This window comes from Trachemys scripta, chromosome 13 (genome assembly GCF_013100865.1).
Source record: "Trachemys scripta elegans isolate TJP31775 chromosome 13, CAS_Tse_1.0, whole genome shotgun sequence".
Taxonomy (NCBI): domain Eukaryota; kingdom Metazoa; phylum Chordata; order Testudines; family Emydidae; genus Trachemys; species Trachemys scripta.
The window spans coordinates 32,881,641-32,953,729 of NC_048310.1; the positions used below are offsets into that span (position 1 = coordinate 32,881,641).

The following is a 72,089-nucleotide window of genomic DNA, read 5'->3' on the forward strand; positions in this document are numbered from 1 at the left end:
TTTCAGTGGGAACCGTCAGCAACACCTGTTGTCAGTGCAATTGGGAAACAATAGGGATTTTTCAAACTGCAGGGATCTCGCATTGCACTCATGAGTTTCTTCATTCCTTTCTGATGCTATATTAATCAAAATGCAATGAGAATGCCTGAGCACTCACTGTGCTTCAATGAGGGTTATGAGGGCAACTAAAATGTACCAGGAAATATTCCGTTTTAAATGGCTGGCATTACAATACCCTTAGCAAATGAAATACACTAAGCTATATTAAATTACTGTTAAGGGTTGCATGAAAGTCGGAAAATCCTTATGCAATAAAGTCTACCATAACACCCGACCTATTGCAAAATGTACCAGTAGATGGAGGCTCTCAGAATCCCGAATCACAGACCCTAAAATTTCTACCTACTTAATTAGGCACAAATTAGCAAATGTATCTTGGGATTTCTTAGTTGTTGTTCTTTTATAACTGCATGAGGCCAGATATAAATAGGACCTGCCATTACAAACAGAAGACAAAAGCTGCTTTCCTCAATTTAGCATAGGGCTGTGGAAAATAGGTCCATATTTTTTGTATTGGTGTTTGTGCAGAGTTTAGTGACATGTCCTTGGAGACTGTGGGCATTTCATTCAAGGAAAAGTTAAACTGGGAGGTGTAGTTCCAAACTGGACCAGTGGAGGGAACTGTTCATTGTAACTCCTGTGTGGCAGACCAACTGCAAGGCACATGGCAATGAAATGAAGAGGGTGTGGAGCAGGGGTTCTCAAACTGGGGGTCGGGACCCCCCAGGGGGTCACAAGTTATTACATGAGGGGGCCAAGAGCTGCCAACCTCCATCCCAAATCCTGCTTTGCCTCCAGCATTTATAATAGTGTTAAATATATAAAAAAGTGTTTTTAATTTATAAGGCGGGGTCACACTCAGAGGCTTGCTATGTGAAAGGGGTCACCAGTAAAAAAGTTTGAGAACCACTGGTGTGGAGGATGTGGCGAGGAAAGTGGGCCGCTCAGCATGGCTGGGGGACATCTCCTGAATTCGGTAAATTGTTGGACAGTCAGAGAAGCCCTGTTCAAAGGGGAATTAGGGCAAATCAAGATTCAGAAGAGCTCTTTATAGAAAGGGAAGCCCCAGTACCCTCTCTCAGAAATTAGCAGGCTATTCAGGGATCTCCTCCCCTCAGTCCTGCTCCACAAAGACCTCATGGCAACAGCTCCTGGACTGCCCTTCCCTTGGTGATGGTTCAGCACTTCTTCCTATGCTTCTATGCCTCCAATGGTGGCTCAGCTCCTGAAGTTTGGTTTTTCCTGAAGAAACTAAGCTTCTCGTTTCATGACAGTAGCGCTCACTGAGACAGAAGCTGCTTCTACTGATTTCACATAGAACCCCATGACCACAGTGCGACACACATGGCAATTTCTTGTGTATCCTTGGGAGACCTTACTGAATTAAGTTTAAGTATCTTTGGGGTCCAGTGTATTAAACGCAAAAGTTATGTATTATTGTGGGCCAGGATTGCACATAACATTTCTAGGGGAGAGCTGTGATGTGAGGCCTGTGAGTTCAAAGGACTATACTGAAGATATGCCAGAGCAGAATGGACTTTGGAGACAATAAGTGTGAAGTGGACTACCTGGGGAATACCCAGGGAGATATTAATGAAAATTCCCCACCCCTGGTTATACAAAAACGTACCTTTTGAAGCTACACACCGAAGAATGGGTCATTGTCTGCTGATCACCTGTTACCAACAGCCAAGATCAAAGGCGTGAGCTGTATAAAGAAACAGCTGCTTTGTCCAGCCTTTGTTCTGGCTCTGAATCTAAGGCCATTATGAACTTGTAACTATGGGGAAACCACGTGGGTTTTGGAGGACTGGCATCTTCCAGAGACTGAGGTTGGAGGTGAGATGACCTCTGCCAAGCTTATTATTGTGTGTGCGGGTTCTTTTATTGTTTTAATATGTTCTCTCTATAATGCTTTCACCTTAAAAATAAATGTGCTTGCTTAGGAAGTGCTATGTGGTGACCTGTATCTGCAGCCAATACATGGGGTATAACCTCTGGAGAGAAAAAGTGCACAGCTGGAAATATCACAGTGTAAAGCAGGGAACTATGCAGATGGAAAACCCCTGTATAGTAAGGAGAGAGACGCAAGTCTTGGCCCAAGAGAGGTGGCAGCTGGCCATAGGAAGCCTGAGAGTGGGTGCCATTAGTGGACCACAGAGGACAAATATAGGTGCAGTTGCCCTGAAACTGTGGCCCCATTATAAGAAGGTTGAGTTCATAGACATGGTAAAAGCCCCTTATTCTTTCTGTTGGCATGCAGTTAGCACAATGGCTTGGCAGTAGAGCAGATACAAAATGTCCAGTATAAAAACTTTTTGTGAACAAATTCCTGTTTTTCCAAACAGCTGCACTTGGCAAAAGCACAAGTTCCAGGACATCCTGCAAAATGGCATTCAGTTGTAATTAGTATGATGCCAATGCAATCTCTGTGGTGCCATTTGGATCACAAGAACACGGGTGAACACTTTGAGGGCTGTTTCACATTTAACAGAACATATTTTGTGGTTTCATGTTGATTAGAGTGCACATGGTATGCATGCAGTATTACCAAACCCAGGCATTCTGCAACATGAGTCAGGCCCCAGAAGTCATGAGATTAAAAAAAAACCTTGTGATTTTTAAACCAAATTATGGGTTCTTTTAGGTTTTTTTTTTATTTCGAGCCTTTAGGGTGTACTTGGGTCACATTTTCAAGTTTTACTCTGCAAACATAAGGCCTAGAAAATTATTTTTATTTTAAATAAAAGCTGAGATTCACACCTAAGCCTATCACTCCAGGAGCTGGGTCTTTAAGAAAATCATTGAATGTCATGAGACTTGTGATAAAACCATGAAAGTTGGCCACACCGTGCATGAGATAAAAATGAAAAGTACCCATGAGTGTGCCCAAGTGAGATTGCACTGGTACAATTGCACTGATGGATAAAATCCCTAGCATAGATAAGGTCTGGATCTCATAATATCCACATGAGATTGCCACTTGTATCTGCAAAATCAACCGGACTGTAACTGTACTGAGAGAAGGAGAGAATGTACATTGCATACTGAGGGTAAAGCCACATATAGGTTATACAGGTCATCCCAAATGAGTGTGGATAAAAAAATTATATCACATAGTATGTGTTCTGTACATGCCAGGGAAGGAGTGCCAATGAGTCTTGTGTGCATAGCTCCATGGTGCATGTCGCCTGAGTGTAACAAGACTTCTCTCTCCTGTGTTGGTTCACAGTCTAACTCCAAATGTCGCCCCAAATGTTTACTAAAATGCACCGTAATGTATTGAGACACATAGGACTAAAGCATGTTTGGAGCAAGAAAATAGTTTGAACAAAATGATGCAAATACCAAACCTTAAAAAAATGATGCAAATCACCAAACCTTAGGCTTTTATTTTTAAAATTTACTAAGCATGTATACGATACCTCATCAGCAATTAATCTTGGGTCAGATTTTGCTCCCAGCTGCACTTGGGCAAACCTGGGGCTTGAATGTAATTAAATGAGGGCAGAATTTGGCCTTTTGTCTCTTTCAGTGTAAATCACTATATTTGCCTGTGGCTACCTTAAAATCACAGCAAATCACATCTGGTAACTGCCCTTTTTCTCATGTTTCCACTGGTTTTCAGACTTCCTCTTGTGGTAGCTCGAGACTGCGCATCTGGATGTTTTAAACATACAAAGGAATTGCTAGAGCAAGCAAAAGGGAAAACGGTGCAGAGAGTTAAAGATGTTCCGATAAGCAACTGGTGGGTGGACTGTGCAGCTAAAGTGACCGACAGACCGTTAGGAGAAATCTCTTTGCAAAGAGGGTAACTCGAGTTCAGGCAAAATGAAGACTCACATTGTTTTTAGCCTTTTTGCCTTCATTTTTAAAGTACTCTTGCTCCAGCTATATTTTTTTCACCAAACTTTAGCTGCACCGTCACCAATCATTAAGTTTCCTGGAGACAACTCTCCCAAAACAGACAAAGAACTAGCAGTGGTAAGTTTTGGTTTTTTGCTTCAGAATTATATTGTTGTTCTCCATAGCAGATGTTTCTTTCTTGTTTCAGCTGAGACTAGGAAATGACTGTAGCCTTTTCTCTCTAGAGTCTCTGGAAGGGAGAGCTTGCTAACAAGGATATCAGCTTTCAGATGTAAAAGCTAGAGCCAAATAATGTTTCCTCTCTTAAAATTTTTAAAGCCAGCACTGAGTGTCTTCCCCCCCCTCCCCGAAGTCTGAATACATAGGAGAAAAATACTTTCATTAAATTTCTGTGACTTTCACTAAAGTGGTAAAGGGGGGGAGGGGAGAAATAGATAAATTTAAATTCAAAGTAAATAAAATGGAATAGAAAAATATAGGAAAACACTTACATAAACCTGAACTTATTGTTAGCAGTTCACACAGCTTTTCAAAATGTTGTTTTCCATGTTGTTTACTATGCATTGCATAAGCACAGCTTTAAGGGACAATTATAGCTTAAAGCCGGTTTGAGCTTCAAAGAAGATAATGACTAGTTCTAACTTTGCAGTATACTTTTCCTAAGCCAAATTCAATCTGGAACAAAGGAAAGAGTTTGGGATTTCTGAATGTGACATTAGCAACTTATGGATAGGTAGCATTTTATCCTAACCTTATTGTAACCCTGTGGACTTTCTTAAAATGATATAATGGGGAAATCCATTTTAGGGGAGATTGAGATAGATTATCCTTATTTTAGCATATAAATTATAGACATTTCTCTTCTTCAACAGTAAATCCATTTTAAGGAAGATTGAGATAGATTATCCTTATTTTAGCATGTAAATGATAGAAAGTTGGTCCCTCTTTCTTTAGGAGTTGATGTGCATCTCAGGGAAACTTGCCAGGCAGAAGGGAGGTGTGGGGACAAGGGGTGGAGAATTTCCAAAAGGGGGTGGAGATGTTAGCAAAAGCAAGCAAACTGACCCAAAATAGCAATTTCCAGTCTTGGCTCTCAGAGGACAAATCACCAAAGGTTTTACTGACCTTGGCAGTATGACAATGGGTCATATATTTCTAACGGTACATCAACTGTTCTTAAATACTCTCTCCATTTTGTTAGACACAATCAGGCTTTTATTGAACAAAGGTAATCATCTCATCTGCATTTCATTCAGCAAACTGATTTATCGTGTATATTCCAAGGAAAATCACAGGGTGCTTTAATGTGTGAGTTCTTCTTGGTTTCTCTTGTAGTATTCCTAGATAATACTACATGACTAGGTTTTCCTTGAGCCCTGGATCTGAAACCTTATGGCTCAGAATCGGAACCTAGATCAAAATTTTGCAGCTGGACTCTGTTTCTATGGTGGCCTGAATCAAAACCCCAGAGTACCACACTTCCCTCTCGACTTTGAGAGAGGTGAATTTTGCAGCTCAGGCCAAGACATAATTTACATTACTAAATCCCCTTTCAAAAGCCTGTTCTCATAGAAAAGCTGGCTGTGTTCATTTCTCTTCAGCCCTAACTCCATTGTAGGGAAGATTGATATGGGTTATCCTGATTTATATTTTACCTTTATTGTGCCTCTGTTCTTATTGCTCAGCTACCTCCCAAACTATAGTATATGGGAACAGACGCACCCTGCCCCTTCAGACTCCCTATAAACATTTGCCCCATACACCCTAGTTTTGAGACCGTGGCACATAGTTGAGAGTTAAGGACAGAGGCATGATCAGGATATTTACACGCCAATATGAAAATCCGGATAACCCATCCCAAGTGCTGGTATGGGTAGAATGTGGTGTTGAACTATTTCACATGAAGCTAATAGGCCCCATTAACTATGCTCTGGCAGAAGGAACCTCATGGTGGCAGAACGGCATGAAGAATTTACATAAGATTTGTTTGTTAATTTATATGCTGATACAATGATCTCCAGAACAAAAATGCCACCTCTGACTGGGGTCTCATCAAATCTTATAGCTAAGCAGGGTCAAGCCTGGTCAGTACTTGAATGAAGCACCTTCAGAGGAACCCAAGCTGTTGCACAGTTAGTATATTGCAACCTTCCTTCTGAGTCAACAGTGAACTATTTCCTTGGCACGGTGACACAGGGTGCTGGGTTGGTGGACGTGCCAGCTTTCAGATGAGGTCCAGGCCCTAACCACTTTTAGTCATTAAAAATCGCTTGCTACTTTTTACTGTTGTGGGGATGTTTGCCCTGGTATCTTTTCTAAAAACTCAACTACAATAACTGTATTCTACCTGCCATGTTTTCTGTTGGTTTAGGATGTTCTTCGCTTTTTGAATACAGCACATACCCTGCTTTCCATTCTACAATGTGTGTCAGGGATGGCTGAAATAATCCTTTTATACACACGCTCAGAACGAGCAAAGGGATTTGCAGACAACAGACTTCAACATGGAGTTCCACTGAAGTCAAGGAGTCTGTCTCTGCACAAAAGTGAAGGTTCCCCAAGGATCACTTTGTGAGATCAGGGCCATTAGTTTGTAGCTAGTTTGTCAAGGCATTTGGGATCTTTGGATGAAAGTTATGGTCTAAATAACAATTAGTCATTATTATTATTGTTACAGATGTACCCAACCAATATCCTCAATATGTATCTGAACACCATCAAACTTTGGTAGGGATATCCATTCCCAAATTGGAACATAGTACCTAATCCAAATCCCATAGCTGGTCCAGTCTCTGTTATAAGCCAGACCAATCCCCCAGATCTGAACACCTTGAGCTAGGAAGATTAGGTAGGGCTTTTGAAATCCATCTCTGGATCCAAATTTTGAAGTTAAGGCCAGGCCTCTAATTATAATTTAAATTAACAGCTTTTTTTGTGTACCCACTTCTGTTTGCTTTGCATCCTATAATAGCATGCATTGTATGTTTTAGAAATAGTTTAAAGTCTTCTAAAAGCTCCCGGGGGGTGGGAGAAGGAGTATACTTTGAAAGGGGAAATGAAAGATCAAATATTGAAACTCAGAATAGGACTGCTACACAATGTTTTATGTATTATTATTTTATGGCAGCTTCCACAATATGCTATATGCTTTCCAGACATTCAAACAGGGATGGTCTCTGCCCCAAGAAGCTCACAGTGAGACAGACAATTAAATTATGGGTTAGGGTAAGGGAAGCATAAAATAGGGATTTGTGTTTTTGGTTGGTTGGTTAGTTAATTCTATGCATATGCACATTTTGGGGAGGAAAACACACACCTTAAAAGGATAATCATAACAACAATTGTATGCCTAATACTTATGTTAAACAGAGGTATCCAGTTAATCAGCATACAGATGAATGGTAGGACCTCTTAACTGGGATGATTGCTAGGAAACAGATTGAGTATAATGCACGTCAGTGATTAGACACAACAGACCACAAAAGGCATACCTCATCCATTTTAAATGGAACACCTAGTGTCTGAACATTATTTCCCATTGTTAAAAGGAGCAAACCAGTACCTTATATGCCCTTTTGTTCTCTTCATGTTTTTTAACCGTACTAGGGTTGATGAATGCATCAAATTTATAAAAATAGAGTTCTTTCTATAGACCAATGTAAAGGAACACAGTGCGGAGGAAAAATGGGTTAGTGCTGCCCTTTGTGTTTCTTTATAATTCATCACAAAGCCTGAATGTTGTTTCTTAAAGAAAGACTACTTTGTGGCCTGTTTGTTACCATGGACATATCAGGAAGGTCAAGATTAGTCTTTCCTTGTTCTGATAGAGGACTCAGAGGAGGTTTCAGAGATGTAGATTGTGTGCTCCTCATATTTAATTTATGGGGGGGAACAGTAAGTGAAGCTTTAGCAGAAACATCTTTTCTTCCAACTGTTTCTCAAGTAAATTTGAGTTAAACAGATTAACAAAAAACAAACCTAAAACCCCAGTCAGTTCTAACAGTCTGAATAAAAAGCACTTTCCCCCTTAATTAATATGGTTCCATTGGTTTCTTCAATCATCCATAGACTCTTCCAGGAAAAAAAAAAGGATAGACACAACCTGAAACTCTAAAGCATAAAACAAGCAGGTTTATACATGATAAAGAAACCAATACAAGATGGACCCATCATTTCCTTTGTAGTTCATTTTTAATGCTTTGTGCTCTGCTTTTTATAAAGCAATTCATGAAATAAAGACGACAATGTATTCCGAAATATTTCTAATAACTGGCACGATTGCTTAATTTAGCAGCATTTTGTGTCCCTGGAGGTCTGTGTCAACTAAGAAGATTATCTGAATGTTGGTTGTTAACATAGTAATTTTAAAAAATCCTTACACGGTATAGACATAAAAGTTAACGTTCAGTGTCAATAATTGTAGGGATGTCTCTCCTGTTTCAGAGTTTTGAAACCTCTGTTCTCTGTGCATTTTCCCCCCCCTTTTTTAAAGCAATACCTGAATACATACTATGGGTGCCCAAAAGACAACTGCAATTTATTCGTGCTGAAAGATACTTTGAAGAAAATGCAGAAATTCTTTGGGCTGCCTGAAACAGGAGATCTGGATCAAAACACTATTGAGACGATGAAGAAGCCCCGCTGTGGTAATCCAGATGTGGCCAATTATAACTTCTTTCCAAGAAAGCCAAAATGGGAAAAAAATCAGATAACGTACAGGTAATGCCTTAGCAATATTGTTTTTTCACAAACCTAGGATGCCTTGAGAATTGAAGTGCTTCAATGTGGCATTTAGAAATGGAGGAATTTTCTAGTGGCCTGAGCTCCAGACTTTGAACCAGGGATCCCCAAATTATAATCCCTTTGTGTTTGGACAACCACTGGAAAATGTCTGTGAAGCCCCAAAATTTAAAGTTTAATGAACATTCATCCAAAAGTTGTGCCATAAATTCAAGGAGAGAATTGTTGTTAAAGTGCAGGAGATCTGAGTTTTATTTTGTTCTGCTGCAAACTTCCTCTGTAATTTTGGGCAAATCATTTAATCTCACCTCTGTCTGTACAATAGGGATAATAGTATTCCTGACTGCATCGGATAATTATGGGGATAAACCCAACAGTGTTCAGAAACTATGGCAATGAAGACCATAGAAGCTACTAAAACTATTCACTATTTACTATTCTTTAGTGTCTAATCTTAAAATTTTTCATCCAGTCAGTGACTAATGAGTACTAAAACAGACTAAAAGGATTAAGGAATAATGAGTAGCCAATAGTGGAAGTGAACAGTTTTCAAACAATCTGTAGGCTGAACATTTTTCACCCAAGTGTGAATATTTATGAATGACAACATGCCCTTACATATCCAGACTGGTTCATGAATAACTTGCAAAGGTAGGGGAAAGAGGGAGAAAGGATTAATATTCCTCACAAACAATTTGACCAGCTTTATTTATGACTATGAGGCATTCTGTCTAAGAAGCAGCAAATGTATTTCATAGATTGTGGTTTTAGCAACTAAGGAAAATGTGCCAAAGAATGAAGGTCCAAACCAGCTCCTGTTTAAATCAATGGCCAAACTCCCACTGACTTCAGTTGTACAAGATGATGCTCTTAATGACTGGTGAGGGGATCAGAAATTCTCGCAGATTCCTCCTAGCTGCTTTTCTATTTGTGTTCATCCTTCTTTGGTCAGGGGGTCAGAGCATCCTTCATAGTCTGAGTAGCCCAGAGAACTCTGGAGAACATTGTGGTAGATTTTTAGGCCTTCTTTTGCTGATGTGCTCCAGATAATATCATCCCACTGCAGTAATCCCAGACACAAAGCCGATCCAGTAACCACAAGAAGCCACACAGTGTTGGAAGCTTTTCTTTAGCAGGAAGATCATTGTCTGAAATGAGATCCATGAATAAGTCCCAGTCAGCATAAATCAAGATGAAGAAAGAGGTGCTCTTGTGAACTATCCCTCTATTTTATGTGCTTGTGTCTCCCCTTCTCATTCTTCTCAGTCTGTACCACGTCCCTGATGGCAGGGTTGCTGGGCATACTGGCAAGGAATTAACTATCATTTATTTGACACAAAACCAAAACATGACTAAGAACAAAAAGGTGATTTTTAAGCTTAAGGAGCAAAGTACCCATTTTTGGAACTCCAAATTGCTTCTGGTCGTTAGGAGGCTCCCAAAATTCTGATGACTCAGTGGGTGCTTGTGTAAACATATGTCTAACAGGATGATATGACTGAAAGGATCTTTAATTTCAGTGAAGCAAAATATTGTTAGGTGTGTCTCTTCCTGTATGCCAACTCTGACATACAATACATATACTTAGTTCAGAGTGCATTAAAATGTAAGTAATACAGACTCTGGTCAAATTACCACTTATGTAGTATGCTGCTTCCTGCAGTGTCCTCATTCTTCAAGGAAATATCAGTAACTCTCTGGCAGATAATTACACTTCAATTAGAGAATGGCCCCAACAAAGTCTCAATATCCCTGAGTCTTGGGAATGTCCTGATCTTTTTTGCACAGTGGGCACCTCCCTTTACCAAAGGAGTTACTTTCACTGGCACTTTCAACACTTTAAACAGCAAGCTGTAACAATCAGCACATGTATGTGGTGTTTAACTTTTGAAACTGATTTTTTTCCCCTTTTACCATTAAGGATTTTAGGGTATACACCGGATTTGGACTCCGAAACAGTAGACGATGCCTTTGCCCGAGCCTTTAAAGTCTGGAGTGATGTCACACCCCTGACATTTTCACGAATTAATGATGGAGAAGCGGACATTATGATTAATTTTGGACGATGGGGTATAGTTTCTATTTTTACATATGCTCTTGGTTTTCTTCCTTCCATTAATCCTCAGCATTGGAGTGACCTACCCTCAAGCAAGCACTCCAATGAGCCTTTCTGGCAAACGATGCCCTAGTTTTCACTTGGTTTGTACAGGCTATGTCAGATTTCACAAAGGTGTGTGTGTGTGCATACACATACACCCTTAATTTATCTGTTACAAGAGAATTGCTAGGGGACAAAAAATTATTTCTGAATTTAAACTATCAGTAGTAGAACCAGGAAATATTGGGTCAGATCCTTAGCGGATGTGAATTGGCACAGGTCCACTGAAGTGAATGGAATGATATTATACTGTTAATTTATAAATCTCTGCTAGGTTTTCGAATGTCTTCAAAGGTTATTTGCAGAGGGTGGACTATTCTAATACTCCTAGACACTACAGATGAATTGGGACATGCCATCTGAACTTCACACTTAGTCTCTATTTACTTTTATGGGTTGAATTGAGGCCCTTAATCCAAACATCCTTAGCTTTTGGGAGTTCCAAAATCTAGATCTGAACAGCCAGACTTGATTCGGTTTGATTTCTTAGTTTTACTTCACACAGAAAGAGCCTGGGTTTCATAAGGAACCTCTGGCATTTTAACCAACAAGCTGTAGAGGGCTATATAATTTTGAATAAATATAGTCACATGTTCAGTCTTTTGGGAGATGGCATTTGGAATCAAAGGGAACAGTTCATGGAATAGCTGAGCTCTCTGAGGAGGTCTCTGTTTCAAGCTTGTTTTCTTCGCTTAAGTTAATGATGGGTCAACCTCAGAAGGCTGAGAGATTCTGTGCAGTATGGATGAGCACTCAAAATTTCAGATTCTTACCAGGCCTGTTTGGTCCACAAAACTGAAGTCTCACAAAATCCAGAGCGTTCATGCTGATTTTAGTACCACTTGATTACAGCAGCTCAGAAATAGCACAAGAATTGCTTCCTCTATAATATTTTATATTTAAGTATACAATAGAGACATGTTTCAGTTCTTTGCAATCACCGTTCACATTCCTGTGTGTCAGAGTCAAACTGGTGGGGCCCTATGCGGCATTTTTTTTTGTTCACAAGTTTTCTCAAACTGAGTCTTTACTGATGAAGAAAGACTAATGCCTGATACATGGGAATATTGGGGAGAGGAAACTTCATTAATGTCAATGGAGTGAGGCCAGCACAAAATAGGTGCAATGGAATAGAGACTCCGGCCTGTGTATTTAGGGCTTCTGTCAAATGGCAACACATCAGACCAAAAGGCTTTTAGTGATGTAATTGGAGACACTGGCAGCTTCGGTGGTCAGGTCAGTGTGGTGAGAGAGCTGTGAATAACAGGGTTATGCCCTTGCCAGCTTGCGTTACCCAAGTGTGGTGAGCTTCCAAGAAAAGCCTTCAGTGAAGTAACAGGAGAACGACTGAAAAGGCGGTTGCCCAGCGAGCGGGCTGAGACGAGGCCTGGTTGATGTGGAAGTAGGATGGGCTGAACCACAGACATCGGGATACTGAATAGGAGTCAGCTTTTCAGGGATTCACTGCTGAGAAAAATGAAGCAAATTTGCTTTCCTGCGAGCAGTACTGGTAGCTTGTGCAAAGAGAAGGGGACATACAGGAAAAGATCACGAAGTACGTTGTAAATGAATAGCTTGCTGTGTAACTGACTAAAGGAGCCTGCAAAGACTGGTATGGACAGTTATATTCCTCTGAAACGATCACTTAACTACAATGTATATTTTACTGTTCCCACCAGTCAAAATCAAGAATATATCATGGATATGTAAAGCAATGTAAAGTGTGAGTTATCTCACAGAGCTTCACGAACACCAGAATCCCTTCCAAATATCCTTAGTACATATAAAGAAACATGCTGCAATACACACACTAATCCTGTGTGCTTTCGTTTTTCATGTGAAATGGTTTCCTCTCCTAGGGTCCAATCCTGAAAACCTTCCACAAGTGATGTATTCCCAGTGATGTGTTCATTTGGGAATATCCATGTGACTATCTTTACTTATGACTGTGTTTGCAGGGCTGGGCCCATTATAACTTGTAAGTGCTCCTCTTCTGTGTTCTTTCTTGTGCAGAGCATGGTGATGGATATCCATTTGATGGCAAGGATGGCCTCCTGGCTCATGCTTTTGCACCTGGGCCAGGTGTTGGAGGTGACTCCCATTTTGATGATGATGAACAGTGGACTCTGGGAGAGGGACAAGGTACCCAGACATTTTAATGTTTCAAAGCATTTGAACGATAGACTGCTGTGTCTGAAATGGTGGCCAGAGATTGCACTTCTGTTACTGAAATGACTTAAATAGTAAATGCTAGAACAGAACTATGACTCTGGAAGCTGATGGTTATGCATTTTAATCATTTAAAATTCTGCTTTTATCAAAATTTTATATATTTTTTTAGAAAAAGTTACATATTTCTCCCCAGAAATTAGAATTAATTATGGACCTGATCCTGCAAACCTTTACTCATGTGAACAGAGAGAAGTGAGTAAAGGGCCCTCATGACAGAAGTGCCAGGCCATGATTTTCAAGAGTGATTAGGGATTTTGAGTGCTTCCATTTTTCGGTCCCAACCACTGAGACCTTTAAAGGGGCATCCTTTTTAGAAGGAGAGGGCTCAGTGCTTTCTGAAAACTGGACCTTTCTAAGCTGGATACCCCAAGTGATCACTTTTGAAAATGTTGCCCCATTATCTTCAGTGGGACCATTCAGATGAGTAAGGATTTGCTGGTTCATGTCATCTGTCAAAAGCTTCTGAGTTCGGAGCTCCGCGGGTTTGTGACTTGAATTGAAATATAGATCTATACCAGGGCTGAGAAAAAATGGGACTTAGAGATGTCTGCAAGTTTGTCTTTTGGAAAATTAGGGGATGTTTTCTTTATGCAAACTATTGACCAAATACTGTTTGCCTTACACCTAATGAACCAAATTCTGATCTCAATAAAATACTCATCTGAGGCAGGCCAGCATGATTTGGCCATTATTTCACCTTTTAGAAGTAAATAATACTGATGTGTATTGTCATTTTTTCTCTTTAATTTGACAAAAATAATAGTCTACTTATTATAATTCTTCGTGGCGGAAATTTAACAGGAATGGAGGCTCACAAAAGCAGAATTTAAAATTCATACTCATTTCTGTATTTCACTTCAAATTCAAAATTTCTGAAGTCATTTGTTCGTTGGAAAAATAATTGAATCCTTATATCCTGGTAGTCAAGTTCCATCTCTTTTGGCTTTTTTCAAACTTTAGCAGAAGCAATAGATTTGTGGCTGTCATTATTGGACTGAATGTTTCCCTAAAAGTAACAATGAACAGGAAACTTTTGTGTATTTGGATTTATTCTACAAATGGTCAATTTGTGATTGAGGTCTATAAAATCATGACTGGTCCCCTGTGGAACTCCTTGCCAGAGGATGTTGTGAGGGCCAAGACCATAACAGGGTTCAAAAAAGAACTAGATAAATTCATGAAGGATAGGTCCATCAGTGGCTATTAGCCAGGATGGGCAGGAATGGTGTCCCTCACCTCTGTTTGCCAGAAGCTGGGAATGAGCGACAGGGCATGGATCACTTGATAATTACCTGTTCTGTTCATTCCCTCTGGGGCACCTGGCACTGGCCACTGTCAGAAGACAGTACACTGGGCTAGATGGACCCTTAGTCTGACCCAGTAGGGCTATTCTTATGTTCTTAATTAGTTCCTCATATTGAGAAATCATTAAGGGAAACTAGGTAGAATGCACTTTAAGATAAGTTACAATGCCAGTGTTGTATTCTTAAGGAAAGTTTCTATATATTACAATCGCCTGAAATAAAAACCAGGTTTGGGGATGTATGCATTAACGTATCCGCTAGCACAGCAGTAGATCTGATTCAATTCTGACTGAAAATGCCAAAATGGATTAAGAGGCATGTTAAGATTATGCTGAAACGACTTCCTGGAACCTTCGGAATTATAGTGCACATTTTAGATTATGCTGTTAAAGGATCTAAATTACTAAACAAATTAACAGCTTGGGTATAAGTTTGCATTGCTATAGCAACTACTATAATTATCTTTCTGGGCACTTCAACATGAGTAATATCCATGCTTTTCCCCCCAAAATTACTTATTACAGTTTCAGCTACAGTCATCATGCCAATTGGGAAACCAACAGAATATATTCGTTCAAAGTGTAAATGCACCTGAAATTTCTACACTAGTGTCCCTTATAACTAAAGTTTCAATCCAGAAAAGAAACAAACCTGTATGCAGACACCATAATGGACGAAAACAATTGGTGACAGGATGCACTGTTGTGTTTTCTCCCTTTACAGTTGTTAAGGTGAAGTATGGGAATGCAGATGGCGAATACTGCAAATTTCCCTTCCTATTCAACGATAAGGAATATAACAGCTGTACTGATGCAGGGCGCAATGATGGATTCCTTTGGTGCTCAACCACATACAACTTTGATTCCGATGGCAAATACGGATTCTGTCCCCATGAATGTAAGTTGAACACTTGGATTGGAGGCTTGTCTCATGGCTGATTTTAGCCAAGAGGAGTCAACTGTAGTTATTCTGCATGTCAGGCTATCATTGTACCTTTCCACTATGAACGCTCTAAAGTATGTTGAAACTGATATAGAAACTTCAGTCCCAGGATCAAGTAGCGGTGTCAGCTCCTTTGTGTCCCTTCCCTTCCCCCTTTCAGTGCACCCAACAGAGAATCTGGGCCACTATCTTCAGCTCCTGGAATCTAATTATAGCATTGACTTCAGTGGGAGCACAGTCGGTCCTTATTAACTACATGAAAAAAATTAAAAAAGGAAATATGAGGAGGACATCAACAGAAAACACTAGCTAAACAACTCCCCACCATCTCCTTCTTGGCATCACAGAGGAAATTTGTGCTCGGGTCAGGTGAATTAAATAAAGTAGATGATCTCCTTGCTTAGTAAGAAATCCTCCTCTTTTTTCAGTCCTGCCAGTTGGCCCTCTCCAAAGAGAGGTCCACATAACAGGGGAGCAATGGAAAGGACTAGCATTTGGTTTTTGACTTCAGTGGGACCAAGATTTGGCCCAAACTGGGCATGTGGCCATTGCAAGGGCAAGCATTTGCATTTTCACGAGCAGATTAGCATTTTCCCCACACAGCACAGGTGAGCCTTGCAAGGAAGTAATCTTGATTTATATAGACCAAATGTCATATGGCACATCGAGGTCAGTTGAGGAAGTCACAGGCTTTTCCACTGGATAACAGTCCCACTAAGGGGGTGGTGTGATTGCAAAGAGAATGAGAACAGATAAAAGAAAGATGTTTTCATTTTGATTCCCCATGCCTAGATTTTGACTTGCTTGATATTAAATATCACCAGTATAGGACCAGCTTGAACTTGCTGCTCAGCAGGAGAAGATAGCACAAGAAGCCTCCTGCGCTTGTCCCTTGACACCCAGCAGCCAAGTACAAGCACCCTCCCCATGCTCCCTGAATCATAGCGTCAGCTTCTCCTAGCAAGATGGGGCCAGATTCAGAGAGGGGAGTGTGCTGCACTTATCTACGCATTGGGGCAGCAAATCTTTTCCCCCTGAACACCATGCCGCTCCAGCAGGAATTGTAGCTCCCCCAAAAGCAACAACTGAGACCATTGTGAAACTTCACAAGGTGAAGGCAGAAAGAGTCAGTGGGCCAGAACCTCTGTACCTCCCTTGACGTCACTGAAGCTCTCTCAACTCAGAGAGCTGAGGATCAAGCCCATTGTCTTCTGTTAGAATCCAGGCCCCCTTCTCTGCAATGGAATACATTGTTCCATCCCATCACGTTACACTGAAATGCTCTGACTTTACAGAATTCTGATGATGGGAAATAAATGTTATTTATGTTTTATACAATAAATGTTATATAGTTAATGGTATAATTGCAAAATGCTCGTCAGATAAGTGGGTATGCTCTTAGAATTAGGTTTTTATTGTTAACAAATACCGAATGACTCTTTTACTTAAAAAGTACTTTCAATTGCCCAGTGCAGACAGAGGAATGGCACTGAGTATTTCAGAAACCATATATTAGAAACCATATTAATGGAAAAATTCTAGTGGGTTTTGAAAAGCTGAGATCATATGTAGGGTTTTTTAGTAAGCTTTTTGAATTGTGAACAGAGTGCTAGGACTCACAGATAACTTGTCTCATCATTTGGAATTTTTTTTCGGAAAGATCATATACAGATGAAATAATTTGTATAACAATTTCATTAACTCAGCAATTTTTGTACATATATGTAATGTGGTGATTGTTTTTAAAGTAACACTAATATGGTGAACATTTTTCTCTTCGCACATTTTTAATATGTGCATTGTTTAAAATCTTGAGGGTGAGTCTGCAGAGTAGAAGATTACAGAAAACTTTTATGTTATGTGATCTTTAATTTGATGTAATGGATCTCAAACTACGGGAAATATTCTGGAAAGGAAGTGTGGTCCTGTGGGTAGGGCTGGGACCCACAGTTCAAGATAACTGGGTTCTATTTCCAACTCTTCAACTGACCTACTGTGTGACCTTGGGCAAGTCACTTCACCTCTACATCCCCCTTCCATTCTTTGTCTACTTAGATTGTAAGCTCTTGGGGTCAGGAACTGAGGTGTTTCCGTGTTTCTCATAGCTTTACGCATGTTGTGTACCATTGGCAGAGGTGCCAATTGGGGGACAGGGCTGCCCAGAACAGGGGGAAAAAAGGGGCCTCATTTGGGAGGGCTCCCAAACTGAGTGGCATTGCAACCTGGCACACAGGTTCACAGCGTCACTCAGATTTCACCCGGCAGCCCCTTGACAGAGTGTCCGCTGGGATAACGAGTTGTGCTGAGACCCCATGCTCCAGGTCGCAAGCACCGCTCACTGAAATTTGGCCCGTCAGCCCCTCTGTCGTGATCTTTTATGTTAAAGTGAGAGTGGTTCAGCTGTGCATCCCATGTGAAAAGTGTCTAGGGTGTCCCTGGTGTGTTTTATACGGTGCCAAGCACAATGGGCTCACAATCCCATTTGAAGCCTCCAGGCTCTCCTATAACACAATAGTTAATAACAATAATGAGTCAGAAAGGAACGATTGAAGGAAATAATACTGGAGGTTTTGTTTGAAACCAAAGTTGTTGGAATCATCCTGTTCCTCCTTGGAACACTTGCAGTGCACCTATTTGCAAGGTTACGGCTGGATTATATCTAGATTGTATTGGGAAAGGGAGTGCAGGTTAATAAACATCTTATCCAGTGCTTAAAAACAAAGCTAATAAAACCAGATGTGCTCAATATCTTGCAGGTTCAAGCCCATGGTAGCCCAGTCTAACAAACCCTAACTACCATGTGACGTACTGCAGAGCTCAGCAGTGGCTCACATAAAATAACTGCCCAGATGGGTATTTCTATGTATATATTTGTCAGTCCAGCAGCCATAATTTTTGGAGAGACCATAATAGCTGTTGTGTAGAAAAAGGCATTCTCATACCCTCCTTTTCAATGCTTTCCTGCTCGCCTTCTTATCCTAAGAGTGATCAGAGGCAGACATCATCATCTTAGGTATTTCACTTTTCAGAACAGGAGGTTTTCAGTATTAGCAAAATGAACCAGAGTTTTTCAGAGTTATCGGTACTTTTCAGGTATAGTGCCACATACTTCAGTATTCCAGCCCTGAGGTGACAGAAGGGGGTCCTTCATTTCTGAGGGCATGTCAATACTGTAAAGCATTCTGATGTGCTGACTTCTAATTGCCCCAAGTAAACCCTGCTGGTGCACTCTAAGAAGTACCTAGTTCACAACATCTTAGTGCGCACTAGGTACCTCTTAGAGTATAAAGAACAGGAGTACCTGTGGCACCTTAGAGACTAACAAATTTATTAGAGCATAAGCTTTCGTGGACTACAGCCCACTTCTTCGGTATGCATCCGAAGTACTCCTGTTCTTTTTGCGGATACAGACTAACACGGCTGCAACTCTGAAACCTCTTAGAGTATGTCAGCACTTACATTGGGCAATTAGAGCTCAGCACGTTAGAGCATTCTACCAATCATCCCCCTCTGGGGCACTATGCTTCACTCTGTCAACAAGCCCTCAATCTTTCCACCAACTTCCCCACCTCCCCAAAATCATTCCTTATAAACTCATCAAGTTACTTTTCCTTCAATCTGTAAAGGAGCAGGAGAGAGGCTTTATGTTGTTACTTCTTTAAAATACTAGCGATACCACAGGGATGATGGTTAGGTAGGTAGGTGGACAGATAGACATTCATGCATTGTGGGCTATTTCTGTGCCTAAAATTACATGGGTTAGAGAATTTAAACAGTCTCTTCCAATGTCAAGGGGAGTTATGATTCTGCATGGCCAAAATGCTGGTGTCAATATTTTGAAATTGAATTGGTGGTTTTGAGCTGTTTGTGATGTAATTGTTTTGCAAGATCCTTGTACAGCTATGCACAGATGTTTCTTGTTAAACACATTGTGGTATTATTCACTTATTATTCCAGGACACCATTTTCTAAAACCTAGGAATAAATTCAAATAGGGCAGGATTAGGGAATTAATGGAGTCCGTTGGGTCAGGAAAAATTTCTAATTGGCAGTAGGTTGATCTTTCATTTCTAAAGTCAGTGTCTTTAGCTTTCCTATAACATTATATAACCAGAGAATACATGTGAAATGGTTAAAAGAAATGGTTTAAACCCTGAATCTGCACTGAAGGCTTTTTAAAAGCTATTCTGCCCAGAAAAAGTATAGGTATTTTAAACACTATACATGCACCTTTCAGAACGCCAACCCAGCTATCAACTAACATATATAGTCATTTGTTCTGCTGAGAACATATGGCCTCAGTTCTCATTTACACTGAAATCCTTCAACAACATTCTGGTAGTGTAAAAGGGCCTAGGGTATAACCATTTGAAGGCCCTTTTACACTGCCTAAGTGCTGTAAAAGGCCCTTTGAGTAAATGAGAATCAAACCCAAAGGGTTTGATTTGTGCACTGGGCAGGGTAGGAGTAGAGAACCTTTATCCCATTTTGTGGGGCCCACGTGAAGGCCAAACTGCATCACACACCTGGTGCTTTGGGGAGTGAAGGGACCGTGTGAAAGTCATGCCTGAGTCCCTTTGCGTTGGCATTACTCCTGATTTACCCTGCTTTAACATCAGAATCAGGCCCTGGATGAAGCCTTGCTGATAAGTAACTGCACCTTTATTTCAGTTCTCTGAGCAAGTGATACACTGTCTTTATTTTTCATTTACAATAAAACTCAAAGAGGTTTAAGTTTAAAAAAAACCTGTAAGAACTTTGTTGGAATGAAGGACTTTTAGCATCACGTGTCATTACCCAGGGGCAATCTGAAGAACCTTATTTTGACTGTGTCTTAATATTGTATTGAGTTTCCATATGATTTTGCAACTTATCCCTGTTCAAACCAATCAAAAATTCTGCTCATAGCCCGAGACTGCCAGATCTGCAGCTGGAAGCCGAATGTGCGGCAAATGAGTCATCCAAACAACTCAATTTCGTTTTGCTTTCCAAGTGTCATTTCTCTTAAAAATCTTTCACCAATCAAAATAAAGACTGCACTGTTTAATGTATGTGTCCTGACTAACTCACCACCAGAATCTGAGACATAAATATTGAATCAGACACTTGGCTCCGGCTCTGTCACTTTTGCCCAGCTCCCCCAGCATAGGGGCCATAGGGGACATGTTAGGGCATTGCCAAAGTCTTGAGATCGAGAGGTCCCTGAAGGATGTAGTGCACCCTAGAGATAAGTTCCTAATGTGGCTGATTGCAGGATCAGGGAAGCATAAATATGGCATTAAGCCCCCCTCTCTTGGATCCTATGCAGAGGATAGCTCGGCCAGACCAGAGGACCATGCTTGCTACGTTTAACAATAACTTGTTCTTTCATGATAACTTCTGGCCCAGTCCTGGAAGGTACCGAACACCCTCCCCTCAATGGGACCAAAGCATGCTAACTGGAAAGATCGGATCCTTAATGCCCTAGTCAGTCATGCTTTAACTTGGAAAGAGAGTCATCTGTGTCACAATATTTCCCTGTTCAGCAGTGATGCCACTCAGCTTAGTTAGCCGATAGAGCTAGAAGGGTTTTTCCCCCCTTAAAAAGCAAATCAAGCCAAGAAACAATGGATATGTAAATATGGCCATCTTGCCGCTTACATAACAGACTAAGCCCAGGGAAAAACTAATCCCACAAATACAAAGTGTCTGTGATAATTTTTCAGAAGTCTGAAAAACAGAGCTAAAAGTAACATACACCGTAAAGGAAAGATACTGTGTCCTAGGTGCAACTCTCTTACCCCCTAGATTTTGATGCTCCCTGGAGATGGATACCAGGTCATTAGCACACACATACATTACTCATTTTCACATCTATTTTTGAAAACCAGGCCAAGACCATTTCATTGCCCTTCCCTGGGCCACACAGGATGTCTGGAGATAACCCAGATCTCCAGCCATAGAGTTAGTTCTGTGCCTTAACTACAAGACCCTTCTTCCCCATGTATGTGGTAGAAGGAATCATGATTCTCAGGGACTATAGAAAGCTTGGGAATGTTCGTGAGTCATGGGGCTTGTTTATGTGTGGGTGGGTGAGAGGGAGGATGCAAACCTGAACTTCTTGAAGAGGAGCATCTCATGTCTAAAACTATTAACTGGGAGGGAATACGGGAAGCATGCCCATCTCTCCCTCTTTGTCAGAGGAGTGAAGTGCAGTCTATCTAGCTTGGATATTTATAGAGTGCCAGTCACTGCAGCATCAAGTGACTGTTGTGTGGACACTCAGAAAAGTAAAGCAGAGCTATTGAGAAGCTAAAGGAAAGAAAAGTGGGATAGGAAAAATACCAGGGTATGGTCTCCCCTACTTGTATCTTCTATTGAAGTCTGCAGACTAAACAAACAGAGGAATGTCACATAACATGCTCATTAGGAAAATTGTCATCTAAAGTGATAACGGCAGGCTACAAACCTGTTTACATGTTTAAGATGCTATTTTAGTCACCTCTGTAGCACAGTGTAAATTAATTAGCAAAACACTAAGGAAAATAGATGGCTTCCTGGAACACTTCCTCAAAGCCTTGTTTGAAGCAAAAGTATTAGCTGCAGATAGGCAGTAATATATTATGAGGCAGGGTATAAAGGACATATTGCCAGAAACTTGAGCAACCCCGTGGACTTCACTTGAGCCATATTAATAATTGTTGTCTCTCTCTGTGCCTCAGTTCCCCCATCTGTGAAATGGGGATATTACTTACTTTCTCCCACCCTTGTCTGTTTAGCTCATGAACTCTCTGGTCTCTTACCATGTGTATGTACAGCACCGAGCACAATGGGCCCCTCATGTTATTTGGGGCCTCTACATGCTGCCATACTACACATAATTAACCAATAGTGTTTTTTCTTACCAATTTCTAGTTATAATTTATATAATTACTCATTAAAAATATTCTATTTTTTCTTCTGTTTCACTTTCACTGCAGCTCTTTTCACGATGGGTGGAAATAGTGAAGGGCAGCCATGCAAGTTCCCCTTCAAATTTCAAGGCACATCCTACGACAGCTGTACAACAGAGGGAAGGACAGATGGGTACCGGTGGTGTGGAACTACAGAAGACTACGACAGAGATAAGAAATACGGCTTCTGCCCAGAGACTGGTAAATAGACATTGATATGCTGGTCTAGTTTGTCATTGATCTGTATATCACACATGTAATTTTCCATCCTTTAATTGAATAGGTAAAAGTAGTTGAGTTAGGGGCATATGTGCCTCTGGATGTGTTGATATTTCCACTTTATTGAAAATGTGTTGATTGTGGCTTCTAGGCACGTGCCCAATATAACCTATAGATGAGCCCATACATAAACCTATGTGTGTTTATATATATTAATATAATATTAAACCAAGGCAACATCAGTTAACAAGAATAAAGAATTACTGAATTCCCATCCAACCCTCCAACCCCCAGGAAAAAACAAAAATCCTCAAGTCCTTTCTGCATCTCAGGAAAAGTCAGAGAAAATAAAATAGCTATTCAATATGCCTGGCAGGTAGGAAGCGGTGGTCTGTCAGACCAAAAGGGAAGTGGATTCCAGAATTCTGTCCCCTTTACCGAGTATGCTCTTCCAGCAGGCCCCAGATAAATAAATCTCTGGACTATCAGCCCAAGTGCTGGAAAATTGCTAGGGAGAGCTGTGCAGTACAGATCAGAACTAACCCCTTGAATTACACCCAAAAATGAATTGAGGCCATGGTATGTCTTTTTCCTTCACCACTCTAGTCACCTGACTAGCAGTGAATATAGCCATTCAGATGTAATCAGAACCACACTTGGAACGTTGGACCAAAGCTCAGAGCTGAAGCTTTCCTGAGGTTTGAAAGAGTTTGCTTGCGTTTTTCTAACGTAAGCAAGTCGCAAATAGCAACTTCCCCAGATTCCTTGGCTCTTTCAGCTTCCAGATGGAAATGGTATTACCCACAACAATAGACATATATCTGAGGTATACTGTATAGGCCAACCAAAGTATGGCCCAAATCTGTAAAAACATATGCATCTAAGGTTGCATACAATTTTGCATATACCAGTTCAGATGAAAAAATCTTGGATTCATGCACACAATCCTAGATAGCTTGCCCATGGACATCAGGAATTTGCACAGCTAAATCAAAAATGAGCATAAGCACACATGTATGTAGGAACATGCCTTTAAATTGTAGGTATAAAATGTCTACCACTACATGGTAAATGTGGGTAGATTATTACTTTTTAATATCCCTGAAACATGAGTCGCAAATGAAAAAAGCAGTACAAAGGAAATGTGAAACTTAAACAGCCAATGACTAATGATTAACATTTAATTTTTTTCTTTTTTTAAAAGAGTGTTTAGCACAGTCAAATTTAACTTAATAAACATGCCTTTATGAATTTACAACATACTAGGAAACAAATTGAAAATTATCTCTTCTCTCCAGAAGAATGATCTTTCTGCTTTCTTGACAATTTTAAATGCTTGTTAACTTCAGTCGTTACTGCATAGCGTGTCACAGGAACAAAATTAGTTTAGAGGATTGTATAACTTGGCAGGAATCATTTTTCCGAGATCCAGACTAAAGGCACGGTTACTCATTTAAACTGCCTATGATGGTTCAGCACTCTTGGCACTTAATGGAGCCAAGGTGAAGCCACCAAATGTAATGAAACCAAAACTAAATATAAGCCTAACTCTGGAGCAATGGCTGGCCCTGGATGAACAAACAGATTGAATCCATTTCCAAGCTTTTTAAAATGCCATCTCTGTTTAAAATAGGTACTTGGAGCATTTTGATGGGTTGCTAATTAGTTCTGACCCATCATTACTCTTAACAGCAAAAAAGGATCAAACTTAGCATAACTGGTAATGGGGACACAGAAAAATCTAAGCGATAGTTAAATGAGCAGGAGAACATTGGGACGAATATACTGAAATTCTTACACAAAATCTTAACAATAACTGGAAGTAGTTCATACACTTACCTGTAAGGACCCTCTTTTTGTTTTTTGGACAGTATCTAGCACAGTGGGGTCCTGCTCCAAGACTGGGGCTCCAATGTGCTCTGGTAATACAAATAATGACTAACTTTTGAGCAGATGAAGGGTTTTTTTTTTTTTTTTTTTTTTTTGTTAAATGGAGATATCCCCTTCTCCTAGAACTGGAAGGGACCTTGAAAGGTCATTGAGTCCAGCCCCCTGCCTTCACTAGCAGGACCAAGTACCAATTTTGCCCCAGATCCCTAAGTGGCCCCCTCAAGGATTGAACTCTCAACCCTGGGTTTAGCAGGCCAATGCTCAAACCACTGAGCTATCCCTCCCCCCAAAGTTACTACATAATAAGATTGTTGTGCTTTGGCATTTTGCATAAACCAGATGTAAACAATAAACAAATGCAATCTTCTAACTGGCCTGGTTAGTCTTGACTCCAACTTTCTATGCATTTACAGCAAATATAGGAGCTCTTTCCAAATTATGGCACAAAGCTCCCTGAGCCATTTAAGCCCAGTGGTACAGTGGGTGTGGAAGTGGAATGACCATATGGCATTGGCGTAGATTCTTCAACTCCACAAAGCAAACCCCAAACCCTGCCACATTTAACACTCCTATTTTCACAGCGTGAAAGTCAGTACCCCCTATCTACATGCATGCTGGCTAAGTCACGGTCCTGCACTGCGGCTACTCAATATCCTTCATTCCAACCTTGAGCAACAAATAGGGGGCACAGTTCTTCAGCTTCCTTTCCATGAAGGTTCTGACCCATTGGCCATATTTAAAAGCAGATCCAGCTTCCTCTCTCCCAGTGGTCCCCCTGACCTGGTCCGAGCTGTACTGCAGTCCCTTTTCACAGTTCACAGAAGGACCTTGCCCAGCTACAACACAGGACCTTATCCTGCCTACCCAACTCCCAAGTCGGTTACTCGGGCTAGGTCTACACTACGGGGGGAGGGAGGGTCGAACTAGATACGCAACTTCAGCTTCATGAATATAGCTGCCACGCCACCGTCGACTCCGCTTCCTCCTCTTGCCGTGGTGGATTTCTGGAGTTGACGGCAGAGCCATCGGGGATCGATTTTATCGCGTCTTCACTAGACGCGATAAGTCGATCCCCAATAGATCGATTGCTACCCGCCGATCCGGCGGGGAGTGAAGACGTGCCCTCAGGCTTCATGCAGGAGGTAGTGACTTTCCCACTGTGCAAAGAAGAGAGTTATGTAAGGCAGGTTTGGGGTTTGCTTGGTGCATTTGTTAGTTCCATGTAGGAATGACAAAATTAATAACAGACTAAGGCCCAAGTCTTGAAACCACAAGTGAAAAGGCTTTGCCCATTAAACACTGAAGAATAAGGGGAAGAAACAGCCGCCCTATAGGCCTATATAGTTGTGCTGCAGCACACTATAATCACAATCTAGAGCAGGGGTTCTCAAACTTCATTGCACCATGACTCCCTCTGGCAATAAAATGACTACCTGACCCCAGGAGGAGGGATCAAAGCCTGAGCCTGCCTGAGTATCGCTGCCCCGGACAAGAGGGCAAAAGCCTGAACATCACTGCCCCGGGTGGGATGACCAGAGCCAAAGCCCAAGGGCTTCACCCCCAGTTTGGGGGCTGTAACCTGAGCCCCACCATCCAGGGCTGAAGCCCTCAGTCTTCAGCCCTGGACGCTGGGACTTGGGCTTCAGCTTTGGGCCTGGGAAGTGGAGCTCAGGCTTGGGCTTCATCCCTTGGCCCCAGCAACTGTAACACCAGCCCTGGCGACCCCATTAAAACTTTGGGGTCCCAACCCACAGCTTGAGAACTGCTGGTCTAGAGGCTGGAATAGCCATAACAGCCCACGGATAGCCACTAAGCAGTTTTATGGTCCAGTCGATCTAGTCTAGTTTTGGATGCAGTGGCCATTTCCCTGGCCTTCCCCCAATGCAGAGAGTTGGAGAGATGGTCACTATGGCATGCAAGGGAATATGGAGTCTTTTTGTATTGGGTCTCTGTAGCCCCTGTAAACCTGTGTCACCCACTTCAGTGCTGTAGGTGGAGGATTTGAGCATTAGGACTTTACTTCATTTGCCTAAATGTCTTGTATATTTCCTTTATGTCCATATAAAACAAATTGTTGATATAAAATGAATGTTACTACTTGCATTAGCTTCCATTCAGGAATCACTACCACATAAACAACTGACTGTATGTGTCCCAATTAGCATTAAGCCTGGATTTGGAAATATTTGTTACTGTGCTGTGTGTATTATATGCGTTACTGAACACTACTAGCTGGAGTTTCATAACTGCAGGAGAACTACGTATATTCCTGCAATAAATAATAATGTATTTAAATTTCTAAGGCACTATTAGGCTGCCAACTATCATTTGAATCCTGTACAAGAACAAGTGACTTTACAACAGCCAGCTAATACTGTACATGTGTTAAAATGGCAAATGTTTTTTTTTTAAATGGGGGGAGGTGTATTCTCTGTTTGTGATACCTACTTTAGAGTTTAATTTCTACTTTGGGTACACACAAGTACAACTGTGGTCTTCCTGATGCACTATGCTCAAATAGACATACATGTTTGCGCACACACACACACACATATATACGTGTACTATATGTAAGTGTGGGTGGATATAGTAGAGTAGGAAGAAAAAAGCGGTCTCCGTGAGTACCAAAAGGTAGAAATTTTACTCCACAGCACATATCACATATAGATTATATCCTTCTCATTAGAGTTAGTTTAAAAACCACTGATTTTAATTGATCCTTTCTGACAGTACACCTCAACCATCGCAGAGTGCAAGATCTGACTTTTTGACTCCTCTAAGATCTTTTTTTGTCCTCAGAAGCTAATTAAACCTCAGTGTGACACTTCATAATCTGCTGATATATAACAAAATTATAAAGTTTCTATCAATAAATCTACTCATGGAAGACAACTGAAAGCATTACCAGAAAAGATCTTATTAATTAGGCTAATACCAGTTAATACCACTTTGTTAATCAGTTCCCCCTCCAATTCCACATGCCATTGAGCTGCAATAGAGTAACTGCTTCTTTCAAGTAGTTGCCAGTTGCAGTTTTTGTCTTTAGCTTCCGTGGCTTCAGCGGGAACAATTAGACTTGCCCTCTCTTTTCCTCGGTTGCAGGCAATTTCCTTTTCAAACTGTAATTTTCAGTCACAGTTTCCGTGTTTGTTACAACAGTTCAGATTTTCCAGTTTCTTTCTGGGCTTAGGTATGATTTAAGAGAAGGTGATGTCAGTTTTATGTCACAAAAGCTGGTTGATTCTCTACTTATTGTATTTAAATATTGTTTTCCCCATAGCAATGTCAACGGTTGGTGGAAATTCAGAAGGAGCTCCTTGCGTATTTCCTTTCACTTTCCTTGGCAATAAGTATGACTCCTGCACAAGTGCTGGACGTAGTGATGGCAAGATGTGGTGTGCTTCCACTAGTAACTATGATGATGACCGCAAATGGGGCTTTTGTCCAGATCAAGGTAACACAGTTTCTCAAACAATAACTTGAAACCCTTTAATAATGTGTATTATCCCGCCTCTGTCTCAGGCTAACCAATGATAGAAGAACATTGACCAAAATGCTGTGAGTAATTGATGTAATTGGCATTACATCCAGGATAAGTTTGGGCCCATATTTATAATTCATGTACACTTGCATTACTTTCCCTAAAAATTTGGGAATGCATATTTTACTTTTGAAAATAAAAGAACACTCTCTGAGAACATCTGACGCCCAAAGTTAGGTTTTGGAAAAAGCTTGTCAAAATAAATACATAAAAATGTTTGCATGATATTTTAAAAGACAGGAAAGGAAACAGGTTTTTAATCATAAATGTTCCCCTAAAGTAGTGTTGGGCAACCTGTCAACCCATGGGCTGCAGGTTGCCCACCACTGCCAGAAAGGGTTAGCAGAAAAAAAATCCAAAGCCACCCCAAAACCACACAACTCTTGAAAAAGTGGGGGAAATATTTTTTTAAAATAAATTATTTTCATTTTAATAATCTTTGGTGTTATTTGTAAATAAATTAGAGATGTTTTTTAAAATGCAGTACTTTACCAACAATTGCTAAATTCAGGTATCTGATATACAGAAGCATTTTCCATTTTTTTAGAACAGGAAATAAGTGCTATATTCAGACACTGATTTGGTAACTGTTGATAAAATGCTGCCCTTTTGTGATATGGATGATTTTTCACCTATCACTTTAACCGTACTGAATCAATGCCCTCCTGTACTAATAAGGATTAAGGAGGTGATGACTTGGTGTTGACAAATATGTACTAGAGTCTAAGATGGCAGCACAAAAGTACTAGTGACCTAAGGTAGGTTTTAAACTCAGAAATCCAGAGGTGAAAGGCTACTGCACTAATCCTAGGCCTCCTCCTGCCTCATCTTATCTTCAACTCAAGCAAGACAAATAACGAAAACAGCTATTTTGTTAAAATAAAATAAAAAAACCCTTGCCTGCCTCACTCTGTATATCCACTGGATGGTTTTTAATGATTGAAAGCAAGATTCAAGGTCCAGATTGTGGTTTAATTCTTCCATGCTAAATAAATCAAACGTTTCACTTGAACTACCGGTATTTCCTTCCTTCTCAGAAGTACTAAGGCAATGCTCACGGGCACTTGACATGGGAGACAATGAAAATATATGCACGAGTCAACTGTACAATAGGATTTAAAAGAAACCTTTCTGTCTAATGAAATTTCCTAAGACTTGGCAACATGCATAGCATGTTTATTATTATTATTATATGAAATTCCACATCAAGCAATATTTATGATGGGAATCTTTTGGTGGAGAGAGGAGGAGTGGCAATTTTATGGGACTGGGATAATAGACGCAATATATCTTTATTCGGATACAAGAAACCTCTGTGGACTCATTGTGTTGTTCAGGTTACAGTCTTTTCTTGGTTGCTGCTCATGAATTTGGCCATGCCATGGGACTAGAGCACTCTGAGGACCCAGGAGCTCTTATGGCTCCAATCTACACCTTTACCAAGAACTTCAGACTGTCTCAGGATGATATTAAAGGAATCCAGGAACTTTATGGTAAGGTATTCATCATTTATCAAAAGTACAGGCTGACCTATTATTTTCAGATGCTATTATAAATAATGTGCACTTCTGATTAATTAGAGATGCAAATTTCCATTTCCTTGCCTGCCTCACTCAAGATATTGTTAGTGTTCCTACTTCCTATTATGGCTCAATTCAGTAACAAGCAGCCACTCACGCTTCTGAGCTGTGAAAGCCCCAGAGCAGCATAGGTTAATTCCAAATCTTTAGGTGGAACTTTCAAAGGCCCTCTCTCTCTTTGGCTATGAAACGCCATGCTGGGAATTGTGGGATACCTGCTGTCTAACATGTAGTCCCTAACTCCGGGCTCATGACCAGGTGTCAGGGAACCATAATCACCTTGCCCTACATATTGCTAAAGGGGTGGGCTATCCGACCCTGACTAAATGGCAGAGGGCAGTGCAAGGTCCTTGTATGGACCCTCCCCACTCTCCCCACTGCAGCCCTGGGGGAGAGGCGCTCTCTCGTTCTCCCTGCCGCAGCTGCAGGGCAGGAGGAGTTCTGCATCCCCCACCAAGCCCCGCTCCCAGTGCAGGAGGAGCTCACTCTCTCTGCTGCAGCCCCGGGGAGGGGAGGAGCTCTCTGCCCCCCCTTTTTTCTATTAAGATATTTCCTCCTAACATGCAGTGCGCAAACTCAGTGAGGTCATACACGTATCCCCATAACGTGAGGTTATGGATGCACATGCACCTACTTGGTTTGCACATGTTCCCCCCATAAGGTTAAGGAGCCGTATTCAAAGTGGATTAAAGGCACAGTTCGTTTAAATGGTGGACACATGGCTGTTTATTTCTTTGTATATGATGCATGTGCATGTGTAGATATGGTTTAACGTGTATAATGTATGTGTGTTTAATGTGCCCCCTCACAAAGCGGTAACATTTAAATTCCTGCGCACACCCCTGTTTCTATGGGAGATGTGCATGCATAGTTCTGGGCAGAACCTGGGCCTAACATGGGGGCAGCGACTTTTCCCAAGGGCAGTGTACTACCTACTATCAACCAGAGAAAACTTTATGCCAGATATTTAGCTCTTCATTTAGTCTCCTGGAAGCAATGGGGTGATAGAGGTTAATGGCTGGGTATACAATTTTCTTCTTCTGACACCAACTAGGGAGCTAGCCTGTAAAGGACATTTAAGTCTATACTCCAAAGGCCTTTTTTGTCTAAAAAGCAATGCGAAGAGGGTAAAGCTGTTTCACAGATGGAGACATACATGCCATCTTCATCCTCGTACTATTGTTTTCAAATAGGGATGCTTCAGATGAACAATTCTACCTTGTTCATTAAGGAGACACTCCCTAGACTTAGAAGCTGGTGATTGCTGGTGCTGGTTAAAATGAAAATAAATTGTGCTGGAGGGACAAGTTGCTTTTCATGAGTTTCTTGTCTCCACTCTGCTCAATTTAGTGATTATTCTCCACATGATAGATGTTTCTTGTTATTTCCTGATACGTTTCAGAATGATATGTGAATAATAAACCTCACCTGATTGATTTATTGATGATGGACCAGAATTTACGAGTATAATGTGTAGTGTGTTACCTCTATCACCGTCCTATCAATCAGCCAACGATTTAGGCTGTACAACAGGAAAAACAATTGTAGATAATGTGTGGAAGGTGATAACTGTATATACCAGATGTTTCTCGTGATTTCTGTGGGAAAGAAGAGGATATCAGATATTTGTATTCTGCGTTCATGTTTAATATTTATTTATTTTTCTCCAGAGATCATTTTAGCATATATTGCATGGTGGTGGTTTTATGACTTTGATCAGTTAAAATCCATTCAGTCTATAGACTTGCTAAACTACCATGAATGGTAGGGATGAAAATATCTCTGAATATAAGGCTGCTGATCAGTTTGAAAGGATCATATAGTTTCTCTAGCCGGGCTTCTCGGTTTTCTAACTGCATCACTTCTTAATTACTGGTGCCTTGATTCTGTAGTTCTGGACATCTTAGGAATGCTAATAATAATACCAAATAATTACCAGATATAAGTTCTTTATTCAAAAACGTGACTTTGATATTCATTTTTTCCAATTCCTGGGGTCTTTAATTGAAATTATTTAATCATTTGTGTGAAGTCTGAAGAGACCAACCAAGATTGGACCTCATTGTGCAAGGTGCTGCACATAAACATGTAAAAAGTATCCCTGCTTGGAATATTTTACCATCTAAATAGACAAGACAAAGGGATGGAAGCAGAAAAGGATGCAGCATACTACCAAAAGATTGGGAAGTGAGACACAGTAAGGTTAAGTGATATTCACAAGTTCATAATTAGAAGACTCAGAATGTAACCCAAGTCTCTTAAATCACAGGCCTAAGCCTTAACCAGAAGACCATCCTTCCTGCCTCTTTAACTAACTGAAGTAATACTTTAACTCAAAGAACTTTCCATTTTTGTAAACAAACTTGTATTTTGCTTTTGGGATTATTGTTCATTACACATTTTCTAGCATTATTCAGAGCTACATCAAATCAGCTGGAGTCACGTTTTGTTTAATGATGTAAAACCACCTGATTGCTAAGGAGCAGCCAGATCCTACACCAGGCAATGCAGCCACGGCCAAATAACAAAACAAAATAAAATCCAACAGATGGCAAAGTGCATGTTTTGAAGAGAACATTTTGATTCTTAATGAAGGGAGAAAGGCTACAAATGGCTCAAAATGGGTATTTATGACTTGCAAACTATTAGCAGGCTGGAAAAATTGCAGTACAAAAAGCTGGTATGTATAGCTCGTTATCCAGAATTATCTGCACATCAGCTCAGATACCATGGCCTACACTGTTTTAAGAAACTTTAGTTTGTTATATTTTAAACTACCCCATCACTGGGCAAAAAAATTCTCAAAGTTAATAATTGTAAATTGCTAACAAAAATTATCTGTCCTGAAAATCTTCCAGACTAAATAGACTAGATCAACTATGGGTAGGAGGGGAAATACAGGCACATAGAAATGACATGTCTTGACAAAGCTCACACAGCAGGCTAGTGGCAATGCTGGAAATAGACTCCTCCCACCCCAAGACCTTCTGAGTCCTAATCTAGTGCCCTGTCCACTGAACTACACAGCCTCTGAAACATTTTCTAATTTCCATCAAATATAACCTCCAAACAACTGAAGTGATTGTTTCCATTAAATGATTTATAGCAGTCTGGGGTCTTCACATTATTAAAACAACAATACACTCAAACATTAGAGTATAAATCTGTTCTTGGTTCTAGGAGGATCCACTGATTTTGGGCCAGATCCAGCTCCAACGCTTGGACCAGTCACCCCAATGTTATGCAAACAAGACATCATATTTGATGGTATATCCCAAATTAGAGGAGAAACCTTTTTCTTCAAAGACAGGTAAGTGAGAGACATTGCTTAGTGATAAGAGGCTGCCATAAAAAAAGATGGAGAAAAGTTGTTTTCTCTTGCCACAGAGGGCAGGACAAGAGGCAATGGGTTCAAACTACAACACAGCAGATTTAGATTAAATCTCAGGAAACAATGTAAGAACAGGAGGACAATGGAACAGATGCCTACGGTGGTTGTGGAAGCTCCTTCACTGGAGGTTTTCAAAAGGAGGCTGGAGCCATCTGTGCATCTTGGCAGAGGGTTAGACTAGATGACCCTTGTGGTCCCATCTTACCCTATGATTCTATGATTACTTGGAGCAGAAGGAAAGTTTGTGCTATACTGTCAAAGCAATTCTGTAAATTTCTGGTTGAAAACCAGAAAACAAATGTTCTGTTACAAAACAAAGTGGAAATGATTAAATTTCCCATGGAAGGGAAGGGGGGGGGGGGGGTGGGGAAGGTTTAAGAAATAATCCTTTTTGTTTGTTTGTTTGTTTGTTTGTTTGTTTGTTTGTTTAAACAACAGGGAACCAGGAACCTACAAGTCCCAGAAGCCTCGGATTTTCCCAGGCTCTCTTCTGCAGGTTTGGGAGGTTTGTCTAAGAGCTGGAACTACCAAGGGCTTCCAGGCTCCCATTTCTGCAGTAGCTTGGGCTCTGCCACAGGGAGCCTGGAAGCTCTGGGGTCCCCGACTCAAAGACAGTCTGAATGGCAGGGGTGCTCCTAGAGCCACTGGCCTTGGAAGCCTGGACTTCCCAGCAGCCCGCCAGGCAAGGTGGCAGGAAACCAGGCAGGGCTCCATTGGAACCACTTATGTTTTGCCAGAAGATCATTGAAACAAATATGTTTCTGCAAAATAGTTCAGTTTTGATGACTCAGTAATGAAAAAATGTTTAGCCAGCAAACTCCCAACCAGCTCTAGTTGGGGGAGTATAAACAGCACTCTTGTGCTCCCCCCGCCTCCCCATTGCTTGGTTACACCAAGCGTTCTCTGGCTATAGCTAAGGTTCTGAACATGTACATATAGTGTGAGAGTGAGAGAGAAAAACTTAAACACAACAGCTCAGATTTAGGACCAGAAAGTGAACCTGGCCAAACTATCAAATGGAACTGACCCATCCAATTTCAGTGTCTGCAAGTTGCAAAAAGTAACACAGAATAAAAGAGTGAAAAGTACACTCATTGCTCCAATAATCCAATGTTTTAGTATTGCCACAAAAACAGAGAACTGTATTACACAGGAGAGTAGACTAAATAATCATAATGGCTCTTTCTGGCCGTAAAATCTATGAACTCAGCATATGTGTTTATGTACATGATGTGTGTGGGGGAGTATATATGTGTGCACATTCACACTCATTTGTGCTTGAGTAAATTCATTTTAGAAATTATGCTTTTTAATAATAGCTAAAAATGTAAAAACGAATCTCACTTGTTTAAAAGAAGCAGACTTCCTTGTTTAAAACTGCTCATGCAGTGCTGTAAAATATGAAATTGGCATGAATCAGAATGTCAATGGTTATATTATAAACCAGATAAACAGGCATAAAGGCCATTTTTCCAGCAGTACTGGAAACCACAACAGCTATGTGCTCTGCTGAAACACAAGAGACTTGGATGCACTGAACAGAACTAAATAACCAAACTGGGCATGCTCACAAAATATCTGCCGTGGAGCTTCCAATCTCAAGCCATTTAATAATCATTTGTGCCTGCTGGTGTTGTATGCCCAGAAATGTCCTCCACGTTTAATTTTCAGCTGGAACACTTATGATTTTCTGCGAAATAATATTGCCTAAGCCATGTTCTTTGATCATCCTTTCACAGAAAAGAGCAGAAGGGAGAGGCAAGCTCTCGGGGCCTGATTCATCACTATGTAACTCCACTGGTATAACTCCAATAATTCAATGGATTTACTCCCAATTTACATGCATGTGAGATCAGAATCAAGGGCCAAGGTTTGGGATGTTAACTTTTGCTCTGTTACTGGGTTTCTGGTCAAGTAACGGAGACTGGGGTGATAGATGGAGGAGAGAGGAACACAGTAAAGAGACTATGGGCAAGTCTTCACTACCTGCCGGATCGGCAGGTAGTGATCAATATGTCTGGGGGTCAGTTTATCACGTCTAGCATAGACGCGATAAAATCGATCCCCGATTGTGCTCCCCATCAACTCCGGAACTCCAGCTTGCGAGAGGCGGAAGCGGAGTCAACGGGGGAGCGGTAGCGATCGACTCACCGCCGTCCTCACGGCCAGGCAAGTCGACCTAAGATATGCCAACTTCAGTTACGCTATTCGCGTAGCTGAAGTTGTGTATCTTAGGTCGATCCCCCACTAGTGTAGACCTGGGCTATGAAGAAAACTGCCGCTGAAGCTGCTTTGTGGTGCTATCGGTATACAGGGCCGCAGGAGATTTCCCTTGGGAAGGAATCTCTGCTGGCATTGGGACACTTAGACGCTCTTGTGCTATTCCTATCAGGCCCCCCAAAAGTAGGTGTGGCCAGGGCTTCCCTACAATCTGGTGATGTGCAGCTGCCAGAAAAGTCCCTTGTGGGCTGTGAGCAGTTGCACAAGTAGTCCATGGAGGGCAAACATTGCAGAAAGCCACCTTTGGACCGTTCCATGCCTGAGCTGCAAAGGGCTGGACCCCAGGACCCGAACCACTTCCTGTTTACCATACACAGGGCACACACTTCTGCTAGCCTCGATATTTGAGGGCAACCCTTAGCTCAGGCTTCCTTTTAGCTAAACACATGGCCTTTCAATAAAGTCAATCACCTTTAAACAAAACAACAACAACAAAGTTTAAATGCAGGGGAAAAAAATCTGTGGAGTCAAATTTGTTGCATTACACAAAAGTAACTTGATGCGTTTGCAAAACCTGCCTGACTGGGGGCTAGCTCATACCATTTCTGAATTGTGGTATTAAAATTGATACTCCAGTGCCATATGTATCATTTTTAGGACCCAATTTTCAGCCAGGCCCCAAGCCAGCTTCCATTTTCGCCAATGGAATATTGCTGGTGTAAACAGGTAGTCATTTAGGCCCAGGTTTTTAAAGGTATTCATGTGTTCAGCATTGCGACACTTAACTGACTTAGCAGTCTAAGTACCATTTTCAAAAGAGATTTAGGCACTTAGATTCTAAGTCCCTTTGACTTTCAGGTCCTGATTCAGGAAAGCACCTTAGTACTGCACTGGATATTAATATTCCACAAAAATATAGCCATAATTATTTTCTGGCACAAATGGAATTCACAAATAGAGGTCATCTCTGAAAACAGATCCTACTAAAAACAGTTTCCGAGCCTTTAAATCCAAGATTCCTGAAGAAATTTCCATTCAATGTCCTGGGAAAGAGAGAGGAGGTTGTCAGGTGTATAAATACACCATACTTCAGTTTCCTTATGTAGGGCACCTCTGCTGAGCCCAGCAACAGCCTCTTGCAGTTCCTCTCCACCTGTCTCCCCTCCTTTCTTTGTTTGGCAGCTGCTAGTGGTAGTGCAAGTCATAGCATTAGTGTAATCAACAATTGCCTGGCTTTAATCAACTAGATTATTCACATAGGTCTCTTGCACTTGAAACTCACGTGCAAGTATTATGAATGTGTATATACAAGGCATCAGCTGTGTCAGGTCAACATTTTATAATATAACAAAATCATAGGGAAATATGAAATTCAACATGCAGTCAGAATAATTTAATTGTTCCAAGAACAATATAAAGACTAAAACAAATTGTTCAAACTGACTCATACTTTATCTAACATTCAGCAAAGAAAGGGTGTGACTATTTGTTTGGTTTACTTTGGAATTCATTTGCCTATCAGTCTCCTGGATTTCCCAATATTAAGGGAGAAGGCAGAAAACAACCTTGTGATCCATTTCTGGAATTAAGAAATAACCCTGAATCATGGGGCCTGTGACTTTTATGACTCACCCACCTTAATAATAAAAATGACCAATTTTTATATCACATAGATAAAAAAACAGAGAGGACTAAGGAGAAAGACTAGATGAACTCTTCAAAGCAAAGGGTTTTGTTTTTGTTTTTCCCCTCCATACAGATGGATGTAGAATCAAGAAATGAGGGAAGGGAAATACTGTGCATATGTGCTACACCACATAAGCAAGAGGTCCCGTATTAAAATACCTGCTAGTCTTTACAATGATGATATATGAAGCAAACTTATTAATTAGTAGAGCCGGGAGAAAATTGGAATTTGTGTTCAGTGGGAAATTCCAGCATTTAGAAATTTGTTTTCATTCAATTGGAACAAAAAAAAATTGAAATTTCCTGCAAAATGAAAAGTCCAAATAATTTAAATTCAAATCCACTGAATCATTTTGTTTCACAAATGTTAAAACCATAATATATTGGATGCATTATATGTATATATAATATACAATATTAAATTAATATTTAATGTAAAAGTCTAAACAAAATGTTTCAACATTATTGAAATGAAACAAGAAAGTTCATTTCTTCTCTTTTGCCATTGAATTTTTTGCTGGAATCAACACGTAACCACAAAACGTATCACTTTTGACTAAACTGCATTTTTCAACAGAAAACTGTTGTGTCAAAAATATTTTGATGGGCTCCATTCAGTACAGATGGGCTTGAACCACATCCCTGCTTTTGAACCCTTCTGGGCTCTGGGAGGTTTAGAATCCAAATGTGGATATGGATCACTGGCCCTTTTCTCTGATTAGAGCCTAAATTTGATCCAAACTTTGCAAAGGGGAGCAGAGCCACTAATATGGATCAGAATTTTGCAGCTTAGGCCCTTCTCTAAGGATAATCATTTATTAAAAGCTATATATGTAGTGGCAGGTATGTGTTACATGGAGTTCCTTATGTCACATGTGATCTGTTTTTCTGTGAAAGACAAGAAACATATAATAGGCAATAGGAAAAGGACCTTTTTCATATAGTGTATCAGTAAATTTGCTTTTTTGTGTGTGTCTCCTGCTATAGCTACTCTGACGACTTCTTCATTAAAAATAAATATGAAACTGATGCTTATATCAGTGAAAAATAGAACACATTAAGACATCATTATCCCAGTTATTAAGAGCATATCTCAAGTTATATCTAACAAAACTTTTGTAAAAAAAAAAAAAAAAAAGCAAATGGCTAAACGTATGTTACTTTTCCTCTTTTTTTGTCTTGCTCATATCAGCTACTACACCCTATTATCATAATTGTTTAATTTTAGAAATGAGACAAAAAACTATGGTACTTACAAATACATATTAAAATGCTCTAAATTTGTGTCTTTGCTAGCTCCATTTGTTGATGGTCAGATTTCAACTGACGGTAGTACAGCATTCTATACAGGCAATTTAGGGCCTGATCCTGCAATTTTTAAGCAACACTGAAATACAATTTCAGTCTCTGAGAGTTTCATGAGAAAAGGATTCCAGTTAGGGGTGAGAAAAACTGGCACTTTTTTCAGCTTCTACTTTTCAGAATGATAAAAGTTGGATTTGACCTGATAATTAGTTTACTAGCTACCAGCTAAAGTATGTTGCAACAGGGCTTCAGCTAGCTTGTTGATTTTTCATCTTAAAAATTTGGCAAACTGCTATAAGCTTTTGTTCTGTTGCGGCGGGGGGGGGAGGGAGAAAAAGGCTGTTCCTTCAACAGGGGAGAAAAACAGTAGTGCCTTTGTTAATATCAAGTGCCATCTACACAATGCACTGCCATTGAAAGATAATTAGTTTTTAAAATCTTAAATCAAATGAGGATACTGCTTGTACATAAAATAAGCATTTCTCTAATGAACATTTTTAATGTTTAAGGTTTCTCTTACAGCCAAGTTCACTTCCCAGCTGCTTGACATATAGTTATTCGATTTGAACTTTTAGTCTCTACAATAATAATTGCAAGAGCAATTCATGGAATGCAAATGTCTGCATTTGTCAAATGCTTGTCCATCTGCTCCATACACAACAGCAGGATAACTGTAATCATGTAACTGCCTTGTAAATGGTTTTATTTGTATAATTGAAGCACAGAATACATTTTACTCTGGCTCAAGAAGCAACATGAACCCTTCAGCCATCAATCTACTTCATTTCAGTGGGGTTCCGGCGGGTGGCAGATTATGCAACCATTTCATTAGCATGCTGCAGGAGGATTCATTTAACCTCTCAGGCACAGTTTTGAATGTATAGCCAAGCAGTTATAAGTTTGTGCTGCTGTTGCTAGACCATGTGAGAGCATGTGCGTGTTCAGGCACATACGCCTTTGCCAGATATGATGAGAAACAGATGTGCCGATGAATCACTTCATTGTAAAGCCTGTGCCATTTTCTGTTCTGTTCAGATTCATGTGGAGGACTGTAAACCCCCGAAATAAACCCACAGGTCCCTTGCTTGTGGCTACATTCTGGCCGGAGGTGCCAGAAAAAATCGATGCTGTCTATGAGGCCCCTCAGGAAGAGAAGACCGTGTTTTTTTCAGGTATTGGTTTGAAGTTGTAAACATAGCTTGCATAAGCGCTGCATTCAAATTCAGTCTTCTAAATGCTAAGCTGGATGAGGGAAATGTACCTCTGAGGGCAGCCATATCAGATCTGTTATGAATGTCAGATTTCAGCTATTCCTTTCCTAGAACTAAAGGTCCAGAACCTGCAAGGTGCTGAGTACCCTCCACTGCCATTAACCCACTGGGAGCTGAAAGGCTGTTAGCATCTTGAAAGAAAAGTTCAGCAATATGTAGAATTGATTCACTCTATGTGAATGCTGGCATTTCACTCACACTGAATGTCACACTTCACTTTGTCCAGGTCACCCTCATTGTCAGCTACAGGATCAGTACAGATCACTTCTCTTTGAGAATCTTAGACTTAATTCCATTCCTTTCCAGGTTCTGCTGCTGCACCTCTACTGTCTGTCAAAGACAAACTCCTGCCCTGCATTCCAGGAGTCTAATTTGGATTACTCATCAGGCAGAGAGGATGCATGCGGGCATGCTAGCTAGCTTGATGGGAGAGGATAATAATAGATCAAATGGATAGTATACTGATTTGTAAGTCAGTCATATATATGCTCCAGCTAGCCTAGCCAAACTACTGCAGCTGGGAGGTTGTTTTCAATGTTTGGAAAACCGAGCCAGCCAAAACTATCCTCCAGAATCCTTTGCAACATGACTAAACATCTCCAACCATGTAAAAAACACATGGTTGATGCTGCTGTACGTTTTCTGCAAGGGGGGGGAAGTATTGTTAATTTATTCCCCATGTTTGATTGGCTATTGGAGTTAAGCTACATGGTAAAAAAAAAAAAAAAAAACTCAGCACAGTCAAAATGCATTGATATGCCATCTCCAGTAAATATTATTGTTCGTTTTTGTGGGGGATTTTGGAGATTTTATTTTGTTTGGTTTGGTGCTGTTTTTTGTTTGTTTTGTTTTTTGCAGGGAAATGCAATTGCTTTAGAAAAATTCTGAACAGGAAAGACTAGCAAAGGCTAAAAGATCAGTAGAAAACTGCCTCTAGCCCAAGTACCCTAAAATCCTTTGTACAGGAGCATCCACATTTTGCTTCTGAAAGGCCATGCTGGTAACTTACAGGATGGAGAAAATTATCCTGGGAAGCAGTGACTATGAAAAGATTTGGGGGTTGTGGTGGATAATCAACTGAACACGAGCTCCTAGTATACTCTGTGGCCAAGATAGCTAATGCAATTCTGAGATGCATCACTGACCATTTTTAAATCAAGATTGGATGTTGTTCTAAAAACTCTGCTCTAGGAATTATTTTGAGTTAGTTCTATGGCCTGTGTTATACAGGAGATCAGACTAGATTATCACAATGATCCCGTGTGGCCCTGGAATCTGTGAATCTGAGTTTGCCAGGAAGTTCAATGTTGCACCTTACCTTTCTCATGTTATATAACTTAGTTCTGGATCCAACTCCCAGTGAAGTCAATGGAAAGCTTTCTAATGTTCACAATTATTGTAATATAATTATGGCCAATAGATATATTCTCTCCTGGCGAAAGCTTCCGTGGTCACCGGTGGGTAATTTCACTGGAGTCAATGGAAATATTCACTGAGTAGGATACCAAACAATGTAAAGGTTGCAGAATTTGGCCCTTTGATTTGTATGTATTTTGGGTTATATTAGAAATCAAGGACCACAGAATCAGGGCCTTTTAAAATGGAGATATAGACGACCACTTAATATGTGATATTCTTGTATTTAACTTGATGGATGAATAGAAATTTCTGAAATAAACAAACCACAGATACATGGAGAGGGTGGGTGTGGGCAGGATATAGGCTGCATTTGGCCTGCTTTAAGACTTCATCATCCAACCAGATTATCATTGTTAATTATTTGTATTACAGTAAACCCAACTGACAGCCAGGTCTATGCATGCTCATAGTCAGAGGCACCCACTGTCCCAGAAAGTTTACAATCTAAATAGACAAGCCAGATGACAAGTAGGAGGGGAAACAGAGGCACAGACTGGGGAAGCTATATGTCCAAAGCCAAGCATCAGGTCAATGCCAGAACCAGGAACAGAACCATAATTCCTGAGCCTCAGTCCAGTGCTCTGCCTACTGGAACACACTGTTTACTAGTAATATAAGCAGGATGATCAAAGATCCTATAAAGTGTCACAAAACAGAAATAGCTTTTTCAGTTAATCCACTTTGTAACAGAGTTAATTACCATGTAACTAAGTGTTTTTCCCATTTAGGAAATGAGTACTGGGTTTATTCAGCCAGTACTTTGGAGAGAGGGTATCCAAAGAAACTCACCAGTCTGGGGTTACCTCCCGAGGTACAACACGTCAATGCAGCTTTTAACTGGAGCAAAAACAAGAAGACATACATTTTTGCAGGAGACAAGTTTTGGAGGTGAGACACATTACAGTTAAGGTGGTGAGCCCTTAACTAAGCTCACAGCTGTTGTGGTGGATACTTGTTCTCATTTAGGCTCAGGTGTTTGCTGCAAAATGTTTTGCCAGACAAGAGCCTAAAAAGATTATATCCCTTGGCAGCACAGAAACAAGGTGGTCAGGTGACAAGCCTGGAATAAATCTCTGAAATTTTCAAAGGCACACATAGCAGGTAGGTGAAAGTCACTGGCAGTTAAGCAGCTAATTGCCATCTGTGCCTTTGAAAAATCTCCCCTAAACCACTATTCCTGAAGAGCATTGGCCAGAAAAATGGGGAAACAAGGGACAATATAAGGCTAGCAAATTTTGGGATAACTGCTTTTCTTGTAGCAACAGAAATAACAAAGGTCTAACATATTTGCTTTACTTATCTAGCTGGTGCCCAGGGGAGCTGGGCACATCCTGCTGAATGAATATCTGTTAATCTTTTGTCAAATCTAAATTTGAAATTTATTTTGACTGCATCTGCAATCCTTTTCATATGTTTTCTATGCACAGCAAAGCAAGCATTCTTTGTAAGGATGTCCACAAATACCCAGAAATACTAGTGTGTATATTAATGCGCCCTAAGAGTCATGTTGGAAATGTCTGTCAGAGAGTTAAAATAATATTATGCAACATAAGTAACCAAAGGCAGAATTCAAATATCATATTCTTATTGTTGTTATTTATCACATATTATTATAGTGCCTAGAGGTTCTAACAAAGATGGGATCCTTTTGTGCTAGGCATAGTAGTTACATATAGTAAATGACAGTTCCTGCACCAAAAAGCTTATACTTTAAATAGAAAAGGCAGACAAAGGCTGGGAGAAATTAAGGATTATCCCCATTTTACAGAAAGGGAATTGAAGCACAGAGAGATTGAAAGACTTGACTAAAGTCATATAGGAAGTCTGTGGCAGATCTGGGGACTGAAACCAGTTTCCTGAAAATTATTCTTCCTTCCCAAATAATCAAAGTAATACTCAAAGAGTTGCACAGCAGAAAATTTAGGCTAACTTTGTGCTAGAAGGAAAGGACAGCTCCTTCACACCTGTCCCTGTCTAGAAAGTCTAACTGAGTCCTGTGCTAGAAGGAAATATTTTTAACCGTAGGTCTATGAGTGTGATTGAAAGGTTAGTATCAAATAGCTTATGTTGTAGCTGAAGAAAAAATGTACTTATATTATTTTATTTCATGGAGTTGCATGAGTATAACTGTCAGCAGGTTTTGGCATAAAAATAGGTTCTTAAAATTAGTCACCTGTCTGAGTGCTTCGCTGAACTGCGGTGACTTACCTAAGGAATACACATCAAGAAAGTAGTAGAGCTGGGAGCAGAATCCTGGCTTCTGCTTTAATCACCGGACAGACCTTCCTCGCACATGGAATTAGGGCGGGGTTTGGTTTTAAGAACACACACTTTAAATTCCAGGTAGAAATAAGAGCCATTCATTAATTGACAATATAGAAACAAGATAAAACCAGGAAACTCCTATTACAGATGTAATATGTTCCCAAAGTTTCAAGTATTCTTTCAGTGAAATGTAAGCTATATCACATATCAAAGATACATCTAGGGTGCATGAATCCTTTTTATATGGACAATAATTTCCTGTTGTGAACAGAATAGACGAAGTGTCTTTTTTATATCCTAGTGGCTATGAATTCCTATTAGTACATAAAATATCCTTTCACAAAGGCTACCATTTGAAAGACAAGTATGATTAATTACCTTTGCGAACAGCGCTCTTCTTTTCCCCATTATCTGAAAATACAGGCATTGATCTTAAAAAGCAAAAGATTGCTTATCACTCACTTTGAAAATATGAACTATGCAGCTGATCATGTTTAATGTTTTCAAGTATTTATAATAGATCCATTTGTAATACTTCAAATTACAGACCACAAGTTAGCAAAGCTGCTAGTTCTTCCTTAACACTCACTCTTTTGGTTAACTGTACCTTTGGGTCTCCAAGAAATTTATCACTCTGATCTCAGACACTATTTCTATCAAAGCCCCTTATCAGTTGCAGTCACTGTAGAATGTATAATTTATTGTTAAGCAACTAAACAGCTTAACTGATTTATATCTGCGTAAAGAAGATAGCAAGCAAGCAAAAAACATTTGGGAAAAGGCAACTGTGTTTAACACAGACATTATAACCATTAAATATGCAGCTGTTTTATTTTATACAAGTACTCTGCCAGACAGAATCAAAATAACTACTTTGCAAAGTCCTTTTCATGTCATTATCAAAAGCTTTAAACAGAGGTATAAGAATGAAGCCCACTGCCTCCCTGTCAGTGTCTTCATAACAGGATTGGTAAGCCAGGGAGCTTTATTGGGCTCATGGTGAGGGGAGTTGGTTCATAAATTCCACAGCTAAACTTTTAAAACTTCACTGCGGGATGGTTTAGCCCCCCAAAGCAGGTTTTGCTTAACTAGTAATAGAAAAAAAAGTCATGATTTTAAATCTCTCTCTGAATGTATGGGCTTAATTTTGATTTAAATTACATCAGTATAAATCAGGAGTAACTCAGTCGAAATCAAGAGAGTTTTATGTGTGTAAAACTAGTAAGGGAGAGGAGAATCAGGCTCTGTATAGAACAGGAATATAAACACATCTGTACAGTATGTGTGTGTAGGAAGTGAAGATGATCATAAAGAGATCAGTCCACTATCACAGTTTAAACTGAGGCTCATTGATGCAGTCCTGTACTGGGGGCATAGGCACATCCATTGCTATCATCCCTTGGTAAATCCTGCATACTCTCCTCTCCCCTTCTTCTGGGAATCAGTCTCAGTCCCTAGGTCCATGTGAGGTAGAGAGCCAGGCCATAGCGTCCCTGCCCCCTTGGGGATATCCTGCATCCCAAGGGTCACAGACTGGGATTAGTCCCTGTGCATAGGGACAGTCACTTGTGGATTAACTGTATGTGGGCTATGAAAATGGGGGAAAGGCTTCTTACATCTTTCCTCTCCCTGTGCACAGGCTAGTCTAGAGCGAAGGGCCCAAAGTGAACAGAGCATCAGATCCTCAACTGGTAGAAATCGGCAAAGCTCCAGTCACTTCAAAAGGATGTTGGAAAGTAGATATAAATTGAGTGGATCTAGCTGAGGATTTGGCCCCAAAAGTATAACAAATGAAAGTAATTGGGTTGGTTTCAGTTCTCTGTTTTTCCACGCTAAGGTATTACTAGTAGTAACACATTGTAAAGAAGTTTAGCTCTTGTAACCTTTTTATCATCACTGGTAGGGCTGTGTGAAAACAGTGGAGATTCAGGGTGAACATTCATGCACAACTATTTATAATTTCATTCTGGGTAATTTTTATGGCTCAAAAATGTAGCTTTGAACGGAATCTTCACAAACTGGCCATTATACATCAAAATGTGCCATTTTGAAAAGTTGCTGGTTGCAGAGCAAAAGTTGATCTTTATTGGAATTACGTTTTGAAGTTTAAAATATGAATTTTGGGAAATTGATGGTGTTGCTCAGAAAAGACTATCTGGGTGAAAGTGAGGTCCATTTTCAGTTCAGAACTGATTGCATTTTCAAACGAAAAAGCTGCAAAAATTCACAGGATTTTCACAAAATTGGACCAGTTTAATCAAACAAACAGTTTGAAAACATGGTTATTGAATTTCACATGTGAATGTTTTGTACAGCCACAATTACTGGTGACTTCCTGAAAGGTAGTGTCAAATGTTACAATTAAATAAAGACATGTGATTATGGGGTGTTATCTTCTGCAGGTACAATGAAGTAAAGAAGAAAATGGACCCTGGGTTCCCTAAATTAATTGCTGATGCTTGGAATGGAGTTCCAGATAACCTAGATGCTGTGTTGGATCTCAGCGGAAGTGGTGAGCAGTCTGGCATAAGTCATTATAGAGCTTCCTTTCAAGTGTGTATTGCCCTTGTCTACTTCTGGACTTCCTGGAGACATTCATTTCTAGTGGTTAATGAACATGCAGCCACTCAATCATTCTGCTTGGCATGCTGCCAGCTGAAATAAGTTTTTCAGTTAAATATCCCATTGCTCTCAATTTATTCTTAAAGAAAAATATTTAGGAATTATTACGTTTCCTGAACGTTTCTGGTTCCTGTAAAAAAAACACCATCCTTTCAAATCAGTACCACTTTCATGCAGTACTTGTATTTAAAAAATCTGCTACCATTGATATTGAAAGTATTTAAGCTCCCCTGACACCTGTCCCTGGGAAAGGAAGTCTCTTAGAAATAGAGATTTAGTAGCAAAGGAATCCTTTGATTTTTAGTTCTCATTTTCCCTTTTTAGAAATGAGCAAACCAAATTAGATAACACAGTTCCTCCCCATTCCAAAACCATGTTTAAAATGGCCCATTAGAGAACTGGTTGGAGTAGAGATGGGTTTGAGCCATATTGTGGAATATGGAACCCTGGGGGGAGTAAGAATCTAAATATGGAACCCTGAGGGGAGTCAGAAGCCAAAGTTTTGCCAACTGGAACATCTCTACTTTGGAGGAGTTTTCTCCACTTTGTTTCATCGTGGATTGGAAGTGGAAGTAATAATATACCTCAGAAAAGGGTCTTTTTCCAGAATACTTGACCAGAACCAGAATGCCAAAAACCTCATGGGGAAAGAGACTTTTCATGAGAAAGTCAGTGCAATGTTAGATTTTGTCTAAACAACTGAACTTTTGAATTGAATACAAATTCTGAACTGTTGGGCACCTACCCAACACTTACCTCACTGTCAATATAATTTGTATACTGGGTCTTCATTTTGTCTTTATGTTTTATATGCCATGTCTTGCGCATGGGTAGCTTAAAGGCCTTCATTTTTTCTGTCACTATCCTCTAGGACAGTGTTTCCCAAACTTGGGACGCCACTTGTGTAGGGAAAGCCCCTGGTGGGCCGGGCCGGTTTGTCAACCTGCCACGTCCGCAGGTCCGGCCGATCGCGGCTCCCACTGGCCGTGCTTCACTGCTCCGGGCCAATGGGAGCTGCTGGAAGTGGCGCAGGCTGAGGGACTTACTGGTCACCAATTCCAGTAGCTCCCATTCACCCGGAGCGGTGAACCGCGGCCAGTGGGAGCCGCGATCGGCCAGACCTGCAGACACGGCAGGTAAACAAACCGGCCCGGCCCACCAGGGGCTTTCCCTACACAAGCGGCATCCCAAGTTTGGGAAACACTGCTCTAGGAGGTTACAAACCTGTTCTATATGTGGAGGAATGTAAGAGAAGAATCAGTCACACACGGAAGATAAATGTGTATGACTCAGTCCTTAAGGCTTGGACTGGATGTCTGGGTCCAATCCCTCTGCTTTGCACCATTCTCATGGTGAGAAGCCTGAAAACCAGATTAGCTGCCTTCCTGTGGCTTCTCCTTCTAGTCCCGGATAGGGTCAGCATAAGATCCTCTGACATAAGAAGTGTTCGAGGAGGAAAGGGCGTGACCAGGGAATCCTTGTGTCCATGAGATTTCCCCACATGGCTTCTTGGAATCATGGGTGGCCAGTTAGAGCATATTCCAGCACTGTTCTAATTCTCCCAGGGTCTGAATCAGACCATGGTAAGCTTCAGGACTGGTAGCTTGGAGCCAACTTTGCTTCTTTCATCTCTGAAAGTATCTCAGCTGCAGCTAAGGACCTAGTCCATTGTTTTCAGAAGTGGCCTCCATTTTTGCACTTACAACTTCCCAGGCACAAGTGTTTGTGAGATGTCACGGAGGTGCCTACCTGATCGCACCTTCATACCATGGAGCAAAATTTTTAAATGACATTAATTGTGCCAGCAAATATTTGTGTGTATAAAACTTAAGCTCACAAAATGGGCTTCATTCAAAATCAGTCCTCCCTTGATATCCACGCTGGATTTCATATACACCTCTACCCCGATATAATGCTGTCCTCAGGAGCCAAAAAATCTTACCGCGTTATAGGTGAAACCGCATTATATCGAACTTGCTTTGCTCCACCGGAGCATGCAGCCCCACCCCCCTGGAGTGCTGCTTTACTGCGTTATATCCAAATTTGTGTTATATCAGGGTAGTGGCGTATATATATATGTATATATATATACCTTTGTATTAATAACTTTAATATATTAAATATATATATAAAGTTATTAATACAAATGTAATTTAAAAAACCCTGTTAAAAACAAAACACAATTTCTTCTAAATATCATTAGAAAAATTTCATCTATTCCTATAGATTTAGCTAAAATAATAAACAAACAAACAAAAACTATGATCAAGAATTGTGTTTTCCATAATATATATCTTTTTTTTTTCTTCACAGGGTACAGCTACTTTTTCAAGGACTGGTATTATCTAAAACTGGAAGCCACTAGCTTGAAGATCGTTAAAGTTGGCAATGTAAAATCCGATTGGCTGGGTTGCTGAACTGTATAAAATATTAATAACCAAATACTTACTCTTTTTGTTATATGCCTTTTCTGTAATTAGAGATAGGTCTGAATGCTAATTAATGGACCAGTCTGGTACTGGTACCAAAACACTAAGTACCAGTACTCTACACTTTCTTTCATCAGATAATTTAAGAGTGTGCACCTCCTAAATATACAAAAGATGTTTACTTACATATCCCAAAAATATGGTACAACTTTCCAATTTTCATGCTAGTCATAGTGATGCTAATAGCAGAATATCCAACACCTTTTATTCCCCTGGTGCCTGAATCAAAATCCAGTGAAGTCAATGGAAACTGACTTCTTTGGACTTTGGTTATGTCCCCTGTGGGGTACCAGTCCCAACTAGGCCCAAATGAGATGTACCAGCAGTGCACTTTGATTTTTTTTTTAAATACAACTCTGAATATAGATGGACTTTTGTCTCAACGCTTGTCACCTTCTTGCAGGTTTTGGTCATCGTTTCCATTTATTTACATAGTCATACAGAAAGACTGTCAAAGGCACAGGTTGCCTCAGGATTTGATTTGTGTTGATGCATGATGGAATCATGGCAAGAAACTGTATTAAAAGTATTGTTTTAAAGTACTTTTTATTTTAATATCTTAGTTAAAATTTAGCAATTTGCTTCATGCACTTTGTTACTACTATCACTTGTTTATATGGACAGAATGACTCAGATTTTTGAGGTCGATGCATTATACATAAAAAGCCAAGTACTAATGTTTAACTTGTTTTATTTTATTTTATTTTGTTTGTTCTCTATAACATTGGGGCCTTGTTTGTTTATTTGTTGACCTGCTTACTTATACATTGGGCGATGGAAAATTTTCAATCTACTACCTGATGGAATGTTTTTATTCATAAAAAAAAAAAAAAAAAATCCCACACAAGAAATGCCAATGATACAAATAAAACCAAATGATGCTGTCAGTGATTCTCATAGACATGCTTCCTTGAATTGTTTGAATTTACAAAGCATTTTGGTAGCATGTTAAATTGAGTGTCTGTCAAAGGAAAGACAATATTAACCCAGAAATGCATATTGGAAGTGTTTAGGAACTCAGGTTCAAACTCGCAGTTGGTGACTTCAATAGAGCTGCACCAATTTACATCAATCGGAAATTTCATAGAATCATAGGGTCAGAAGGGACTGCAAGGGTCATCTAGTCTAACCCCCTGCCAGGATGCAGGATTTGTTGCGTCTAAACTATCCAAGCTAGATGGCTATTCAGCCTCTTTTTAATAACCTCCAATGAAGAAGCTTCTACAACCTCCGTAGGCAGTCTGTTCCATTTTCCTACTGTTTTTACAGTTAGGAAGTTTTTCCTGAGATTTGATCTAAACCTGCTATGCTGTAGTTTGAACCCTTTGCCTCTTGTCCTGTGGCAAAAGAGAACAACTTATTTCCATCTTTTTTGTGGCAGCCTTTCAAGTATCTGAAGACCTCTCTCATATCCCCCTTAATCTTCTCTTTTCCAAACTAAATATATCCAGTTCTCTAAGCCTTTGCTCATATGGTTTGAATTCCATCCCCTTAATCATCTTTGTCTCTTGCCTCTGGATCCTTTCCAATTTTTCTACATCCTTTCTATACATTGGTGACCAGAACTGGACACAGTACTCCAGCTAAGGCCTAACCAGCACCAAGTAGAGCAGTTCTCTCACCTCCTATGACTTGTATGCTATGCCTCTGTTAATGCAACCTAAAATTGCATTTGCTTTTTTTGCAACAGCATCTCATTGCTGACTCATGTTGAGGTTGCCAAGCCAGTTTCCCCCTATTCTGTATGTGTGCATTTGGTTTTTCGTCCCTAAGTGTAGCACCTTACATTTGGCCCACAACTGCAGAAGAGAGCACTGTACTTCTACATTTAGCTTCCATGTTTTTCCACTGAAGTAGCCTCTCAGACAGTTCCATTTGTCCATCAGCCACGTCTGTATTCCCTCAATAGCCTCCTATCACCTTGTCTCTTATTGCCATTGGTCAACAACTTACTTCTCTGGTTAAAGGTTTAAGCAGCCAATATCTGATGATGTAATTCTGGCATCTGTCAGGAAACGATTGAATAAGATTGGGTATGGCATCTGAGCAAGAGACAAAACACATCACTGCTACAATAGATGGCCTGGCTGATCCCAAAGAGTTCTCCATTCACTCCTGAGTCTCGATTCCAGGCCTTCTTCACAGATATAGAAAGACGCAATTGAATAGCGATGCAAAGTCCCCAATCTGAAAAGCAATGCTGGTTGGCCACCCAAAATGAGTAGTGTTTAGTGATTTAAGGTGATTTTAATTTAAATGGACAAACCCCACATACTGTTAAAAGAGAACACTGAGAATATACAAAAAAGCACAGAGACCAGTTGTTAACATGCGGTCATCTTTGTCACAAATTTATCACACACATCTAATTATCTACTGTTGATTGATATAATGTGATTTTTAAAAAAATCTCACAAAAGGAAACAACATGCAAAACCACATATTTTCCCAATCATCTGGGGATGTAAAATTGAACTGAAAACTAGAATTAGCACTGCCTGTTGGGGACCAAATACTGGCTAATGTGCAGAAAGTGGTTTAGCAACTTCTCAGACTTTTTGGAGGGCCCAGAACAGAGCTCTTATGGTTTGTGCACGCATCTAGTGTATAAATCCATGGTCCCAAACAGGACACAAACTACCAGCTAACTCCGGCCCCTTTAGCATTGGGGCTCAAAAACAGCCATTCATCCAAAGCCACAGGCCTCTACAGATTGAGTAAAGGTAAAATCTCTACTAGCTGCAGTATGATTAGGACTATATCCTCTGTAGGCCAGTCACTTGAGGTCTGACATTTTATCCAGGAGGAAGTGATTATACACAGAGTTAGGCAGAAGATTTTAATCTGATAGATTTGAGGTTCCAGGAGTTTTTGTTGCAGTGTTTTGCAGGTTTTTAAAAAATTGGGTGCAACCATTTTGTATTGGAAAGTAGTGATTCTAAAAGGAACTTGAGGGGTCATGGCAGATAACCAGCTGAACATAAATCCCCAACACAACGTAGCGGCTAAGAGATTGTGATTTTTGGATTATAAAGAAGGGAATATTGAATTATATTGTAATTGTATAGAGCATTAGTGGAACCATTACTGGAATACTGTGTCTAGTTCTTGTGTCCACACTTTAAAAAGAATGTTGAAAAATTAACAAGTGTTCAGAAAACAACTACAAAAATGACCTGAGATCTGGGACACAAGTTTTACAGTCAAAGACCAAAGAAACGACTTGATCACAATCTGTAAGTACTTACATGGGAAGATTTCTGATAGCAGAGGGACCTGTAATCTAGCAAAGACATAACAAGATCCAATGGCTTGCAGCTGAAACTAGACAAATTCAGATTAGAAATAAGGTGCACATTTTTAACCGTGAGGGTAATGAACCACTGGAAAAAACAGACCTAGGAATATAGTGGATTGTCTGTCACTTGAAGTCTTTAAACAAAATGGGTTGATTTTCATTAAGAAATGATCTAGCTTGATTTAGAATTTATGGCCTGTGTGATGCAGGTGGTCAGAAGAGATTATCATACTGGTACTTTCTGGCCTTAAAAATCTATGAAAGTTGGTGTCAGTGCTTTTTTTCTGCACCCATAGAGGAAAAAATATAAATGGTATGATTATTTTAAAAGCATAAGAAATCTGGTATCATACTATGGACTACAATATTTTCTTTCTTCTAATTAGCTCTTAGTATAGATAGAAGGCCAACAGATGGATTTTTAGAAACCATATGAAACCTAAATGTTGCTTTTCCTAAAGAATGTCTAATTTGGTCACAGTCAATCCATTTAAGTATGTTTACACTGAAAAACAGAGGGATCTGACTTAGAAATAGAGTAAGAAATATTAGAAATAAGCATGTAAATCTGGACAATGCTCAAATTGTTGATCACTAGTATTTGACAATACTGGTCTGGCTCTAATATAATGGTTCTCAACCAGGGGGCCCACTGGGAGGGCCGCGAGCAGGTTTCAGGGAGTCCGCCAAGAAGGGCTGGCATTAGACTTGCTGGGGCCCAAGGCAAAAAGCCGAAGCCTGAGCAACTTAGCTTCGCAGGGCCGCCTCTGGCGTGGGGCCCCAGACAGTTGCCCTGTTTGCTACCCCCTAATGCTGGCCCTGGCTTTTATATGCAGAAAAACAGTTGTCACACAGACGGACCATGGAATTTTTATAGCATGTTGGGAGAGGGGAGGTCAGCAAGGAAAAGGTTGAGAACCCCTGCTCTAATAGACTCTCGTACTTGTTGCAATAAAATTAGTGTTGTGATTAAAGGGCATTTGTTGACGAGACTAGCCGAAGAAATGAATGGCTTTGTACAGTGTTTTTGCTTAAGAGGGATGAACAAAAAGTCTCTCTTATTAGAGGTGCTTTAGACCAATTGTAGTGTTGCTCCTATTAATATACCTGTATCCCTGTTTTTAAAAAAAAAAATCACATGATTAAAAAACAATTTCTAATTATAAGAACAAATCTCCAGGGAATTGATATCTGCCTGTATAATTTTTTGCTTTTAGAAACCCTGATCTATTCATATAAGAATGGTTTGAAAATCAGATGTCTTCTTTGTTTACTTCCGGGTCATGGGTGCATGCAGCTTCCCAGATTAGCCTCTCACTTCCTGTGTAGAAGTCAAGTCTATTAATTAGGCAGCTTCCTATCAAAACAAAACAAATCAAAACAAAACAGGTCCACCCTGGATCACCATTTCTTGCCCTGCAATACTCTCAAATACAATTTTGAATCTTTGTGACCTGTTAACATGGGCTATAAAGTCAACATGTTGGATAATTAACGCAGTTCAAGGAGTAACCTAGACTAATTTTGCATACATTGTTCTGTGTCTGAAGACTCCATATTTTCAAAATAAGCCATATGCACAATGAATCTATGAGAGATTTTACAGAGAATGGCTTAAGAGAATGAAACAAAGTGAAAGTAAGGTTATGTTGCAGATGAAATTAGAGCAGATGGAATGGCAAAGAATATATCAGACTATATTGCAGATAGAGTGGCAAAGAATATATTCAAAGAGATACTCAGTGACAGGCTGCCATAAATGAATGTTAGTTAGACCCATCAGAATAAAGCCTATCCTACTGAAAAACCTGCTAAAACAATTTGAAGAATTAAAATGGAGATACAGACTGAAATTCACATATATACGGCACAGTACAGACTTGGTTACAAGTGCTGGTGGGAAAACCACAAAAGACATGGAAGATTGGTGTGGTTTGGTTCAGATAATCACCCGTGAATAGATCTAGGCATTCAATTGGATCTAAATTTAGTCCAAACTACACATCTGATTTGTATAATCCAAAGTTAAATAGAGCATTAAAATTGAATTAGTGCAGCAGTAGGATATGGAACACTTAGTTACATTGCTAAACTCTTTGCTAGCACACTCTTCATATGCAGAAAGCTGTAAAATGCAATGGTTGAGAGATTTCTGAAACACAACTCAAAAGAAAGTTTATATTGCAAATCTCTATCCTCCAGCTTTCGAACTGTGCTGACATTTTCTGTGCTTAAGTAACTGAAAGGTGCAGGAAGTTGAATAGTGAGCAAATGAGGGAGTTAGGTTTTCAAACATGGATGCCTAAACTACCCTGACTTTGGCCAGTCAAATCACATGTCTTGTGAATGCCCATTTTAAATGCTGAGCTACAGAATTTGACCAGCATTTACAGGTGCCCATTTCAATACTGGGTCCACAGTCAAAAATGAAATAAAGTAAAAGGTTCCATGCTCCATTGATTCTCTCTTATTATAACTTTCCAGGATATCAACTTCAGTGACAAGCTGTAACTTGAGGATGCACCATTATTAGTTTCATCCCTATCACCTACTTAACCAGAGTATCTAGGAGAAATCTCCACATACAGAAAATCTCATAAATCCTGAGGAGGAATTTGGGTCTTCCTGTGGGTTCTCCAAAAGCTAAGCTTTCATTATAAATTAAAAAAAAAAAACCTTTCTGATTTCAAAGACAATGGTTTTGTCTCCTTAATGAGACAATTGTAGTAAAATAAATTATTTCTCTCAGATACCACAGTGATGAGCATGGTATAAACCTCTTTAAAATAGAATATCTCAATTAACCATAAAGTCCAACTATGGTCACTTAAATACCATCATTGTTAATCACTTCACTCCATAAATACCAACTCAAAATTCATCCAGTATGGCTAGATGCACAGTATCTTGATGGTCTATGTTCTTGCATAAGGAATAGAAAGAAGTTTTTAATGTTCTGAATATGCAAACTTTTGGTTATACGGATGATCAAGGTGATGGCTATTAACCTTAAAATTATGGTGAAAGTGGTATTTAGAGTGATGTCAGCTAAAAAGTTGTGGACTCCTGAGGTGCACTTTGTGGCATCCTCCATGACATTACTTGATTTTGTGGGTTTCCAATAAAACCTCTTTTTAGACCAGAAAAAGCCACTCTTCACATTTTTGTTGAATGATTTATATTTAATTATACTGATACCTGGCATTGACTTTGCATGCAAAGCATTTTTGATCTTGTATTTCTAAAATAGCTAACAGATCTCTAACGGACTCTGACTGTGACCAATTTGGAAGTGGAATCAGTCATACTGTCACAGCACCGATGCAACCAAAGTCCGAACTCCAGAGTACTTTGTTTTCTTATGGGACAGAAATTTGTTGACTCAGACAAAGGATCCTAGTCTAATTTACCAACAGTAGACATATATTTTTAACAGAGTTATTACATGTGGAAAGCAAAGGGCATTTTCTATCAGTCACACATGTAGCACGCCATTTCCAGAACTCAACAGAACAGCTATTTTCAAACCCTCGCCTGTTGTGCTCTCAGACCCAGTGAGCTTTATTCGCCTCTCACTGGGGTTTCACACCAATTCAACTCCATTGACTTAAATGGAGTTACTCCTGATTTACACCAGTGTAAAAGCTAAATAAGGCCCTGTGGGTTTAAATACCTCCACAAGCACATTAAGGGTATGTCTTCAGTACGTGTTAACTGTGCAACATCTACACCCAGGTTATTTCTCTCTCATTACGCTAGCTAAGGTTAGTGCAGCCCTACTATGAAATAACGCTTGATCTCCTGTGTCCACACTGGTGAGACACTAAGACTTGGGGTTGGGGACGCATCCCATGGTTCTTTATGCTGCAGTAAGATGAGCTGCTCTATAAATTCTTTCCCAGTGAAGTGTGGGAAAACTTGTCTGCCTAAACTTGTCTGCCTTTTCTGGGCTCACGGAAGGCAGTGGAAGACCAATGGCACTCAAGTGGAACTAGCCTGTGTCCACACTCCCAGAATAGTTGAATTAGCAGCCAGCGAGTTGTGCTCACTCGAGCATTAGCATGTACCCCCTCTTGGGTCAGGCAACTCAAGTCAAAAGCAGCACCACGCTTGAGTTAAGAATTTCTGTATGTTGACAGGACTCAAGTGAGGAGCAATACTGGAGTTAAGTCCACAGTAAAGACAAGCTCTAAATCTTTTGTTATGAGGTGGGACTGGGCTGTCACTCAAAAACACTCCTCCCCTGAGAAGCTGAGTCTGAACTACCCCTTTCCTGCTGTTACTCCCGCCGTGCCAATCTACAAGTTGCAGCAGCAATGACTGGCCTAGCATAGAGAAAGCACTAGGCAGCCACTGGAGTCTCAATCCTTGTTGTCTAACGCTGCTCAGAACAAGTCTACGTTCAATGCCAATGCCTTGTCTCCATTAGCATTCTTACTTAGCTACCACTGCTGGAGCAGCACCAGCAGTATCAATGGTGGGAAATATTAGGGGAAAATGGTGACTATAGACAAGACCATATAGGGCTTTTCCTGCACAGGTCTCAAGACCCTCTACAAAAATAAGTAAGCATTATTATCACCCTTTCCCACAAGGAACATAGAACCCATGAGTTTAAGTGACACCTTCAAGCCACATAGTGAGGAAATGGCACAGCCAGCTGCCCAGGCTGGTGTCTTAACCGCTTCACCACATTCTCTCCCTTCTATTATAATGTTGGGATAAATTCAAGTCCACTTAGGACTTTCCAGTGGTCATTATGCTATAAACCATGGCTACAGGGATCTCCGCAATCGTGGAGGTTGAACTCCTGTTCCAAAGCTTAACCCTTGATCTGAAGGAGAATTTCCACTAGTTGTTAGCAGTACAGGGTCTATGACACACAATGGGACAGTTCCAGTTCTATCCAGTCAAGGGCAGTGGTGTACATTCACTAGCCAGTCTATGCGTATGTCTACACTATGAAATTAGGTTGAATTTATAGAAGCCGGTTTTATAGAAATCGGTTGTATACAGCCGATTGTGTGTGTCCCCATATAAAATGCTCTAAGTGCATTAAGTCGGCAGACCGTGTCCACAGTACCAAGGCTAGCGTCGACTTCCGGTGCGTTGCACTATGGGTAGCTATCCCACAGTTCCCGCAGTCTCTGCCACCCATTGGAATTCTGGGTTGAGATCCCAATGCCTGAATGATGCAAAACAGTGTCGCGGGGGGTTCTGGGTACATGTCGTCAGGCCCCTCCCCATCCGTCAGAGAAATGGCAGACAATCGATTCGCGCCTTTTTACCTGGGTTACCTGTGCAGACAACATACCATGCCACGCATGGAGCCTGCTCAGCTCAGCTCACCGTCACCATATGTCACCTGGGTGCCGGCAGACGTGGTACTGCATTGCTACACAGCAGTAGCTAATTGCCTTTTGGCAGTAGACGGTGCAGTATGACTGGTAGTCTTCATCGGCGATCTGGGTGCTGGCAGACGTGGGGCTGGCAGACGTAGGGTTACATTGCTACACAGCAGCAGCCCCTTGCCTTTTGGTAGAAGATGGTATATTACGACTGGTATCCATTGTCGTCGTACTGCCTTCCCAATGACGATGATGGCTATCAGTCATAGTATACTATTTTCTGCCAAGTGCCCAGTATTTTCTGCCAAGCACCCAGAAGATGCCGAAGGCTATCAGTCATGCTGCACCGTCGTCTGCCAGCTTAAGATGTAAAAAATAGATTTGTTCTGAATTCATTTGCTTCCCCCCCCCCGTGAAATCAACGGCCTGCTAAACCCAGGGTTTTGAGTTCAATCTTTGGGGGGGGCCATTCTGTGTGACAACTGTTTGTGTTTCTTCCTGATGCACAGCCACCTTTGTTGATTTTAATTCCCTGTACCTGTACGCCATGTCGTCACTCGCCCCTCCCTCCCTCCCTCCATCCATCAGATACTAGTTTCGCGCCTTTTTTCAGCTCAGATGCCATAGCACTGGGATCATGGAGCCCGCTCAGATCACCGCAGCAATTATGAGCACTATGAACACCACGCACATTGTCCTGGAGTATATGCAGAGCCAGGACATGCCAAAGCAAAACCAGGACCAGCTGAGGAGGTGATTGCAGCGCGGCGATGAGAGTGATGAGGAAATTGACATGGACATAGACCTCTCACAAGGCACAGGCCCCAGCAATGTGCAAATCATGGTGTTACTGGGGCAGGTTCATGCCGTGGAATGCCAATTCTGGGCCCGGGAAACAAGCACAGACTGGTGGGACCGCATCGTGTTGCAGGTGTGGGACGATTCCCAGTGGCTGCGAAACTTTCGCATGCGTAAGGGCACTTTCATGGAACTTTGTGACTTGCTTTCCCCTGCCCTGAAGTGCCAGAATACCAGGATGAGAGCAGCCCTCACAGTTGAGAAGCGAGTGGCGATAGCCCTGTGGAAGCTTGCAACTCCAAACAGCTACCGGTCAGTCGGGAATCAATTTGGAGTGGGCAAATCTGCTGTGGGGGCTGCTGTGATCCAAGTTGCCAGGGCAATCAAAGACCTGGTGATATCAAGGGTAGTGACTCTGGGAAACGTGCAGGCCATAGTGGATGGCTTTGCTGCAATGGGATTCCCAAACTGTGATGGGGCGATAGATGGAACCCATATCCCTATCTTGTCACCGGAGCACCAAGCCACCGAGTAAATAAACTGCAAGGGGTACTTTTCAATGTTGCTGCAAGCCCTGGTGGATCACAAGGAACGTTTCACCAACATCAACGTGGAATGGCCGGGAAAGGTACATGAAGCTCGCGTCTTCAGGCACTCTGGTCTGTTTCGAAAGCTGGAGGAAGGGACTTTCTTCCTGGACCAGAAAATAACCGCTGGGGATGTTGAAATGCCTATTGTGATCCTTGGGGACCCAGCCTACCCCTTAATGCCATGGCTCATGAAGCCGTACACAGGCAGCCTGGACAGTAGTCAGGACCTGTTCAACTACAGGCTGAGCAAGTGCTGAATGGTGGTGCAATGTGCATTTGGACATTTAAAAGCGTGCTGGCGCAGCTTACTGATTCACTCAGACCTCAGCGAAAAGAATATCCCCATTGTTATTGCTGCTTGCTGTGCGCTCCACAATATCTGTGAGAGTAAGGGGGAGACATTTATGGCGGGGTGGGAGGTTGAGGCAAATCGCCTGGCTGCTGATTACGCGCAGCCAGACACCAGGGCGGTTAGAAGAGCACAGCAGGGCGCGGTGCGCATCAAAGAAGCTTTGAAAACAAGTTTTGTGACTCCCATTGATGGAGTCAAAGCCCACGGTTGGGGTAGTGGTGGCTGCACCCCCTAGCATGGCATGCAGCTCCGCGTAGAAGCGGCATGTTTGCAGCTCTGACCCAGACCTTCCGTTTGCCTCTCTGGCTTTGTGGTAGGCTTGCCTTAGCTCCTTAATTTTCACGCGGCACTGCTGTGTGTCCCTGTTATGGCCTCTGTCCTTCATGGCCTTTGAGACCTTTTCTAATATTTTGCCATTTCGTTTACTGCTATGGAGTTCAGCTAGCACTGATTCATCTCCCCATATGGCGAGCAGATCCCGTACCTCCCGTTCTGTCCATGCTGGAGCTCTTTTGCGATCCTGGGACTCCATCATGGTTACCTGTGCTGATGAGCTCTGCGTGATCACCTGTGCTCTCCACGCTGGGCAAACAGGAAATGAAATTCAAACATTCGCGGGGCTTTTCCTGTCTACCTGGTCATTGCATCTGAGTTGAGAGTGCTGTCCAGAGCGGTCACAATGAAGCACTGTGGGATAGCTCCCGGAGGCCAATAACGTCGAATTCCGTTCACACTACCCCAATTCCGACCCGCTAAGGCCGATTTTATCGCTAATCTCCTCGTCGGAGGTGGAGTAAAGAAACCGATTTAAAGGGACCTTTAAGTTGAAAAAAGGGACTAAGCCGTGTGAACGTGTCCAGGCTTAATTTGATTTAACGCTGCTAAATTCGACCTAAACTCGTAGTGTAGACCAGGCCTATTACAATACATACAACATAGAACATAGCAGAGGTTATAGTACAATGCCACAGTTTACATAGACAAGGGGATGAGGTAACATCTTTTATTGGACCAACTTCTGTTGACGAGACAGATAAGCTTTCGAGCTTACACAATGCTCTTCTTCAGGTTTGGGAAATGTATTCAGAGTGTCACAGTTAAATACAAGGTGGAAGAGATTGTTTAGCATAAGTACCTTTCAAGATCCATGGGTCCTACACTTACCTATCACTACATGTGCTGTACTTCATCCAGTGCATTAAATGCTCCAACAACTAAGTGGGTGAAACCAGACACTCACTACACTCTCGAATGAACTCACACAGGAAAATGATAAAAGATGAAAACATCCTATCATCTCTGGGTGAACACTTTTCACAAAGCATGCACTCTATATCTGACCTATCAGTCCTCATCCTCAAAGGAAACATGTACAACACCTTCAAAAGACAAGCCTGGGTGCTTAAATTCATAATTTTGCTACACACTAAAAATCATGGACTGAACAGAGACACTGGATTTATGGCTCATTACAACAATTTAAAACCCACTAAACCCCCACCCCACCCCCAGCTGCCTTCCCCTCCCCTTTCTTTTCCCCATATGACTGGAGAGGTGTTAACAGTCCACTTCACCCTCAATGGCCCCTTGAAATATGCATTAAACATCTTATGCTAAACGATCTGTTCCACCTTGTACTTAGCTGTGAGACTCTGAACACATTTCCCAGACATGAAGAGCTCTGTGTTGCTTGAAAGCTTGTCTCTCTCACCGACAGAAGGTCCAATAAAAGATATTACCTCATCCACCTTGTCTCTCTAACCTCCTGGAACGGACACCGCTACTACAACAACAACGCATACGGTTTACATAAGCAGTAAACACAGCAGGCTAAAATAGAAATGATACTCACTAGTAACTGGTTCATGAACTCTTATTATTCATTTTCTTCTTGCCATTTTGTTGTGATTTGACAAAGCAACAGTTTCCTGTGAATTTAAGCAATTGTCATTAACTACTAGACTGTTCTTTACATCAATAGCAAATAGGTCCTCTGGGCCCATCTTGGACAAATGACTTCTCCACATGGGCTTGCTTTTAACGGTAAAAAACAGGAGCCTAAGCTTTCCTCTGCTTTAGGAAGAGATTCAGTCTAACAAATGACCATGCACTGGGCTCTGTGGGATCGCTGAAGCCAAATATGTACATTTACATCTAACTGCCTACATATACAAAGGGGAAACATTCTGCTCACTATTGGCTACACAGAAAGCTCTTAAGAAATAGCAGTAGAAATCTTATAAGTTTAAAGGGAGGGATATCTGTTGAGACCTGGGGGGGGCGGGGGGGGAAAGAGAAATGGATGGACAGACCCAGAAACTCACAAGAGAAGAATGCAGTCAAAGACAGATCGGGAGGTATCTCCAAACCTGTCAGCTTAGCTTCCTGCATACCAGAGTCTGTCAAAGAGCTGCATGCTGCTATTTGAAACATATTACCTTCTGGAATTGCAATCCAAAAAGGAAGGGAAAGCAAAAAGAACAGCAAAAATGGCATCCTAGATTAAACCGTGTGGCTCTGATATTTACAATTGCACACACAATTACTCTGATTTCATGCACAACCAGCCAAGTAATGTGTACTTGGCCTTTTACACACACAGTCAGTGCAGTTAAATGTGCGTCTGTGATGGCTATGCACACATTTTGCACATATATTGAGTGTATGCAAATCTAAGCTTTTTTGTGTAAAAATTCTGAAAATACTTATATATTTTAACGTATAAGACAGCTTTGCATAACAATATATTCTAAAAGTAATTGTTCAGAAATTAAACACATTTATTTTTTTAAAATAGTGTAGGTGTTCATTAAGTACACGTACAACATTTTAAAACAGTGATTATGTCAATAACACGTACAAATAGCTCATTGCTAACTAACCAAGTTTAATATTAACATCCAGACGTCAGCTCCAAAACCTCACTCAACACCCCCGTCTCAAAAACAGATGGGCCATGTTCTGAGTAGGGATAAACAGCATAGTGACAAAAACCAGCAACAAGTCTACACTCACGTTTTCCCAATGGTTGTTAGCAGTAGTGCAGCAATGGTGGAAGAATTTCAGAACAACCTCAGTGCAGAGACAGCCTTTGGGAATCACTCATGATGCCCATGGAGAGGGCACACACACACCCCACCATGTGACATGCCTTTCAGCAACTTGGGAAGTCCATGTGCCAAATGCAAGGGGTTTGTGTTACTCCTATTCAACAGCCTAAACAATATACTGAGAAGAGGGGCAGCCAGAGAACCAATGGACAACATGATGAACTTACCGGTGCCTGTCTCACATCAAGGTGACAACATTAGAAGGAGGCACCCTTCTGTTCCCTCAACAGCACCCCGCCATAGGGCAGGTGAAAGCTGCAAGTCCTCGCCCTCAGCATACTTGTATGGTACTTATTCTGTTCTCCCTTACCTGTTCTCATTTAAATACTATTTTCTCTCCCTTCTGTCCCATTGAAGCATTTGATTGACTGAGAAGCCAGAGGCCATCTTCCCTTCCTTACATACTTCTAGATGGGTAACCAACACTGACCAGATCAAGCTCCCTCTGCTGGACTCACCAGGCTGATGGGTTCAGATCCAAACACTGGATCCTGTATGTTTCTACCCTCTGGATCTGAGCAGTGTCCAAGCACTGGTTCTGGCCTCTCAGGCTCACTCCCAGGGTGCAGACACCCTATCTAATACCCGTTCTTGCTCAGCCTTCAGGTTTGCTCTCTCTATCCCTGTCACAAGCTTTCTCTAGCTAGTTCAGGTCTGGCAGTTCAGGTCCGGTAGCTCAGAGTACATATCTTTTTAATGGAAGCTTCTACAGGGGGTCCCTGGTATATATCTCCCCTTTATCCATTGTTTAGGATCTCACATCAATAGGGGAATGTGTTTGGTTTATGTTGGTCCAGTTCTGCATATCTGTCATTTGCACGGATCGGGACCAACGTGAATTGGAACATGTTCCCCTATTGTACAGTACAGTACTATACTTGCATTTGTGGGCCACGCTCAAGGCTTATTACCTATGGAAGATGTTCTCCACGCTGATTAAGGAGATGGCAGGTGAAGGAAAGCCCAATGTAAAGGAGTTTTGGAAGTCCTACAACATTTTGAACGGAGTGAAAAACATTGATGCGTCATGGGAAGAGGTCACTTCACAATGTATGAATGGTGTTTGGCACCGTGCATGGCCAGATGCTGTCCACAGCTTCATGGGATTTGATGCCATTCCTGTTCTCGAGCAAGAAATTGTCAAGTTGGCAAAGGATGTCAGCTTCGAGGAGGTGGTGGAGGAGGAGGATGTAGGGGAGTTGTTGGAGTCTCACGCTGACCAACTGACAAATGAGGAACTGATTGAGCTGGACCAACAACGACTATCCGAAGAAAGCAAGGACAATGACGACGACAATGACGACATAGGGCAGAAGCCAGGAGTCTGACGACAAAGAATCTCTTCCATTTCTTTGAATTGCTGGATGAGATGACAGAAATCAAACAGAGTGGTGATCCTTGTCATGAACGGTCTGCAAAAGTCTCCAAGGCTCTCAGTGATGCAGTGGCTTGCTACAGGAAGATCTTTCATTCAAAGATTCATGCAGGAAAGCAGATGTCGATAAAATCCTTTGTTAAGACTTCTGCAACCAAAAAGCCAGCCATGGAAAAGCCAGTCCAAGAATATCCAGCTGCCACCCCTACCTAAGTTTAGCATAATTGACACTGTTTTATACTGTATTTCTGTACTGTACTGACTGTATTAAAATGTTCTGTGTGTTTGAATGATGTTAGTAGGGTTCTACGTTATTTTATTCAATATTTTATGTGTACAATGTGTACTGTATAACCTGTCATTGTAAAAAGATACACTGTTTAGGCAAAAAGAGCATTGTCATAGGCGAGTGTGGTGAAGATGTGAACCCCTCCCTTATTCCATTATTTCTTATGGGGAAAAATTCCCGGGTATACGTCTGTAACAGGGTGCTGGCCAAAAAGGTTCTGGCCAGGCCCCTGTTAGCCCAGCCCCAATTAAGGGGTATTAATTGGTACTGGCTGGGTGTGGCTCACCAAAGGGTTTAAGGAAAAACACCTGTGGGCCTTGTTAGCCAAGAGGCTATATAAAGCAGGCAGGCAGGCAGGCAGGCAGGGGAGGGAGATGACAGGAAAGGGAGGAGCCTGTGGCTGTAGTTCCCAGCTGGCTGAAGAAGCTAGCTGTCTCCCAGGGAGCTGGCTGGAATGGACCGTATATAAATGGTGGTGGGAACTGACACAAGGAATAAAAGGGCACTGGTGCTTGCATAACAAGCGGTCTCTGACTGATTTTTGGGACGAGCAGCGAAGCGCTCCGTTACACATGGGGACTTGTCAGGGATTGGAAGCCAGCAAACGTAGTTGACGACCCGGAGATGGAGGAGACCCTGTCATGGCTGGTAAAGCAGCAGGAACAGACACAGCAGACCCTGCAAAACTTCCCACCAGGCTGAGAGACAGGCCTTCCTAGCCTGGCAGGTGGAATAGCAGTGGAGCCCACAGGAATTTATCCTGGAGCAAACCAGCATACAGGGGCAACTCCTGCAATGCCTGGTGAGTCCTGTGACAGGAGAGGGCACCCGTCCGCCAGGCTGGGGACTGTGTAAGATGAGTCCGGCAGATGATCCGGATACCTTCCTGGGGTCCTTTGAGCAGGTAGCCACGAGCACCGGGTGGGAGAGGGCAACGTGGGCCCTTCGACTCGCTCCCTATTTGACAGGGGAGGCTCAAGCAGCCTATATTCGTTGAGCAAGGAACAAGCCCGCTATTATGAGACCATAAGAGCAGCCATTCTGGACTGGGTGGGCCTGTTGGCCGAGCGGTACCGACAGAAGTTCCAGTCGGCCCAGTGGATGTCGACAGTGCGGCCCGGGGCGTATACCCAGAGGCTGATGGACTGGGCCACGTGCTGGCTGAGGCCTGAGGCGCGTACCATGGGGGAAATCATGGATACCCTGGTCCTTGAGCAATTACTACAGAGCGTCCCTGAGACCATACGCATATGGGTGAGACAATACCAGCCAGGCACCGTCGAGGCGGCCATCAGATTGATGGAGGAGTACATAGAGGCCAAGGGGCCGAGGTCGGCTGGACTTTCTGCTTCTTAAGGGGGAGGCATTTATAGGGTGCTGGCCAAAAAGGTTCTGGCCAGGCCCCTGTTAGCCCAGCCCTAATTAAGGGGTATTAATTGGTACTGGCTGGGTGTGGCTCACCAAAGGGCTTAAGGAAAAACACCTGCGGGCCTTGTTAGCCAGGAGACTATATAATTCGGTGTCTAGGCAAGATCAGTACCAATGAAACAAGTCCTCTGACCTTTATATTTATTATATAATCAATTATATTTAATAAGCATAATTCTGACCTGGTTTTGATTTGAATTGGTGAAAACCATCACAGATCTTTATACCGTTAGTCCAGTATCTTTGAAAGTAAGGAAATCCTAAAGCTAAATGAAATACATTCCCAATCCATTCACACAAGGGGGACACATATCTAATCTGTCTTTAGTTATTAGTTTTTACTTAACTGGTGTCCTGCATGTCTTTGAATGAATTTATAATATATCAAGTTATACCTGGCATTTGTCGATATCATTTTGGTTTCACTGCACTTAGTCACCGAGGTTTATTCAGATACTTGTACCTCCGGATCTACTTCCTGTCTACTCACAGTTGGACACTGGGAGTAAAAAATGTCCATGAAGAGTGTAGTTAGGGGAGGACTTAACCTTTCACCCCTAAAATCATCTGTTCAAATCCCCACTAGAAAACCAAAAGCTCTTGGTCAGCACCAAATTCAATTTATTTTAAAAGTGTGGATAGATTTAATATTTTGTGGGTGAATTTTATGCTTATGAAAGGAAAAGGCTACTAACATTGGCTAGAGCCAATTTTAATCCAAGTGCTACGCAAGCTTCCCCACGTGGCTCTGCTAATGCCATACACTCCTGACCTAAAGCCCCTTGCTGTTCCCGTCCCAGTCTCCCATGGGCAGAGACTGCTAATGGAACCAAACTGGCACACACTGTTCTTTTCAGAAAACTTTTTACTTTTAATGAGGTAAATGTTTAGATCGGGAAAGGGCTTGGGCTAACCTTTATACCAGCTTGATGGGTCAAATAAGTAATTATTACTATTTACCATTTGTATTACATTAGTAACCAGAATTAATGGACACAAATCTGACATCAGGAATCAAAATACTCAAAAACCAGTGGGAGAACACTTTAACCTGTCTGGTTATTCAGTGACAGACCTGCGGGTGGCTATATTACAACAGAAAAACTTCAAAAACAGACTCCAAAGAGAGACTGCAGAGCTAGAATTGATATGCAAACTAGACACAATCAACTCCGGTTTGAATAAGGACTGGGAATGGCTGAGCCATTACAAACATTGACTCTATCTCCCCTTGTAAGTACTCTCACACCTATTATCAAACTGTCTGTACTGGCCTAGCTTGATTATCACTTCAAAAGTTTTTTTTTCCCTTTATTAATTGGCCTCTCAGAGTTGGTAAGACAACTCCCACCTGTTTATGCTCTCTGTATGTGTGTATATATATCTCCTCAATATATGTTCCATTCTATATGCATCCGAAGAAGTGGGCTGTAGTCCATGAAAGCTTATGCTCTAATAAATTTGTTAGTCTCTAAGGTGCCACAAGTTCTCCTGTTCTTCTTTTATTAGTAACCAGGGGCTCCCAACCAAGGTCAGACCCTATTGCTCTCAGCACTGGCAATACAGATAGTGAGAGACAGTCCCTACCCTGAATAGTTTACAGTCTAAACAGACAAGGCAAGACAAACAGAAGGTGAGAGAGCTAAAATACCCTCACTTTAAAATAGGAGAACTGAGGCCTGGAAAGGCTAAGAAATTTGTCTTAGGTCACATGGAAAGTCTGTGGAAGAAACAGGAATTGAGCAGGACATCGGGATTCAAGGGAATATTTGCAAAGGTATTTGGGCACCTAAGATGCAGATAGGTGCCTAAATACCTTTGCAAAGCAACCCTTACCCGCTAAGTATTTACACTGTTATGTGTCATTAGAGATTCAAAAGCAAGGCTACCTTTACATCATTTTCTTTTATATTTTTTATCTGTATGGTATGGTGCTGCAAATCACAGGGAGGATGGACTCTCATTATGCAGTCTGTAACATTAACACACACATGCCATTTTACAGATAATTTGGTTGCAAACCTACCTTTCACAAAAATGTCCAAGGGTTTAAGAAGCCCCAGTAAAGCTAAACAAAATACCAAATCTATAGAACTTTCCAGTGCCATTAGAAAGCCTCAGAAGACGTGGTAGGTTCAGAGTCGCACATCCCCTGTTTAGGGCCTGATTCTGTAACCAATGCTCACATCAGCAGTCCCACTGACTTCTGTGGGTCTACCTGTCGAAGTGTGTACTACTCAAGGGCCAGATTCTGCATCCCTTATGCTATGGATTTGAAGAGATGTGCACGCTCCTCAGTGGAAGGTGGCAGCCAGGGGGCTTTAGCTACTCTGACCCTTTGTGGCACACAGATGGAGTCTGTCAGCATTGCCAAGAATGGAGCGTCTGTACCAGTAAATCAGCTCCAACGTTAAAGAGGTGCAAGCATTTAATCATAACCCTTTTATTTGGTAACTCCCCATAATGCACATACCACTGCCCTTCTAGACCAAGACAATCTGAAAGACACTCACATAAGACATTCTTATCAGATTACCTTCAGTACAATAAATGCAATTGATTTTTCCACTGTGTTAGCAATTCCTCACATTAAATTATTGAAGCCCACACTCACCAACACATCCAGAAAGCTATTAAATATGGATTGCTTTAATATTATGAGATCTTTTTTTCTCATGTGAAATAAGCATTGTGGTGAATTTTAACCTACTGAAAGCCTTGCAGCATGCCAAGGTTAATACTGCAAACTTCACTAAAGCACTTCACTAGGTTTTGCTTGAGGTTGCTACAAGAAGCAGACTAGCCCCGTAGCCCAAGACTGTGCAGATAAACTCTTAATCAGAGATCACTGCAGTCTTTTCTGGCCAATTTAACACATCTCTGGGGTCCTGTCTACATTAGCACTTTTCCCACCCCTGATTCAGTGCCAGTACAACTCAACTGGTGGTATCATGGTAGAAGTGCTGGTATAGGCAGGGCCCAGGCATTTTTACTATCATGTCATGTTAACTGTGTACAATATGAAGGTTCGATCATACTCATCTACATTAGCGCTCCTTCCAAGACAGGATTAGGGTACTATAGGCTGATGGCCCCAGATCCTCAAATTTTATGATTACATCATAATTGCTGTTTTCATTTTTAGAAAAATTACAGTTTCTGGCCCCAACAGTTGCAGAGAAAACCTTCAGAATGTGGACCAAGCATAACCAATGCAGCACCTGAGTCTGCAGAGAGCCTGAGACAATAGTTCTTAGAGGTGTAAACTACAGTATGTATCTCAATGAAGTGATAACTCTAGACCTACTGCTCTGGGGCCCTGCCAATGCCACCCCAACAGAGGATTCAATGTGGGGCAAGAACAGATGAGTAGAGAGGGCCCAGCCCTCCCACTGTGGAGGGCAGCTGAGGGCAGCACAGGACGGCTCACCCAGCTGCTACAGCTGCTTCTCTGAAGTGGGTGAGGGACATTGATTGCCACCTCTACTGCTCTCATGAGGAGCGAACCTTGCCATTCCTAAACTGGAGAGAAGGGGACTCACGCTTTTACCCATGACTCTCTGCCAGGGCAAAGGAGCGGGCCCCACTGCCACTACCACTCCAAGTGGAGGCAGAATCATACTGGGACCTGTGTCATGGTTTGCCTAGGGTCCCAAATTACCTTAGTCCAGCCCTGGTTTCCTCCTCTGCTACCACTAGTGGAGCTACACTGTTAGCAGCCCAACGGGGAGAGAAGTGCCGGAAATCCCAAGTGCAAACACACCCTAGGAATGCATTTGGAATTTCAGCTGAGCATAGCTACCAATTGACACCATTTGAGATGCCTTGCCTGCATCGAGTCCCTTTTATGTGAGCATCCCGGAAAGCTTTACAAACATTAATGTCACAGCGCCCACTGAGATAGGTGAGAGCTGCTAAACACATTGCAGACAAGTGTCCCAGAGAAGAGGAACTAAGTGGGTTATTTGCACCCATAAAATGGTTTTGAGTACTGGTTTATTTTCAGGAATACATATTAGCATGACATATGATTCTCCAGCGTTAAACCTGGATTCAATTTTTTTAAAAAGCATCACTTGGCTTTTGGCCTGTGGAAGTCTGCAAGGACAGCAAAGAAGTCCCCCCAAAATGAGGCTTTTGTGGATTTTGCAGCATTGCAGGGCTTGCGTAGTGTGGAAGTTGGAAGTATTTCTTATTAAACAATTCTGATCTTTGGAAAGCATAGCTCTGTATCTTAGCTCTACAAAAGCTAACCACCCCCAACTGAATCTTTGCCTCTGAAAAATAACAAATATTGCTAAGATGCAGTGTGTTGGAAGGACACTCTAGGGCAGCTGGGTCTGCCAATGCCTTTATACTAGCCCTTTGGAAAGAAGACGTCAGATTCAAGGGTTGTCACATTCAGGCATCTAAATACTACGTTCATATAAAAAAACAGGTCAGCATAAGTTAGACACGAGGACAAATTCCTTCTGACCATTTTGAACCTTATATGTAAACAGCAAGAATAATTCGCCTCTTTTCAGACTGTTCCATTCCTTCTAGTGAGCATCTTTATCTCAACTGCCAAAGGCTGTGCACTGTGGAATTTGAACTGCTTAAGACCAGCATAAATTACAAACATATTATTACGTGCCTGATTTTGGAGATTAGCCTCAGCCTTTTGGCATGTACAGAATCGAGCTTAGTTTCCCTATCCCTAAAATTGAGGATAATGATACATAACCTACTTCACAGGCATGTTGTCAGGTCTAACTAGATGTTTGTCAAGCGCTATATAACTACAAAGGGGTACTAATGTCTGTCATAGAGGTGATGAAAGAATCCCGGCTTCCAGCTCTATGCTTATTCCTCTGCACAGTGTGACCTCTAAGGCTGCAATGTCACCTCCCCTCTTTGCTCCAAAAGTTTTGATTAGGAAAAGGGGCCTCTATGTTTTTTCACTCTTCACTGAAACACATTTTTGGTCTCCCAAAATTTTAGGGATGCAAAATGAAGTGGTGAAAAATGTTTGCAGTGTTGATGTAGCCGTATGAAAAACGTTACTTTTATGCAATTTTTCACCCATCTCTGGAACGACATGTTTAAATTACTAGCAAACTATTCTGGATTTCTCTGCATATTTCCCTGTATAATCTTGTGAAAGGGAAATTAATTGACTAGAACAGGAAAAACGATATGCTGGACATAAATGCACTTTTTAAATGCACAATGCTTTTTGATAGAAAATGGAGCCTTTTCTATTAGGTTTTGAAGGGATTTTTATGATGATGTTTTAATAAGGAAGTATGTCTTAAAGAATTATGCAATGATACCAGATACCATAAATAGCTTCTAACCATGTTGTGAAAATTACATAGTAACTTGTGTGGGAATTACAACGGAAATAATGATAACTGTGCCAGGTTAGTTCATGTGATTTCAGCAGACCCATGTTCTCCTAACTTTGCAAACAGGTTGGATCCCCACTGCACACCCATGTATTGTCCCACATACTCAGCTTATTCAGTAGAATTGAGAAAGTTAAAATGAAGGAGTTCATGAAGACTGAGGCAAGGAAGACTGTAGCTGTAGGACTGGCTTTGCAATAATTGATATGTTCAGAGAACAGCAAGTGAGAGCTGTTGCAGTTGCCACAGCATTGTTTCTAGTTTGCTTTTATTTTCAGAGTCAACAAACAGGCTGTCACACACTGATATTTGGAAAGCATGAAAGATTCTGTAGTCCAGCCTACATATGGTTTTGGGATCAACTATGTGACATAGTCCAGTAACTGGACAAACAGCGCCACTCACAGGCCAAACTGAATCACTGCACTAATGTGTTTCTAACCTGTGGAATTTGCAAAGTTAAAACGAATGGAAAACCTAGTTGACTTCATTAAGCCCCAATCCACACCACCCCTTCGACTTGTCAGTCATGGCATAAGAGAAGTTTCACTTAAGATACGTTCTGAATTCACTCTCTGAGTTATGCTTGACCATGGCCAACCCAGGATGTGGAAACTGCCAAAAACATGAACTCCACTTTCCCACAAGACAGTTACAGATATTTACCCTGGACAGTTTTTCAAAGTACAGGCACAAAAATAACTTCTGCTGAAAGCAAGATTAAAAGGTGCAGTATCCCCTCAGTCACTGCTTCCCCTAATGCCTCTTCCGCTCAGTACCTTAACACTAACCAAATAATAATTCCTGCAATTTGAGAGTGACGGAGATCAATGATATCCAGGTTAAACTGTCTTTTCATTACAGCAGCTTGGGGCGTGACTTAAGCCATTATAACCCCCCTTCTAATACTTACATCAAGACATACATTTGAGGATTAGATATGAAATTTGTGTTTAGAACTTAGCACATCGTACAAAAATGAAGGTGTGGGCATTGATATGGATATGATAAGGCATGGCATGAGTGTGTGGCACTGAAGTACATTATGTAATGTCCTGACACATGTCTATATTAATCAGATGCCCACCACTAATCCTCCATATTAGATCCAGGGCCAGATTCACAGCTGCATGCAGCTTCCACGATCTCTAAGTTGGTTACAGTGCTCTGATTTTCAGCCTGGCATAGGTTAGAGCGGCTGGGGGATTGTGCTCTGTCCACTTTCTGCCCCGACATGGCCTTCTGCACTAACGGCTTTAGGAAGAGAGGCACAGGAGCCATGGAACAGCCTTGGGTATTCCCCCAACATCAGGGCAATGCCAAGCACGGACTTGTAAGTGTTTCCCACTCCCTTTGTGCTATTTGGGACTGGAATCGTGCCATACAAACAGACGCCATTAATTAAAACAGTGGTCGATATAAAAGCAAGGTATATTTGTTGGACATATGTGTGAGAATACATTTCCAGGCAAAAATAGTTAAGCAGCAAGAACATTGCCTTATCAGCTCTCATGACTACTTATATATACCCACTTTCCCATTCTCCTCAGGCCCTGCATTTTGGTGATCATTCCTTCAGCCAAGGAACTAGGTGCTTGAGGCCGATTCAAGACATTTCCTCCTTCTAAGAGCTTGAGGTTTCTGCCTTGACTCACAGTCACTCCTGGCAGTTTGCGAAGCAACGATCTCTATAGGAACAGAACATGCTGCCACTAAGCCACTGACCTGGCCCACATTTCAGCAGTATTTCAGCTATGTATCACAGCTGCTAGCGGCATTTATTTTGTAAATGCACATTACTGAACACAATTTTTTAAATTTCCGAAAGGGTCGTCACAGCCTGTTAAAGAATCTTTACTAAAGCCTGTTTAGCAAAAAAATGGACTTTTGACCTGACTGGCTGTGATGGATTCTTGACGGAAAACCTCATAGTACATTGTATCAGTCCACTAGGTGAAACCAGCAAGAAATTATACAG

General features: G+C 41.2%; 1 protein-coding gene across 1 annotated transcript; it reads left to right on the forward strand.

Annotated features, from left to right (window-relative positions):
- Positions 1-3,691: 3,691 nt before the first annotated feature.
- On the forward strand, positions 3,692-48,970 carry MMP2 (matrix metallopeptidase 2). The gene is made up of 13 exons (XM_034788530.1): positions 3,692-4,044; positions 8,420-8,646; positions 10,589-10,737; positions 12,839-12,967; positions 15,085-15,258; positions 22,263-22,436; positions 27,625-27,798; positions 29,223-29,378; positions 32,646-32,775; positions 39,103-39,239; positions 41,486-41,645; positions 45,425-45,534; positions 47,958-48,970. The coding sequence occupies exons 1-13, from the start codon at positions 3,892-3,894 to the stop codon at positions 48,059-48,061; spliced, it is 1,977 nt and encodes a 658-aa protein (XP_034644421.1). The 5' UTR covers positions 3,692-3,891; the 3' UTR covers positions 48,062-48,970.
- The last annotated feature ends 23,119 nt before the right edge of the window (positions 48,971-72,089 follow it).

Coding starts and splice junctions, on each gene's coding strand:
- MMP2 (XM_034788530.1), top strand. CDS start 3,892: ATGAAGACTCACATTGTTTTTAGCCTTTTTGCCTTCATTTTTAAAGTA. Junction 10,738..12,838: donor GATTAATTTTGGACGATGGG/GTATAGTTTCTA, acceptor TTTCTTGTGCAG/AGCATGGTGATGGATATCCA. Junction 39,240..41,485: donor GAAGACCGTGTTTTTTTCAG/GTATTGGTTTGA, acceptor TTTCCCATTTAG/GAAATGAGTACTGGGTTTAT.